Here is a 72089-nt window from a genome sequence, read left to right on the forward strand (position 1 = left end):
AAGGGCACTCTATATGAACTAAGGCATCACATAATCAGACAATTCTATCATGCAATTCCTGAAGATCCCTTACCTATCACTAGCATTTTGTTCTAACATATCACAATATCAAATAATAATATGGTATTTTGGGGTCTACTTACTGGCCCCGGCTGATTGTACACATCGCATCCTCCTTAAGTATTTTGAAAACCATTTAAAAATCATTTTGAAAATCTTTTTCCTTAGTTTGATATTGGATTCACACAAGTGCTCCTCCAATTCACTCAAACCAATGCTTTGATACCAACTTGTAACATCCATAAAAATTCATCAAAAATTAAACTTTTCAAAAAAACCCTTTTTCTAAAGAAGTGTTTAAAAAAACCATTATTCCTAAAACATTATTTAAAAATCAGAATCACTTTTAACTTAGTTTTCAAAATATTCACATTATCAGAGTTTCCTAGAAATCATAAGTGCAAAATGCGAGGATATGTACGGTCACGCCTTCATCTTGACACGATCCACTGAAGTACCTGAAACCATAAATCAAACTATAAGAACGAAGCTTAGTGAGTTCCCCCAAACTACCAACACCCAAACATATAACATATACAAATAAGAGCATGCATATAGAGCCTTCAGCATGTCTGGACCACCTCACCCTTCAGCCTGTCTGGACTGCTCACAGAACTTTTAGCATGTCTGGACCGCTTCACCGGGCCTTCAGCCTATCTGGACCGTTCTTCGGGCCTTCGGCCTAACTGATCCACCTTACAGGTCTACAGTCTATCCATGCCGCCCTGGGTTTATTGGCCTTTAACACGAAGCAGGTCTGCCTCAACCTAATCACTCACACAAACCATGTCGACATATACATAACAGATAGACATACATATAGTGTACTGATATAAACATTACTGGGTTTGTTGATTGGCAGCACAAAGCAATACCGTCTCAACCTAACCACACTACATCAACACATGCTACTGGAAAACATATAGCCATAACTGATAACAGACAGATCTAATAGATCACTAAGCATAACATCATCTTATTACCAGGATACATATCTAACAAATCACCGTAGTACTCAATCATATGATAGACCAGGATAACAAGCCAAAGGGCCGACATTGGTGCCTTCAACCCACAAGTACAGTGAGGAAAACTCACCTCAAATGAAGAAGCTCCCCGAAAGAAATCCCTAGTTGCTGCCCTGCCGGCTTCACGAGCTATCAATACCAACAACACACCCAATTAGCAATTGGGTTCCATGCTATAATCCATAATCCTTACTTGGGGGTAAAATGACCATTTTACCCCTGGCCCAACATGAACCAAAACTGAGGTCCAAAACCAAAAGATCCACAAAGGCCCACTAATGGACCAATTTTCCAAATTAGGCCTAACCCTATATGAGCCTTATCCTAAGCCTATAATTTTCCTTATTACAATTCAGATTACTTCAAGCACCCCTTGGGACAAACTTGGTCAAAGACATAAATCGAAAGTCAAAGTCAACGGTCCAAGTTGACCCAACTCGCCGAGTTGTCCTTCAACTCGTCGAGTGTCTCCATCAATCTAAATAGATCAGGAAAACCATGTCAACTCACCGAGTTCTTCTATCAATCTGAAAATGTCATGGAAAACCGAGCCAACTCGCCGATTTTATCCATAAACTAATCGAGTTCGTTAGAACCTCACATCTTAATACATTAAGAACTTAATCTATATGGACATGACTCCAAAACATAGATTTGAATTCCTTAAGCTGGAAAACCACGTAAAGTTGCGAACTTTACGTCCATGCATGTCTAAATGAAGCTCTTAAGCTCATAATGGACTTAATAATTGACTTAATGCATGCATGAAATGTAAATCCTCATAAAGTTTGCACCTTTAAGCTCAAGGGTACCAAAACCAACACAGATTTGAAAGAACAACCCATTAAATGACTTCACTCCATCATCATCCCCAAAAAGAGGCCAAAACACAACAAAACCCAAAAGAAGGAGTTCTAATCATCTACAAATCAAAGGTATGAACTTGTTACCTTAAGATGACTGCAAGAAATGGAGTGATTATGGATCCAAGACTTCCTTCTCCAAGCTAGAAACTTCAAGATCTTCTAATTCCTTCACAATGAACAAAATGAACGCCAAACTTCCTTCCGAGGCTCAAAAACTTGATAATGGAGGCTACAACTCGTTTTAGGGTTTTGATAACAATGGAGGTTGATGAGGAGGCCAGAAAAAGAACTTAAGGCCTTTAAATAGGGTGGAAGACCCTAAAAATTAAGGTTTCCTTCCCAGCTGCCAAGTCGTCGAGTTGAGGCTCCTCAACTCGTCGAGTTGGTTCATTTAACTCCCGCGATTCTTCTATCTTCAACACGTCGATTTGGTCCCTCCAACTCGCCAAGTTGACCTAGAAATAGGGTATTCTCAAAAATTTCTCTTCAAGATTTCGGATGTTACAAATTACTTGGCGCGTCAGTGTTCGTCAACACATTGGCGTTTCAACTTTACTCATTAGCACATCCGTCTAAGGTGTGGATTTTTTTGGCACTGCTCATTGAAGATTAACCCTGGCTTATCCACCATATGTCATCGATCAAAAATCATGTCACACAAACCCTAGCAATCATGTTATTGTAGCAAAGTTGATTGAAAAAATGGTGAATAATTAAGTAAGTTCAGTGAAGGTTTCGAGAAAGCCAAACTTTCCCTCGATGTCAGCAGAGATGCCGATAACAAGAACAAAAGTGGCAGCACCGTCCGTAATACTGCCACTGTTCGTAGTCTTAAGATATACAAGACAAGGCCGAAGCATGACAACAAAGGAATAATTCTCAGATTCGAATTATAATTAAGGGAGTTTCCATCTACTCGCATACAACCTAATTGCCGCTGGTTTGGTAACACTAGAGTCGTAAATAAGAAAGAACTTGAATACTTCCGCGAAGAAAATTATCATGAAGGAGAGAAAGTTGCCAATGTTGCTATTGAATGATTATCAGAAGCAGGTAAACACACATCGCGATCAGTGTTGTAAGAGAGCTTATCAATAACTTGATTTCCATTGAACCTGGTGTATATCGAAAGAGCATGATATTATATTTTTTTTGTGTGTATCTGATACACCATCTCTCCACATTCAATCGAATTATCAGAAGCAGGTGAAACATGCTGTGCGTATGATCAGATCTGTTAAAACCACCGAATGAAACATGTTGTGCGTATGATCAGATCTGGTGTATATCGAAAGAGCATGATATTCTATCTTCTCAAAAACTGATACATTCAATCGATCTTTTCAACATTTCATTCTCTGATTTTGATTTCTAAATACTGAGTTCGAAGACCAAGATCGATTTCCTTTTCAATGACGACAAACGAAGGGACCCAAGAAATCAAACACAACCCGGAGACTGGAGACACAACCTGATTGTTGATTGCCAATTTCTATTCTTCATTCTCATCCACTCAATTTTGGGTGAGTTTTCTTCAATTGATTGTGATTTTGCTAAGCTAGTAAACTTGTTGCCATCAATCATCTTTTCTTTGTTCTTAATATGATTAACTGATTATTGTGATTTGTTTTAGGAGTTGCAGAGTTGGATTTTTTATTGTTTTCAAATAGACAACGAAGTGAACGAACGAAAGACGTGTGGTTTCTCAGTTTCTGAATTCTCTTATGCTCTTCAACTGATTAGGGTAAGTTCTCTCCTTATCTTCAAATGATTTTTTTTTAATTTCTGTTTGAACACCATACCTGTTGCATCAATCTATCACCTCTTAATATGGTTTTACGGTTTGTTTTAGGATTCAGGAATTTTTATTCTTGCATGTTGGATTTCATCAGTTTGATTACAATAAACAAATAATCTTTTGTTTCAGATACAAATCCGAGCATCATATTCTGTTGTTTGGTATATGAGATTTATGGTTTACTTCAGGTATAGTTTCTGATTACTATGGTTTGTTTGTGATACAAATTTCTAAAGTCATTTTCTAAAGTTTTGTTCTTGTTTCTGTGATGTGAATCAGGACTTAGGAGGTTGATTTTTGTTTATTTTGAAATCTTGAAATCTACTGCTTTGTATTTTAGTCTCTTGAAAGGTATATATTTATTTCATTGTAGTGTTATTAGTCAGTAGTTGTTGAAAATGGATTTGTATTTCTGATTTTATGTTTTATTTTTCAGATTATCGACATCTTCAAAATGGGAAATAAAAATGAAAACTTTGGTCAGGTTGTATCTTTCTTTGCTTAGCTTTTATAACTAGATTTATTGATTTTTCTTTGCTTGACTTTTATAACTAGATTTGCTGATTTTTAAATATGTTTCCCCGGTAACAACCATCGGGTGCTCAAAATAGAAAACGAAAAAGAAAAGAAAAAGAAGAGGCTAATCAATTAAGAGGGTCTTTGAATAAATATTTTGTTAGAAATCAAAATTCTAATGATCCGGTTAATAATTTTAATGTTCCACCTAGTACTTCCAATGATTCGGTTGATATTTCCAGTGATTATGAAAAAAAATGATTTTTTTTGATAAAGATAAACCAAGTGATTTTAATATTTTTGATCATAGAGTATGTGATGATTTAGATTCTAAAATGAAAGATTTACTAATAGAAAAAGGGCCAAATAGAGAAGTTGATACCGACACAATTTTTTCAAAAGATTCACTTGCTAGACATTTTTCATTTGATTTTATTATTCGAAAATTAAGAAATGGTGATTCTTTTGATAGAAAATGGTTAGTGTATTCAAAAGAACTTGATAAAGTATTTCGTTTTTGTTGTAAGTTATTTAAAACCGTTCGAACTAAAAGTTGTTTGGCAACCGAAGGAATTTAAGATTGGAAGCATCTTAGTGAAACATTAAAACAACATGAAAATAGTTCCGATCATATGGATAATTTAAGGACTTGGAATGAAACGTGAATTAGGTTAAATAAAAATGAAACAATTGACAAAGAAATTCAAGAAATGATAAAAAAAAAAAAAGATACCGAACATTGGAAAGAAGTTATGGTTAGAATTATTTCTGTTGTAAAATGTTTAACAAAAACTAACTTGACTTTTCGTGGTACAAATGAAAAAATTTATGAAAACTCAAATGACAATTTTTTAAGTGTAATTGAATCGATTGCGGAGTGAGATCTGATAATGAAAGAACATTTTCGAATGATAAAGACAAAGAAACGCAAATCATTATCTTAGTCATAAAATTCAAAATGAATTAATTGAAATGTTAGCATCCGAGGTAAAATGTGCAATTATTAAAAAAAATCAAAAAGACAAAATATTTTTCTGTAATTCTTGATTGCACTCCGGATGCAAGTCACCAAGAACAAGTGACTTTTATTATAAGATGTGTAGATTTGGAAAATGTTCCATTAAAAGTTAGAAAAGTTTTTTTTAGAGTTTTTAATTGTAGAAGATACATCTGGTCTAGGTCTTTTTAATGTTTTACAAGATGCCCTAAAATCTCTTGATTTGGATATTAATTATGCTCGTGGTCAAGGGTATGATAACGAAGCAAATATGAAAGGTAAAACCAATGTGTTCTGAAACGATTGTTTGATATAAATAATAGAGCTTTTTATATGCCTTGTAGATATCATAGTTTAAATTTGGTTTTGTGTGATATGACAAATTCTTGCCAAAAGGCAAAAACTTTTTTTGGTAAATGTCAAACGATTTATAATGTTTTTTTAATTCAACAAAAAGATGGAGTGTTTTACTTGAGTTTATTGATGATCTAACACTTAAATCATTATCAACTAGTCGTTGAGAAAGTCATATTGAATGTGTTAAAGCAATAAAAACACAATTTTCTTAAATAAGAAAAGCTTTAAAAAAAATTTATCCAAAATAAATGATAATGGACAAGTGTGTAGAGATGCTGATGCACTAGTAAATGAGGAATTTTCTAGTTTTGAATTTATATTAAGTTTAGTTATATGGTATGAAATCTTGTACAAAATTAATTTGGTAAGCAAAAAGTTACAATCCAAAGAAATGCTTCTTGATGTTTCTCTAAAAAATTTAGAGGGGTTAATTAATTATTTTGAAGGATATAGGGAAAGTGGGTTTGACTTTGCTATTAGTGAAGCAAAAGAAATAACAAATAGTGTTAAAGTTAAACCCGAATTCCCTTAAAAACGCAATTACAAAAGAAAAAAAATAATTTGATGAAATTCCAAATACCGAAAGAGAACATCAATTTTCTCAAGAAGCATTTAAAAGAGATTATTTTATTATTCTTGTTGATATGGCTCTTTTTCAATTTAAAAGTCGCTTTGAACAAATGCAATATTTTGAATCGATATTTGGTTTTTTGTTTGATGGTTTCAAATTGTTTCTTTAGTTGATGATGAATTAAAGAAATGTTGTTTAAATTTTGAGTCCAATTTGAAAAATGGTGAAGATTATGATATTGATGGAAATGGTTTATTCATTGAGTTACACATTTTGCAGAAAATGTTGTCGGATGAAGTATACAAAAGTGGAAGTTCTTGGACATCTATTCAAATAATGGATTATGCAAGAAGAATGAATATGTTCCCAGATGTGTTGGTTGCATATAGGATATTGTTGACGGTGCTGGTACGGTTGTTTCCGTGGAAAGAAGTTTTTCAAAATTGAAGCTTTTGAAATCGTATTTCCGAAGTACCATCACTCAAGAAAGATTGAATGGATTAACAATTTTAAGTTTGAAAGTGATTTTTTTAAAAATATTGATTATTGTAAAATAAGAGATGTTTTTGCTTCAAAAATGCACGAAGATATCGTTTTAGGTGATTTTTTGTATTATTTGTTTGATTATAAAAATTACTGTAATATATATATATATATATATATATATATATATATATATATATATATTTGTTATTGTACGGTACACATATAAAGACATAATTTTTTTTATCTCACCCCTGGTAGTAAAAAACAATAAGCCGACCCTACCATTGAGTCTGTTTCTCTTCTTGACATCTTCCTCTTACTTGACATCTTGTTTCCCACATCCTTCATCGTAAGTACAATCCACAACCAGTTTGTTGTGAACAAACAAGGCTTCAAAAACATTGAGTGACATTTGTGTATTTAATAATCCTCAATAAAGCGTTCTTGATCAAGACCTACTTTCGAGATCATTCGTGAGAGCTTTTTAAACCCACGTTACTTTCTCTCTTGATCTTTCTTAGTCATACATACACCCAACAAAGTGCTGTGAAAGAATGTAGAATTCACATTTTTTTGTGACAATTTTTTTTGGTGACCCTTGCGTGAAGCTTTTTGTGACAGTTTTGGTGTCACAAAAGATACACCCAAGTGGTGGTGTGATAAGATCTCATACAATTTTTTTTTCACACATTCTCATATACATGCACAATTTTTTTATTCTTATACTTTCAATTTTTTATGTTTTTTTTCTTTTATTTCAATTTTGTTTATTACTATTTTTATCGTTTTTTTTTGCTCTCTATTGGATAAGTCATCAACAAACACTATCCTTATTTAAATTTCACATAACTATCAGGTTTTTAGTGTTTATATGATATTCAAGAGATATATCTATAGTTTTTTTTATCCAAAACTATTTTCAAAATATAATTTATGATATTTTTTTTGATATGGTACAGTCTTTTAAGGCCAACACTTAGCACCTTTGTTTTATCATAACACCCGTTGATATGATTTAGCAAAATATCAAAGTTTATTTATTTTTCCGTTTGTAGAAAAAGATCAAGTTTTTCACTCTTATTTAACACTTGGTTTTTTTCTTTAAACTTCTGGCCTAAATAAAACACAATACGAGTTTGCAAATTATTCCTATCTATCAATTCATTCTCCTATCTTTACGAAACAAAATTAATTTTTGTCTAGAGTATGCATATTCGGACATTTTTTTTTTAAATCGGAATTTGATTAGAAGTTAAAGTTGAACCTTTTCAACAATTCTTTTTTTCACATAATCAATTCCAAATCCTTTTTTTAACAATTTTTTTACAATTTTCATATTGACAGTTACATTTTCTTTAACAAAATCATTCAAGTTCGAGGAACATATTCTCTCAAATTATTTTCAAAGTTTTTTTTTTGTTTATGTGTGTCTCCTTCAACAGAAAATTCCATTGAAGCAGAGGGGGAAAATGTTAAATCAATTTTTTTTTCTTTATACACACCTTATACAACTACTTATTTCAATAACCATTACATACGGGAAATTACTGGAAATATTTTTATGTGATTTTCACTTGAAATAAGTAGAGTATTGGTTTACATTTTCTAACAGACATTATCAGAATGTTTCTGGTTGGAAATATCCTAAAGATTCAACAAGTGTTTGAAGAATCAAATGTTGGAGCACTTGCTGTACACATGGAGTACTTGTTGTTGACATGGAGCAATTGCTGTTGACATGGAACACTTGTAGTTTACTTGGAGCACTTGTAGTTTACTTGGAGCACTTGTTGAATATGGAGCACTTGCAGCTTATATGAAGCACTTGAAGAAAGCAATTTGGACCATCATGATCTTAGATGACACATCTAGATCATATGTGGAGCATCAAGATATTGATGGATATCTAGAATATTGATGGCTGATCAGAAATAATGTTGGCTCATCCATAACTCTATGGCTCAACAAGAGGTTGATGGAACAACATGAATACTTGGTGGCTCAACTCAAGTCAATGGATCATCATGATCACATTGACAACTCAACAAGGTTGCACATGGCACGTCATGTACAATGATGGCATGTCCAAATACTCAATGACACATGTAGTTCGTTCATGGTCCATCATGAACACGTAGTTGTGCATCTTCAAGTTCAAGACACATTCCAACATTCAAGAAACAACTCAACTTGATCAATGACACTTCTTGTGACATCCCCAAAATCTCGGCCAGAAAAGACCGGTTTCATTTATGCTTTTTAAACATTTTCAGAGTAAATCCTTTTGATTTTAAAAGAGATGATGAATTTGTTCCCAAAAACAAAACATGATAAAATAGATATTTATCAAAACATTTCATAAAGAAATATGATTTCATTTCATAATCAAAAGTCGGGATGTCATGTTCAGATACAAATCATAAAGCATAAACGATAGCATTACAAGTCATTCAACAAATATATACATATACAGACTTGTAAACAAAAACATCTTGATGATTCATCCATCTTAAGCTCTTGCGCCACTTCCTGTAATACAAATAAACTGAGTGGGTCAGGCTTAGGAGCCTGGTGAGCATATAGGGTATTCAACCCAAAATAATTATATTTAATTTCAATAATCAACAACAAACCCGATTACCCATTCCCGTTATCCTCACTTTACGTTCCTAAAATAACATCTATTATAAGGAACTTAATTCAGGATTTTCATCGGGACGGACATTACTGCAGAGGGGCTTCCTCAACAATAAGTGTCCTAAAGGCAACCATGTGGGGGATAGAGTACACCGGTGAACACGTCGTTCACAACACCTACTAGGTAATGAGCCTGCTAGTGTTCCACAGCACAGTCTAGAATAGTCCGTGGTCGTCATCCATACTCTGCTGAATGACTAGAATAACACCAATAACACCGATGCCTCTCATCTGTTTATTACACACCACTTATCTACCCATGTTCTATCCAACATATTAGTAGATAAAAATATACATTTTTATACATAGTCTAAAAACCTATATAGCATGCTTTAATCAATACATATTCCACACAACAGATGAGGCACACACATAACACGTATTTCATAGAGAATAAATCAGATCTATGAGATAGAAGAGAGTGAATATACACTCACACGTATAACAACAAAATATATACACATAGCACGTATTTTATATAAAATACTTCATAATATTGCGTTGGAAGAAAACGACTACACACTCACTTGATCAGAAGATGATCGGGCAGCACTACGGCTTGCATAAGTAGTGTTTCCCCGTAGATCTGGAAAATCTTCACAAAAACCGGCTCCTTGCGAGCAGGGCTTCGGCTCGGGAATAACGCTCTTCGGGATCCTCGGGACTTCGGATCTTGCTCCGGGGATCGGGAATATTACCGGGGCTTCGGGGTATAAACGGCATGCAAAACGAGGCAAAAGATTAGAGAGAAAGGAAGAAATTGTAAAAGAACTAAGGCTGCCTTCGCATCCCCTTTTATAGGGCTGATCCTCGGGGTTACGCTGGGCGTAACTTCGGGGTACGCTGGGCATAATGCCTCAGTTGCCGTCATCCCTTGCGTCATCGGTCCTCTACGTCATCGCATACGAACTCAGAACACTCGAGTGGTACGCTGGGCATACACCAGTACGCTGGGCGTACTTCGGATGAGTCCGCTGACTCCTCTTTGGATAATACCAAGATTTAGAATTAAATTTAATTATTAAATATTAAATAAACTTCAAAAATTCGTATCTCCCTCATACGAACTCCATTTTCGATGTTCTTTATATCCACGCGTAGGTGAGACTACGCTCTACAACTTTCGTTTAGACTCCGTCGGCTAATTTATTTTTACTAATTATTTTTAGGAGGCTGGGACAGAAAACTTCGTTATAAATTCATAACTTCTTCGTTTGACGTCCGTTCTCACCTAACTTTTCATCGTTTCGCTACTAACAACGAGATCTTCGATTCTCATTTAGATTGTTTCGGCTAAAAACCGCTCGATCTCAAATCGAGTATTCGGGCTGCATACTGCCAAGTCGAAACTTCAGAAAATCATAACTTCCTCATACGAAGTCAGATTTGGGCGTTCTAGATATATATTCGGAAACCTCGTTTCAACTACTACAACATTATCTAAAGATATTAAGTTTATTTTACACTTAAATTTTGACGCTCATTTTATTCTTAATTAATTACATCACATAATTAAGCAATTAAGCACAAAACACATAATACTCAAATAATACGTTTTTATTATTTCAAATTGGGGTTTTAAAGGTTAACCTAGACTATTATATTGCTAAAAAATGGCAAGCCCAGAAACACGGGCGTTACAATTCTCCCCACCTTAGGATGATTCCGTCCCCGGAATCACACATCAACAAACAAATGCGGATAGCGACTCATCATGTCACTCTCCGTCTCTTAGGTGAGATTCGGCCCATTCGTGTGTTTCCATCGGACAAGCACTAACTCAACCATCTTACGTCACAACTTCATAGTCTTTCGGTCAACGATTGCCTCCGGTTCCTCAATCAACCTTTTGTTCTCATCGATTCGCAACTCCGAAAGTGGAATTATGTCGGGAACTTCTCCCGTAAACTTCCTCAAATAACACACATGAAAAGTGTTATGAATTCCATTTAGTTCTTCTGGTAGTTCGAGCTTGTAAGCTTGGTTCCCAATTCTCTGAAGAACTTTAAACGGTCCAATAAACCTTGGACTTAATTTTCCCCTTTTACCAAATCTTATAAGTCCCTTCCACGGCGAGACTTTAAGCAAAACCAAATCTCCAACTTCAAAAGTCATCGGTCTTCGCTTTTTGTCAGCATAGCTTTTTTGACGATCCTGAGCTGCTAACATTCTCTCCCTAATTATTTTCAATTTCTCAGCAGTTTGATGGACTATCTCTGGTCCCATAAACTGCTTTTCCTCAGCCTCAAGCCAACAAGACGGCGTACGACACTTCTGTCCGTATAAAGCTTGATAAGGTGCCATCTTTATGCTTGAGTGAAAACTATTATTGTAGGAAAATTCTACCAATGGTAAGTATTCATCCCAATTACCTAGGAATTCCAAGGTAGACGCTCTCAGCATATCTTCAAGTGTTTGTATCATTCGTTCGCTCTGACCATCAGTCTGCGGATGGTAAGTTGTACTTAAACACAACTTGGTACCCAGTTCCTCTTGTAGGCTTTTCCAAAATCGTGAGATGAAACGACTATCACGATCTGACACAATCGTTAGCAGAACACCGTGAAGCCTCACAATTTCCTTCACGTAAAAATTCGCAAGCTTTTCCATAGACCATTTCTCATTGGCTGCTATGAAATGCGCACTCTTAGTGAATTGATCTACGACCATCCAAATCATGTCGTGACCACTTTTTGTTCTGGGAAGTTTAGTGACAAAATCCATAGCAATGTCTTCCCACTTATCCTTAGGCACAGGTAAAGGTTCTAAACTCCCGTATGGTTTCTGATGTTGTGCCTTGACTCTTGCACAGGTCACACACTCCGCCACATACTTCGCAATGTCGAGCTTCATCGTCGGCCACCAGTAATAGGGTTTCAGGTCCCTATACATTTTAGTGCTACCGGGATGAATCGAGTACATGGTTTTGTGAGCTTCTTCCATCAGAAGATCTCTGACTCCTCCTTTCTTATGTATCCAAATCCGATCTTGGAACACCTTCAGTCCATGACTGTTTACACCGAACACCAACGTTTTGCCCAAACGTTCCTCCTTTCGGTCATTCTTCTCAGAAGCTTCCTCTTGAGCTTTCTTTATACTTTCCACTATGTTCGAGACAACTTCAATTCTCAACGCTCTTGGCCTTCTCTTTTCAAGATTGACTTTCCGACTAAGAGCATCGGCAACAACATTAGCCTTACCGGGGTGGTAAAGTATCTCACAGTCGTAGTCTTTAAGTAATTCTAGCCAGCGTCATTGCCTCATATTCAATTCCTTCTGACCAAAGAGATATTGGAGACTCTTATGATCAGTGAAAAGTTTGCACTTCGTGCCATAGAGGTAATGCCTCCATATTTTCAGAGCGAAAACTACCGCTGCCAACTCCAAATCATGAGTCGGGTAGTTCTTTCCATGCCCTTTCAGCTGTTGAGACGCATACACGATCACCTTATCTCTTTGGGTCAAAACACAACCCAATCCAACACCAGAAGCATCGCTATAAACAGCGAAGTCTTCAACTCTATCGGGTAGAGAAAGTATCGGTGCCTCGCATAGTTTATTCTTTAGCTTCTCGAATTCTTCTTTATGCTTATCACTCCAAGCATAAGTAGCTCCTTTGTGGGTCAAAGCTGTTAATGGACTAGCGATCGAAGAAAAGCCTTGGATAAACCTTCGGTAATATCCGGCTAATCCTATAAAGCCTCGAATCTCCGTGGGACTTTTCAGTTGTTCCCACTTCATCACAACTTCGATCTTCGCTGGATCAACCATTATCCTTTCTTGGTTGACCACGTGACCCAATAATTGGACTTCACGAATCCAAAAATCGCATTTGGAGAATTTCGCATACAGCTTCTCCTTCTTCAAGACTTCCAACACTTCTCGCAAGTGTCTGCCATGCTCTTCTTGGCTTTTTGAATAAATCAGAATGTCATCTATGAACACTATCACAGATTTATCTAGGAACGGATTACAAACCATGTTCATTAAATCCATGAATGTTGCTAGAGCATTGGTTAGTCCAAACAACATAACCAAGAACTCATAGTGTCCATATCGCGTTCTGAATGCAGTCTTCTCTATATCCTGCTCCCTTACTTTCAGCTGATGATATCCTGACCTTAGGTCGATCTTTGAAAAATAACTTGAACCTTGTAGTTGATCGAATAGGTCATCAATCCTCGGCAACGGATATCTATTCTTTATTGTTGCCTTATTCAGCTCTCGGTAATCAATGCACATCCTCATGCTTCCATCTTTCTTCTTTACGAATAACACCGGAGCTCCCCAGGGTGATGAACTAGGTCTAATGAAACCCTTGTCCAATAACTCCTGAAGTTGCATCATCATCTCCTTCATCTCTGTCGGTGCTAATCGGTAAGGTGCTTTTGCAATCGGCGTTGTTCCGGGTAACAAGTCGATACGGAATTCTACTTGTCGATCAGGCGGTAATCCATGAAGATCTTCGGGAAATACTTCCGGATAATCACACACAACGGGAATATTCTGCATCACCTTCTTTTCCTTCTTAGCATCGATCACGAATGCTAAGTATGATGTATACCCCTTGGTCAAACATTTTCTGGCTTTCATTAGAGAAATGATTCCATAATTTACTCTGCGTTTATCTCCATACACCATAAACGATTCCTTCCCAGGCGGATTCACTTTCACTATTTTCTTCTTGCATAAAATTTCGGCATCATTGGCGCTAAGCCAATCCATTCCCAAAACGATGTCGAAACCGTTAAGTTCAATAGGCAATAATTCCTCGTGGAACTTATTCCCATTCAAGCCAATTAAGATGTTTTTCATACGATGGCTAACAGGTACAAACTTGCCACTTGCAACTTCGACTAATAAAGCATTATCTAGTCTAACAATAGGCAAAGCTAGATTTCTACCAAATTCATGCGATATAAAGGAGTAGTTGGCTCCAGAATCAAATAAAATTTGGGCAGGCAATTTGTTAACGAGAAAGGTATCTGAAGCGACATCAACTTCATCTTTAGCAGTTTCCAGTGTCATCTGGAATGCTCTCGCCTTTGGCTTTGGTGGAATGTTGGGTCTTGCTGCTTCCTTATTTTTCGGACAATCCCTTGAGATGTGCCCCTCCTCACCACTACCATAACAAACATTCTTGGTGAAGGTGCAGTCATTGGCATAATGCCTGGCTTTCCACATTTGAAGCATGTGGTTTCCCCGCCACACTTCCCATGATGCTTCTTCTTTCACTTGTCGCACCATTTCGCCTCTACCTTTCCTCCACTTCCTCTCGAACTAGACGTCGAGAATTTACTTTTCTTGCTGGACCCTGAAAATCCATCGATTTTCCTTTTCTCACCAACCTCTAACCTTTCCAGACCTTTTTCCCTGATCTGGGTCTCAACATTTCTAGCAACCCAGATGGCGGCTTTCAATGTGGTTGCTTGCTTAACCATTGGACCATAGTCCGCTGGTAGTCCAAGGGAAAACTTGTTGACCTTAGAGAGTTCTGTAGGCACCAAATATGGGATAAACTTCATCTTTTCTGTGAAACTTGCAGCGTATTTAGTAACGCTCAATTTCCCTTTCTTCAAATTCTGAAACTCATTACTGATTTCCAGAAGGTCCTGCTCGGAGCAGTATTGCAATTTTAGTTGTTCCATAAAGTCTTCCCAAGACATTTTGCTTGCTTCTCCCTTGGGCATAGAGTCAGCTAACATCTTCCACCAACTCAACACCCCAGATTTTAGCAGAGGGATCGCAAGAGCGGTCTTCTGCCTGTTGCTGCATTCGCAACTTTCAAACATAGTCTCCATTTTGGAGATCCAGTCCATAACTTGCACCGGCGTCGGGCTTCCGGATAGACATGGTGGATTGGACGCCATGAAATCCTTATACTTGCACCCACGACAATCATTTTCTCCATACTGGTTATTGTGTCTAACCACTGGTGGGTTGTCTTGACCAATGATCCCACTAAAGTTTCCTCCTTCAGACTGCCCTCCATTCTCCTCGGGCTCTTCCGCTTGAATTGACGGTTCTTCACGATTCTACCTAAGCAGACGTCTTGTTTCTTCCATCTGACGATCCAACATCATTTGAATCATCATTTGTACACCAGCCATTGTTATCGGCTCAGGTGCAACAGCTACAACAGGTACTTGTTCGATTACAGGCGGTTGATTCCTGTTTTCATCAGCATTTCCAACTCCACTTCTTGTTCTCACCATTTTTGATCTATACACCGAATAAGGTGAAATTTAGATCTTCATTCACGATAGATATTCAAATCATCCTTATTACTCGAAACGATTACATGCTAGTTCTAATAACGTAGACATACGCTTAGAATCCTACACACATAAACCTTCAGATCCGGTTGGCAACAAACCGTAGATCCGAACAATTAATATCATATATGGCAACATATAACATTTAGCACATAAAAGCATTTTAGGCAACTTTCCTAAAATAAACTAGTGCTCGTGTCTAAAATTTATCAGACACACATCTCACAATCTCCACTTAGCATCTTAAGTTTAAGTCTAGAAATCCTATAAATTCCTAGTTCACTTAAACTAATGCTCTGATACCAACTGTGACATCCCCAAAATCACGGCCAGAAAAGACCGGTTTCGTTTATGCTTTTTAAACATTTTCAGAGTAAATCCTTTTGATTTTAAAAGAGATGCGAAATTTGTTCCCAAAAACAAAACATAATAAAATAGATATTTATCAAAACATTTCATAAAGAAATATGATTTCATTTCATAATCAAAAGTCGGGATGTCATGTTCCGATACAGATCATAAAGCATAAATGATAGCATTACAAGTCATTCAACAAATATATACATATACAGACTTGTAAAAAAAACATCTTGATGATTCATCCATCTTAAGCTCTTGCGCCACTTCCTGTAATACAAATAAACTGAGTGGGTCAGGCTTGGGAGCCTGGTGAGCATATAGGGTATTCAACCCAAAATAATTATATTTAATTTCAATAATCAACAATAAACCCGATTACCCATTCCCGTTATCCTCACTTTACGTTCCTGAAATAACATCTATTATAAGGAACCTAATTCAGGATTTTCATCGGGACGGACATTACTGCAGAGGGGCTTCCTCAACAATAAATGTCCTAAAGGCAACCATGTGGGGGATAGAGTACACCGGTGAACACGTCGTTCACAACACCTACAGGTAATGAGTCTGCTAGTGTTCCATAGGACAGTCTAGAATAGTCTATGGTCGTCATCCATACTCTGCTGAATGACTAGAATAACACCAATAACACCGATGCCTCTCATCTGTTTATTACACACCAATTATCTACCCATGTTCTACCCAATATATTAGTAGATAAAAATATACATTTTTATACATAGTTTAAAAACCTGTATAGCATGCTTTAATCAATTCATATTCCACATAACAGATGAGGCACACACATAACACGTATTTCATAGAGAATAAATCAGATCTATGAGATAGAAGAGAGTGAATATACACTCACACGTATAACAACAAAATATATACACATAGCACATATTTTATATAAAATACTTCATAATATTGTGTTGGAAGAAAACGACTACACACTCACTTGATCAGAAGATGACCGGGCACCACTACGGCTTGCAGAAGTAGTGTTTCTCCGTAGATCTGGAAAATCTTCACAAAAACTGGCTCCTCGCGGGCAGGGCTTCAGCTCGGGAATAACGCTCTTCGGGATCCTCGGGACTTCGGATCTTGCTTCGGGGCTCGAGAATATTACCGGGGGCTTCGGGGTATAAACGACACGCAAAACGATGCAAAAGATTAGAGAGAAAGGAAGAAATTGTAAAAGAACTAAGGCTGCCTTCGCATCCCCTTTTATAGGGCTGATCCTCAGGGTTACGATGGGCGTAACTTCGGGGTACGCTGGGCGTAATGCCTCGGTTGCTGTCATCCCTTGCGTCATCGGTCCTTTATGTCATCGCATACGAACTCAGAACACTCGAGTGTTATGCTGGGCGTACTTTGGATGAGTCCGCTGACTCCTCTTCGGATAATACCAAGATTTAGAATTAAATTTAATTATTAAATATTTAATAAACTTCAAAAATTCGTATCTCCCTCATACGAACTCCGTTTTCGAAGTTCGTTATATCCACGCGTAGGTGAGACTACGCTCTACAACTTTCGTTTAGACTCCGTCGGCTAATTTTGACTTTATTTTTATTAATTATTTTTAGGAGGCCGAGACAAAAAAACTTTGGTATAAATTCATAACTTCTTTGTCTGACGTCCGTTCTCGCCTAACTTTTCATTGTTTCGCTACTAACAACGAGATCTTCGATTCTCGTTTAGATTGTTTCGGCTAAAAACCGCTCGATCTCAAATCGAGTATTCGGGCTGCATACTGTCAAGTCGAAACTTCAGAAAATCATAACTTCCTCATACGAAGTCAGATTTGGGCGTTCTATATATATTCGGAAACCTTGTTTCAACTACTACAACATTATCCAAAGACATCAAGTTTATTTTACACTTAAATTTTGACGCTCATTTTATTCTTAATTAATCACATCATATAATTAAGCAATTAAGCACAAAACACATAATACTCAAATAATACGTTTTTATTATTTCAAATTGGGGTTACAAAGGTTAACCTAGACTATTATATTGCTAAAAAAATGGCAAGCCCAGAAACACGGGCGTTACACTTCTGGAGGTTGATGACATCTAAGAAGACCATGGAGCAACTCTGTTGAAGTATTTTCAACACTTGGACTCTTTTAGTCTAGGTTTACTGAATTTTTCACTTTTTCTTCACACGACATGAGCAATGGGAGCTCATGACGTGAGATACCTTGCAACCCAAGCCTATGATCTTTTAGGGTTTCCTTCATATTTAAAACCCATAAACTTCATTTTAGTATTCCAAAATAGTCTCCTTCATCCTTAAGCTTAGTAAAAACCTAAACCTAGCCTCTCCTTATGATTCTTGATCTTTTGATGGAGTTTTGGTGGTTTGAAGAAGAAGAGATCGCCATTGAAGCTTAAATTCAACTTGGAAGTTCCATTTGCAACCGCTAGCAACACCTCTGGACCATTATAACCAAGATCCAAACTTTTTGTTTCCTTGTTTCTAGATCTAAGGTTTTATGCATGTTTATCCATGATTTTAAGAGTTAGAGTGGTAGGACTCCATAAAGTTAGTAACTTTATGGGTCCTTAGGGTCCCTTGGTGATTATATGTTATGGATCTGAAGTTTAGATGATGTTTGAGTTCATGCTTGAGATTTGATCTCCTTTTTCTTCATGAATGCCCTAGTATGAGATCAACTCTTGTATTGGACATACAAGACCTTAAAGCATCGATTTTTTAGGATCCTTGGAGTGTTAGGAAGCCTCCTGGAAAAGATGGAGTAGTGGTTTAATGGATTAATAAGTTTTTGGATCATAATGGCATTCTGATTGATCTTACAATGTGAGGATATGCATGTCACGTCGTGAGGATTATGAGACCCAACTCTTTTTTTCCTATAGTGGCCCATGATGTGAGCTATAGATTGTCACTTTGTGAGGGGCTGTTGACTGTTGACTTTTGTTGACCAATTTGACTTTGGGTGAAACTTAAAGGATTTGGGTTGCTGATTAAGATTCTTCCATGTTTTGGTGTTAGAGGGCTCTCAGGAGAAAGCATTGCAAAAAGGAAGCACATTACAATGTTTCAACTTCTTCGATTAAGGTGAGTTTACCTGATTGTACCCGTAGATCGAAGACACCATCACCAACCCACTAGTTTTGGTTATCAATTATTAAAAGGATGACCTAGGGGTTGTATGCAGTCATGTAGGATAGACTGAGGACTCTTAATCTAGACTTTCTTTCATGTTTCTTGTTTGGTTGTGGCTCTAGAGTAGGATCATCTGTTCGGGTGCCTATCTCACCTCTAGATACATATGGTTACACGTTCTTTGCAAAGTTGGTTATGTATCCTTGTGTATAGGATGTTGCTATGTTGTAGTGATATGCTATATATATATATATATATATATATATATATATATATATATACCTTGGTGTGGTAGGATGCAACAGTAGTGGTATGCTGGTTAGAGTACCAGTATGTTGGTTATCGTCTAGCGGAGTGCCCTAGGGGCTATATATAGTCATATAGGATGACCTAAGAACTCTTGATCTGGGCTTTCTTGCTTGTTTCTTGTTTGATTGTAGCTCTAGAGTATGATCATTTGTTCGGGTGGCTATCTCACATATGGTTACTTATGGTTACATATTCCATGGAGGTTAGCTGGTAGCGGAGTAGTGTACTATGGGAGATCTAGTAGGCGGCGGTGAGATGTATTCTTGATAATTACATGTATTATGTGTCTACTTGATCGTTGATTGTTTATATGTTGACATATAGTAGTGGATGATGTTAATGTGGTCCTGCTGTGTGTTGTAGGCCAAGAGACCAGTTGCGAGCCGATTATAAGTCGTAGGCACGGAGGCTTGAGAAAAGCAGTGGGGTTGAGGCGGCAGGCCAACAAACCCAGGGTATTCCAGTCCGATGACTGATTGGACCCGTTTCATGTTACGATTACAGTCCAATAACTGACTGGGCCAGAGTAATCCAATCTGATAATTGTAGACCCGATATGCATGCTAGTATGTTTGTTGTATGGGGTATTTGGGGAAACTCACTAAGCTTTGTACTTACCCAGTAAAGGATTTCATTATTGAATGAATTGTCGAGCATGCCAAACAATCGGAACAAATAAATAATAATTCCTATCCTCTAAACAAGGAAAAGATAACAACCAAAAGGGAAAATAATATTTATCCTAAAATAGTTGGAGCATATCTTCTAATATTCCCCCTCAGTGCGAACGTTGCGAGGCGGACACGTTCACACTGGATCGAAATGAATCAAACAGGTATCGAGGTAGCCTTTTGGTAAAAATATCCGCATAGTGATAAGGAGAAGGGATGTGAAGAACCCGAATGTGACCAATTTGGACCTTTTCACGAAGAAAGTGAATGTCCATCTCCATGTGTTTAGTTCGTTGATGTTGAACCGGATTGTCAGAGAGGTAGAAGACAGAGACATTGTCACAGTAAACAATAGTGGCATGACGGACAGGAACTCGTAGTTCAAATAATAAGTTTCTCAGCCAGGTTGCTTCAGCCACGGCATTTACAATGCCCCTGTATTCAGCCTCTGCACTAGATCTAGAAATGGTTGGCTGTCGTTTAGAAGACCAGGAGATGAGGTTAGGACCAAGAAAAAGGCAATAGCTGGAGGTAGACCGTTTACTAGAAGATATGCTCCAGTGTCCATAAACCATTGTGCCTGATCATTGGAATTGAGGTTCAAAGTGGTCATAGCAGCTCCGATGTCATTAGGAGAGAGAGCATTGAAACCTGTTGGAGCTTGTGGGTTAAAACTGAAACCTGGTGGAGGCGTCTGCATGATGTGGGCCTACGACTGCGATGGTTGGAACTGGGCTGGCATAGAAGGGAAAGGAGTCGACGGTGGTGTCCAGGATGGATATTGAGCTTGGCCAAATCGAGATTCTCCTGGATGGCCTGCTGGACCGAGATTTCCCCCTGAATTGTATGGGGTGTTGTTCGACTGTGTCCCCCAGTGTGAGCCGTGGGAGTGTGATCGACCAGTTCCGCGGCCAGAGAACCGGCCACCTCGCCCCCTGCCACGAGCTGCCTTTGCTGGATCGTAATTGTTCCCCCGATATCCGTTTGGATAAGGGGAGCGCCCGGTGTTGGTGTGATCTGGGTGGTTGTTGCTTTTATTTTGCTGTTGACCAGCAGAAGAGGATGGGTGAACTAGCACGGTATCACGACTTGAGTTCGTTCGAGCAGCCTGTCGTTGTTGCTCCGCTTCTACCATACCATAGGCCTCATCCCAAGTGGGACACTACTAATTGATGATGGCCCTGATAGTATCATATTTAATAGGAAGACCACGAACCATCTGAATAACGAGGCGACTTTCGGACACAGGTTGATCGATATCACCGAGTTGGGTGGCGATGTCTTTCAACTTTTTACAATATTCATCAAATGAGGAGAATGCTGAGAGGGTTGAGTTGGTAAACTGTTGTTCTAAGGTTGCAGCTCTAGCATGTTTATTATTTATAAAAAAAAATTGAATCTGAAGCCACGCCTTTAAAGAGGTTGTATCATCATCGAGAATTCGGTTAAGGATCTCATCAGAAATAGTACTATAAATCCACTGAAGAATGAGGGCATCAAGCTCTGCCCATGCGTCATAGGTCGGATCTTCCTTGGATGGCGGCTTTGTGTCATCAATGTGGTGGAGGATCTTGTAGATTTTGAGATGATTTCTGAACAATTTCACCCAATTTGAGTAGGGTGTTTTCTTCCCGTCGAGCGTACGGATCTTTAGGTGCACATTTGTCACTGTGAATGCTGGATGAAGGGTTGATTTTTCAGTATTGGTGTTGGAAGAGGAAGATTTATCTGGTGTTTCCACCATAGTGCCGCCGTGAATCGGAGGAGATAGATTGTAGGGTTACAGAGGTGGTTAGAAAAAAACGGGATGTTCTTTGACTCTGATACCATAAAGGATTTCATTATTGAATGAATTGTCGAGCATGCCAAACAATCAGAACAAATAAATAATAATTCATATCCTCTAAACAAGGAAAAGATAACAGCCAAAAGGGAAAATAATATTTATCCTAAAATAGCTTAGCATATCTTCTAACACCCAGTTGTTTATGTTTTAGGTTTTATCGGTGATCATGGAAAAACAAAGACGGGACTGTACACATGAATCAACAACATTGAGGATTCCATGTTATTTATATTACTCTAATTTTCGATAAACATAATTCAAAATAAATGATTTTCTTAAAATGAATTTATAATCGGAAAATTTTACGTTAATAAAAATGTAATTTTTTTTGTCGTGAAATTGAGTTACATACATGTTCACAATAACAACCTCAAGGATTATAAATGCAACTTTTGGAAAGCTACCCACGAGCCATATCAACAAAAAATAAAGGGTAAATTACCGATGAGCCATATCAACAAAAAATAAAGGATAAATTACATAAATGATCCCTATGATTATATATTTTTTGAATTAAGTCATGACTTTTCATTTGTATCACTAGCAATCCTTATTGTTTAGTTTAGTTTTGGATTTAATCCCGTACATACATCAAATGACTAGTTTGCCCTCAACTATTTCTTTATTTTTTTTTTTTAATATTATTAATAATATTAAAAACTAAAATAACCCACTCACTAAAGAACCCCACGTTCCTCCATCTCTCTCTCTCTCTCAATACCATCGTCCTCACCTCATGTCTTATATTTCAACTTGAAATTTTGAATGATTCAAGCTTGGAAATGAGAAGTAGTTGTCAGATTCGTAAAATAAATCGATTAATAACCCACAATCATTAGTGATGCATGAGCAATCAGAAGGAGAAATAAACTCAAAATCCGAGTTTCTGAAGGTAGATCTGGACACCGTGAGAACTGAGAAGTAGAGGGAGAAAGAGATTTAATAATTGCAGCCAACCTGTAAATTGAAGGAGAAGAGGCGGAAGATAAAATTTGTTCCTTTTTCTTTTTTTCTAATGCAATTATTGATCAAATAGAGGTTTTCTCTTGATTTTTTATAGCTTGTAACCAAAGTCAAATTAGTAAAAACATAGCACGTAATCAGGGGAGTTCTTTGGTTCCCTTCTGGAGGAGAGAGTCACACGAAGAAGTAAAAAAGGGTGGGTCCTGGTTAGAGAAGAGAAAGAATGACAATATTGTCTTTTCTTTTTCTTTCTTGTTCTCGAAGTACTGGACAACAAAAGAAACAATGGGGAAAGAGAGAAAGAAAGATGAGACTGAAATTCTTATGACAATGGGGAAAGAGACTATTTTCTGAAGCTTTTGATAGATTGTCGGAGACTATAAGGGTTCGCCTGAAATTCTTACGACAATGGGGAAAGAGAGAAAGAAAGATGAGACTGAAAAGAAATTAGGGTTTGAGGCCATCTCAATTTTTAAAATAAAAATTATTAAAAAAATTAAAAATAAAATTGGTAAGGATAATATTGTCATTTTATCTCAAACATAGACGAAAACTTGACAAAATAATACCATAATACTTGTTTGTGTTCAAACTGAAAACTCATGACTTGATTAAAAAATTATACATAACCACAGGGACTATATACTATAATTTAGTCAACAAATGAAAGAATTGGACTAAAAATATAGATTGGTATTTAGTAAAAAATGAAAGAATTGGACTAAAAATATAGATTGGTATAAACCATATAGACTAAAACTGTATTTTTTTTTAAACAACAAATATACTAAATTAGTTATAAATTATTACATCTATGTCTATTATATAGACTAAAACTGTATTTTTTTTAAACCACCAATATACTAATCTATTTATAAATTATTACATCTATGTCTACGTCTACGGTAGAACTTAAACCACTTAAACCTTTGCTTTTAAGAAGGAAAGACAAGCTACTAAGTTAGAAATCCTTTGGTATTAATTTATATAATTGGAGATGACTGGAGTACTACCTCTTTATCTTTTACTGTAATCATATTGAGTTTTCATAATTTATAGTTTTATTTAACTTAAATGCATGTATCATTACAATCACTAAAAAGAAAATCTTTGAGGATATTTACCAGGGAGGCCAAGTGGTCCTTTGGTCAGACAACACACGTGACCTTAAGTACGGTGGGGAATTGATTTGATGGATTAAAATAAATTACTTAAATATTCAAAATTTTGAAATGGGGAATGAATTGTTTATATTATCGTTAGTTAATTAGCATTCAAATTAAAAACAGATGTACATCGAATGTATTTTAATTAAAATTTATTTAATGTTATAATTTAAAAATCATATTCGACGATACTGTACTCGTATTGATCCAAGAATAAAGGTAGCCACATTCTACATGCTACATTGCGTGCCTATGCTATCCCCAACTTGAGTGGAATAATTAGAAGGGATAATGATTTGAGAGGATAAAATATTTTTAACTTTGATCATATTTGATCACTGGACTTTATTTAGTGTTTTATTAATCCTTTAACTTATTGAATTGTACTAATGTTCCCCTTATGACCGGTTTTAGCCGGTTTTAAAGGATTTATCAATCCTAAGTGTACTTTCTATCTTACGCGGCGAAAGAGGTGGCATGTAGGCCCCGATTTGTCGTCTCCTTCTCGTTAAACTTTACCCCGAAGTCTCATTTGGTCCTTAAACTCGACTAGGGCACAAAATTCTCCATCAATCATTCGTTTCCTTCAATCGTTCTGTAGAATGGCATCATCTCCAAATCCCACTGATCAGAACTTCATTGTAGTGGATTTCCACTACAATGGTCAGTTTGCACCCAATCCCTTAGTTTACTTTGATCCCGAATGAGCATCAGTGCAAGATGTTGACTTCAGTGCGTTTGGGTATGAGCAATTCATGGAATTCCTTCATAAGCTCACCAAATCGAGAAGGAAAGACATCTATTTCTGCCTTCCACATGAGTCTTTAGGTCTGGGAATTCATACACTGGTGAACGAGGGTGATTACAAGGAATTTTTGGATTGGGTGTATGCTAATGACAAGAGAATGAATGTATATGTGGATCACCATAATGAACCTATCTTCGACTGGATTGAGGCTGAGGAAAGTGAAAGTGAAAATGAAGACCTAGATGAAGATGAGGATTCAGTTATTCAAGATTCATATTCTGTTGATCATGAAAAAGATGATGTTACCTATCCATTTCCAGCAAACAAAACTGCACATGATAGATTTTTAAACATCCTTTGTGAACCTACAGAGAGTGAAGATCAAGATGATGAATACGTGCCACCCCAGTACCCTGTGTATGATGAAAGACAACCATGAGATCAGATTAAACCAATGATAGGTATGCAATTTTCTAACCCTACTGTGCTTAAACATATGTTAAGCAATTATGCAGTTGCTAATGGGTATGATCTATGGTTTTAAAAAAAATGACTCTGATAGGTTGTTAGTGAAATGTTGCAAAAAGAATAAGTCACCATCTTGCCCATTCAGACTGTGGGCCTCCTGGATGAGTAAAGAAAAGACTTTTCAGATCAAATCTCTAGAGAGTGAACATAATTGTTGTAGGGTGTTTAAGTTTGGGTCAATAGTAACTTACAGATGGATAGGGAAACATTTTATGAGTCAAATTATAGAGATCCCAAAAATAAGTGCAAAGAAGATGAAAGCTAAAGTGTCAACGACATTCAACATAAATGTGAGTGTGGGGCAATGTATAAATGCAAAGAAATTTGCATTACAAGAGATTGAGGGAAGTCTAATTGAACATTATGGGAGATTGTGGTCATATGGTGAGGAAATTATCAGGTCAAATCTTGGGTCTACTATGAGGTTGGATGTAGACATCATGCCAGATTCCATAACTTTGTTTTCCAAGTTCTATGTGTGTTTCAAAGTTGTAAGGGATGGTTGGTTAGAAGGGTGCAGGCCTGTAATTAGGCTTGATGGTTGCTTTTTAAAGGGTATAGTTATAGGAGAAGTTCTTTCGGCTGGTGGGAGAGATGTAAACAACCACATCTACCCTATAACATGGGCTGTGGTATGTGTTGAGAATAAAGAAACATGGAAGTGGTTCATAGATTTGCGTATGGATGACATTAATGGTGGTCTTGGTGCAGACATTACCCTTCTTTCTGATGGACACAAGGTTAGTACTAGGTCCTTTTTATGCTTCATTTTTATGCTTTTTCACTCATAATGTTGTGATTTGTAAGGGTTATTACAAGTAGTTAAGGAAAGATGTCCAGAAGCTGAACAAAGAATGTGCGCCAGACACATTGTGGCCAATTTTAGTAAAAGGTTTACTGGTCAAGAATACATGAAGTTATTTTGGAGGGCTGTAAGGGCTAGTACTGTGGAGAAGTTCAGAGGTGTAATGGAGAAGATCAAATCTATTGATACTTATGCTTATGATTACCTTATAGACAGAGATCCTGCTACTTGGTCTAAGGCTTTCTTTCAAGAAGGAAGAGATTGTGATGCAGTGGAGAATGGGGTCAGTGAGAGTTTCAATTATGCTATTAGACATGCTAGAAGGATACCTATAATCACTATGCTGGAGGAGATTAGGTTATTTGTGATGGAAAGGATATACACTAAAAGAGTTGAAGGAATGGAATGGGATTTGGATATATGTCCAAAAATTAGGAAGCGTATAGAAGAGTTGAAGGTTAAACAGAGGTACGTTTTTTACTTTAATATGCTTATGTTAATTATGGGGATGTGTTATTGATTTATATTTTTGCTTTAAACAGATTGTGGGCAGTTACTCCTTGTGGTTATCAAAAGTATGAGGTTAGATTTAATGATGTTGCATATGGAGTGGATCTAATTGCAAAGAAGTGTTTATGTAGAATATGGCAAATTACGGGGATACCATGCTTACATGGAGTGGCAACAATCTCTTACCTAAATCATGATGTAGAGATATATGTGTCCCAATTATACACTAGTAAGGCTTACCTAAAATGCTACAAATATAGCATTAATCCTCTCAGTAGTAGTGATATGTGGCCAGATGTTCCATACCACAAGCCTTTGCCTCCCAAAAGAAGAAGATTACCTGGTAGGCCATCAATGAAAATGAAGAGGGATGCAATTGAAAGAGAGCTGAATGGAGCAAGTAGACAAACTGTCACAAGAAGGGGAAGCCTAATAAGGTGTGGTATTTGTAAGGAACCAGGTCACAACAAGAAAAAGTGTCCATCTAACCAACAAAGAAATACATCAGGTTAATATTTTTTAAAACATTACATCATTTGAACAAAGAATTGACATTTTAATTTTTGTTTGCAGTATCAAGTTCATCCAGGGGCAGTAGACCAGACCCATGTTTATCCAAGGGCAATGAAGGACAACCACCTGCAGCCCAACCACCTCCAACACCACCACCTGCAACCCAACAACCTCCTCCACCACCACCAGCACCTACAGCCCAACAACCTCCTCCACCACCACCTGCAGCCCAACCACCTCCACCACCACCACCTACAGCCCAATAACCTCCTCCACCACCACCTGCAGTCCAACCACCTCCACCACCGCCTGCAGTCCTCGTGCCAAGAAGAAGGGCCCCAGTTGGTAGAAGTGGAAGGAGGTAATATTCTGAACGGATCAACAAAAAAGCATTAAGGAGGCAAATACCTGGGGTTGGGAGCAATGCAGATAACCCTTCAATTATTGATTAATTTAGTGGGTCACATAGTAGGTGGATGGGAATATCTTTTGTGAGGCAGTTGTGATGTAAAGACAAAGTAGTAGTCTTTTTTATTATGCTTTTCTATGGTACTATCAAGTAGGTGTGTGGGCACATGGTGGCCCTTCTTTTGTCTATGCAAGAATCTTTTGTGTTACCTAGAAACTACTTTTGTGTATGCAAATAATAACTTATTTAATTTCGAATAGTAATAGAGTATTACAATGAATCCAACCACCACATTCACTTACTTCTTTGTTATATGTATTCATTGTTATATGTATGCTACTTTGTGATTTAATTCCAGTCAAAACTAATTATTTTTTATTCCATTCCAATCAAAATTATATGTATGCTACTTTGTGATTCCATTCCAGTCAAAATCATATATGTATTCATTGTTATATGTATGCTTCTTTATGATTCCATTCCAGTCAAAATTACTTCTTTGTGATTCCATTCCAGTCAAAGTTACTTCATTCCATTCCAACAAGAAGTTAAGATAATGGCTCCATTCCATTCAAACAACATCTTTCAATACATCATTTCACATCATTTCATCATATACACGATGATCAAAAAAAGAAATCCTATGGTAAACTTATATATTTTCTCCTTCATTTCAATGACATCAGAGTACTTTTCCTTCTTCAGTTGTTTCATGGCTTCCTTCACCTTCTCTAGTTCGGTCTTCAATGCTACTAATTCAGCTTTCATTCCCTCCACCACTTCCATTAGAGGCATTAGTACAGGTTCTATATCCAACCATTTCCAATATTTGCATTTACCCTTCAACACAAAAAATTCAAAAGGAGATTTCAAATCTAGAATAAATGAATAAAAAAAGAGGGAAAATTCAAGTGAAATTGCTTACCTCATTAACCACCATGAAATTCCTCCCTAGATTCTTTGGTGTTGTTGATGTTAGAATACGTGTAGGGAACCCATAATCACAAGTTTTGATCATTCATTATGGATTTCTTGCTTGATCGAATGAGGGAGGATGAGAAGCTGTAGGAGGAAGGCATCAAGTATTAGGGCATCAGGGTATTAGGGCACAATAAAGGAACATCATACGTCCCTATTTTAATAACAATAACCCTACATGCCACGTAGGATCAAACTGACACGTAGGATCAATAAATCCATTGAAACCGGAAAAAAACAGTCGGAAGGGGAACATTAGCACAATTCAACAAGTTAAAGGGTTAATAGAACTTTAGAAGGCTTGATTCTGAAGAGTACTATAGTGTATTAGTCATCCAATTCGTTTCTTGGGTATATGCATTTTAATTTTTAAGTTTATTTATATTTGGGTGTTTAATGTTTAATGTTTAATTTTTATATTTATATATTTATGTATGAATTTTTGGATGTTTAATGTTTAGTATTATATTGATTTTATAATTATATATGTATATAATTTATAGTTACCTATAATCAATCGTGAGTATTTTTTTATAAATGAATTGATATAGGTTAACATTTAATCGTGACATTATAACATGTTAAAAAGATAAAATAAAAATATTATTTTAAAACTTTTGAAACCCAACTATAGAAATAGTTTAATACATTCGAAAATATATTTTATTATATTTCTAATACCTTAAATAATTACAAAAACAACTCCTTAAGTTCAAAAACGTACCACAAATACGGTTTATTCGGTTTTATTCGTTTTTTTTTTGGTTCTATTCGGTGCTGAATTGTATTGTAAATATTTTTTGGATAATAACTGAACTGTACCGATTAATACCTAAATCGAACTAGACCAATATTTGTTTAATCGGTGCGATTTTCGATTTTTCCAATTAGTTTTATTTGATTTTTTGGTTTATTTGTTTTTGGTCTGCTTCCGGCCCGAATAACATCCCTAATAGGGTGTCAAATGGATGTGGGGAAAACACAAGACTTTAGAATTTAATAATCGAACTTAAAACATGACATACTTGGATGTAGCTGCATAGTATGTGAGTTTCGATGATTTGACTAGCAGTTGTGTTTCCTAAAAGGGAGGTGGTATGTCGAGGAATGCTCCACCTTTATAAATGGGGATCTTCAGTGGCAACATCAGAAAGGCTCCGAGTGGACCTAGGACTCGGAGACAGAGATGTCAGAGCATTACCTTGAGTTATTCGCGACAACTAACTTTGAGGACGAAGTCTAGTTCAAGTGGGGGAGAATTATAACATCCCGATGTTGAGGTATTTTCAATTGTAGCCCTATGTATGGATAAACATTACATTCTATTACTTGTGCATGAAAAAGGGTGAAAAATGGCCCGTAGTGGCATTTTGGTAATTTCTTGCCAGAACTTAGTATGTTGGGCGTACTCTTCGTACACATGGCATATATGTGAGGGACATAGTACGTTGGGCGTTCTCTTTATACGCTGGGCGTAGATGAGAGGGTTCTAAACCTTAAAATTTAGGGTTTACACCATATTTAAACAAATTTATGGCCCAAGACCTTCACCCTAATCAACTTCCAACTGAGAATTTGACCCTCTAGCAAACCCTATATGAGAAGAGTGCTTTAGAGCTCATTTGTATGCTTTGTTGGTGTTCTTAAAGAAGAAGAAGTTGGTGCAAGGACCTTGAAGCTTGGAAGCAACTTAGATCTGGGATTCCTCACCTTCTAGCAACCTCTAGGAGGTAAAAAGTTCATAACTTGATCACTCTATCTTGTAGATCTAGTCATTTCTTCGTTTAAGGCACATTTGGTCCCAAATATGGTGATTCTTGAGCATGGAACGTTCTTGACCAAATAAGTCATCCTTTCAGACCTTATGAGGGGCCTTGAATCATAAGAATGTGGTCTTGATGCTTAGTTTTACTTCATGCATGCTATAGAAGGTCTTAAGGCATTAAGATGTTGAGATTTTGTGTATTAAGCACGTAATGTACATGCAAAGTCATAAAGTTGGAAACTTTATAACTATTGATGGTATTTTAGACTTGGATCTGCAATTGGATGCGTTAAGTTGGAGAAATAAGGTCTTAATAGGTTAAGAAGTGATTGTTGCGTATGTTGGGCGTACCGAAGGGTACATTGCATGTACGCATATCTGGCCCCGATGACTCAGACAACTTGTATGCCCCGTGTACCTCCGATGTACGCCCCACGTATGAAGCCTGAGTTGACTTGGCTGTGTTAACTCAGATGATTTGTTGATTTTGACCAAGGGTATTTTGGGAAAAATGTTATTAATCTAGAATGGGTAATGTTTTGACATTTAAGATTTGGGTTGTACCGGTATTTGTGAGCAGAGTATTGATCAACTATTCGTCAGACTGTGAGGTGAGTTTTCCTCACTGTATTTACGGGTCGAAGGCACCACGGCTAGCCCATTGTATTGATATCCTGGTTTACCGTATGTTGCTATGCCATAGTGATCTATTAGATTTGTATATGCTAGCTATTGATTGTTATGGTATATGTTGATATGTGATTTTGTACCGGGTTGAGGCGGTCCTGCTTTGTGTTGAAGGCCAAGATACCCAAGGTGGTACGGATAGCTTGAAGGCCTATGAGGCGGACCAGTCAGGCCGAAGGCTCAGAGAGCGGTCCAGATAGGTGAAGGCTTAGTGAGGTGGTCGAGTCATGCTGAAGGCTCTATATACATGTTGTTGTTTGTTATTTTTATGTGGTGGTACTTTGGGGGAACTCACTAAGCTTTGGCTTACTATTTTAGTTTTGTTTTAGGTACTTCGGTGGATCGTGGCAAGTCGAAGGCGTGACCATACAATTCCTTGGTTTCATGTTGTTGATCTTGGGAGACTCTGATTTTAAACAATGTTTTAGAAACAATGGATTTGTAAACACTTCTTTTAGTAAATGGGTTGTTTTGAAAAGTTTAAATTTTTAATGAGTTTTGAGATGTTATATCCAAATCCACACTTGAAAACTAAACAAAATTGCCCCAACATCTGAACTTCCGAAAACCAAAGACGTCTGCCAAAATCGAGCCTGCTATGAACAATAATTTCACCACTAGAATTGTGGGTACCTATACATAGAAACTAAAATGTACAATGTAAATATTTTTATGATGCACTAAATGACCAACGATCGAGGATGCATTGACATCTAATCCAATGATCCAATACAGTACTAAACAAAACCCACGTGGAATTATACATACCAAATTTGGAAGCTGATTTACCGATCAATAACTGCCTAGTTTAGACTAGAGATAGAAATTTATACAACGAGCTGACAAATCCGTCAACAACCGGTACTCAACCTGAGTGGCCCAAAATGCCTTTTGATATATTCATAGACATTCCCTAAAGGAGCCACTGGCTACAACGATCTCCTTTGCAAAAAACTTCCTGCCTCAAAGTTAACTCATGCATTCGTGAGCACATACATTTGATGTCAACTAGATTTGCACCCCCGACTTAACCAAATTTTGAACCCAAGTCTCGCATACCCGAATCCTAAATCCCAATGACCCATTTTTCTAAAATCATAAACTCGAAGAGATCGATGTTCCTCCAAGAAAAATACTCAGTTCTCCCTCAATTAGTTTTCGAACTACCACCAACTAACATTGCAAACAAACCAAATCTCAAACTGACTCAACCACATACATAGCATCCCAGAACCTTGGAATGTATAACACAACGCAAGATGATCTTCCAGATTAATACCAAGCAGCCCAAATTTATTTCGAATCTCAGATGGATACCTCAAAAACCCCCAATCATAACCGCCTCTAACATCTAGAATCCCACATAAATGCTTGAAAAATAATTCTATGCATTCATAATATTGATTCTCTATCTAGAAACAGATGAACTACCACACACCTCGTCTGCAAATCGCTAATAATAAATTCATTGTGAGAATCATTCATAAATACAACAAACATCATTCTCATGTTTGGGATACATCAGAGACATCATAAGTTTTCGTACCTGGTTCACGTCCTTGATCACCTGAAACAATCAACTATATTAAAAGAAAGTAGACCCTTGATCTCATCTCAAGGAAACCATACCACAAGGATCCTCTTGTGCATTCCCACACTGGCATATTGCTATCAAAAACCGCAACTATCTAGCCCCATGTTGGGTCTACGTTACAACTCTGGAAATCACATGTATGCTCTCTCTTTCATCCGAACACGGAAAGATGGAAGAACATGACCCCCCATCATGGATAGTGACATTCTAATCCATCTGCCAATCACTCGGCCTCCAGCTGCAATCTTCAAGTCGATCATCATATACACTTTCCTCATGAGTCCCATGACTCGACTGGTACTACCTCGAACAAGGCCCTTAAGACCTCAAAACCAACTACCTCACCTAGGTCTACACCATTCAAACCCAAACGGACATAGCCACTAAGGCCCAAACAATCACTAGACCCATCCTCAACTTGAACAACCATATCCGATAAATTGAATAAGATAGAAACACACTGTAATGAATCATGGTGCCAAACCATACAATCTACCCTTAATCAACTCCTTATAATCCTAGAAGTTTTTCCTTGAATTGAGTACGAATTTTGTGCTTTCAGTAGTACGGGCCTAATACTACCTTCCACACATATCCTTACTTTCTTCAAGAATCATTTCAGATCCTCTATGTAACTAATCATGCTCCCTACTATTCGATCCAGCCATATATACCTTCTCTCAAACAAGCATACACTGTTAATCTTCCTAGATTCTCCTTCTAGGATCCCTCTTCCGAAAATGCTCACATAAGCACATTCTAACATTCTTCCTAGCATTTCCTAGGGTTCCCTACACATAAATCTCTGCCATCATATGCAAAGAGACTCCCTCTAATAAATCTAACTACCTCGCGAATACAATTACATGCCTCAAGCACTAGATAATTCTTTGACTGCAAGGTCTCACACTACAATGGTTGGACTCAAAGAAGAGGTTCACAATAGAGTTAAACCCAACCTTTTAAAATTATCTAATCCCTATAGCATGTAACATAACGTATTCACTTAATAGTCAAATGATATTATTGGAGGTCTCTAAAAGCACAAAACAAGCAATATTCGAGCATCGAGTACTCTAAACCAGTGCCTCACTTAATCAGGGCATGATCCTAAATAGATCCTTAACCCTAATTTAGCATGAAATCCTCATATACTCCTACCAAAATAATAAGCATAACACATGTATGGGTATTTTGGGAAATACTTACTTAAGATTGGTTGTTGCATGTGTCACACCCCTTTTTCATAAAAACATTTTGGAAAACTAATTTTATTTTTTATATTTTTTTAAAAGTATTTTATTAACTCCTCAGTTTGAGTTCAGACACACCCGAGAGTGTGCCAAAATCCCTCAAACCAAGGTTCTGATACCAACTTGTAACGTCAAAACCATTCATACATTATCCCAAAAGAAGGTTAGAGTAAAAGTATTCTCGAAACATCATAGTAAAATCACAAACAATCATTTGAGGATAAATCTTTAGGGGATATAGTGCGATTGAGTCGGAATCTTCTTTTTAAAACGGAGTACCTGAAAAATATTTAAAGATGAACTGTAAGCACAAATCTTAGTGTGTTTGTAATGCCTGGTTTCCGGTATGGATTTTAAAATCAAAATTTATTCATTTTTTTTGTATAGAAACTCGATGAATTAGAGGCCCCAAGCTCATTGAGTAGAGATGGATTGGGATGCAGGTTGAGAATTTTACTCGACGAGTTGAGAAGACTCAACTCGATGAGTAGGCTGGCAGAATGAAACCCTAATTTTCAGGGTTTTACACCCTATTTAAACACCTTAACCCCCATAAGTTGGCCTCATTTCCAGCCTCCATTGTCCCAAACCCTAGCCTCAAAAACCTAATTCACTTTTGAGAGTTTTGAGCCAACTTTTGTGCATTTTAGGTGATTTTAAAGAAGAAGGTACTTAAAGAAGGATCAAGGACGTGTAGGAGGAGATTAGATCTAGAAGTTGAGCTTCATTTCTCGTTCATCTGAGGTATAAAGCTCCTACCTTGTCTATAGCATGCTTAGATCTAGTTTTAGGATGCTTTCTTCTTGTTTTGGTCCAAGTACGTTGGTTTTTGGGATTTGGACGTCCTATGTGGGCAACCCTTCAGATCTTGGGTCTTGAGGAGACTTCATTACATAAAAGTGCCAACTCTATGGCCATGGAAGTCCATGCAAGTTTTAGACCATCTTTTTGGTCTTTTGAGCCAAGTCGTTCATGCATGCAAGTAAAGATAGAACTTTACGTGACCAAATCGTCGAAGAACTCGATGAGTTCATAAAGGAACTCGGTGAGTTGAGTCAAAGTGTCCCGATTCTGTTAAGAGGAAGAACTCGACGAGTTCAAGGACATACTCAACGAGTTGATTTGGAAAGCCCCGATTTTGTTTATAGGATGTCACACCCCCGAACCAGACGGCGGAAACGTCTGAGGGCTCGCGTGACTTAAATTGAATATCGTCACAATGAATATACATGAATCATAACATAAACGTCACCATGCATCAATATATTACAACTGAAATTGTTCACATCAAGTACATTGTTTTAACACTACACATTTATAACCTACATAGTTTGAGTACATTTAACAACATAACATCTAACATTACTTCTTATAACTCTTCCTCTTAACTGTTATCTGAGAATACAAGTTATTTTGGAAAAAACGTCAACATATGAAATGTTGGTGAGTTCATAAGCAATGTTGTGATAAAATGATTTGTTTATTTTGTAAAACCCATAAAATCCGATATTTTCTGAAAAGACTTTTGTTTATCAAAGTGTGAGATCCATAAGTTGATGCATGAATGATTTTAAAAACATATATATATATATATATATATATATATATATATATATATATATATATATAAAGGGTATTTTGTATTATAGTTATAATATTTCGAACGAGTAGTATTGAATTCCCCGGAAAAGCCCGATGTTTTCCCGATGCTGAAATGTATTCGTGATTACTGATTTTTGTATTATCTTAACGAATGAATATTGAATTAATCCATATTGTATATCGTCCTAATTTTGTCTACTTTGATTTCTCGTGAGCCTTAACAAATGAAGAGAAGGAGAGTATTATGTCCCACTACTATCGTAAGTTCCTTAGGCTATCGTGGATGTGAAAGACACGATGGTCCAAGTCGCATTTGATTACTGTGACCTTACTAGCTTTTCTAGCGGGACACTTTGGCCTACTAGCACACAAAGCTATTGAAAGTCCTTTTATAAAATATTGGGTCATTGAAGGCCCAATAACATATAAGCATTATCCCTTTGGGCCCAAAGATCATGTTGGTGGGCTTGTAAGGCCCAACAAGCATAATTTGAAACTCATAAGCCCAACGTTTGTAAATTTACTCATTGTAGTCATCATGTATCTATTGAAGTATTTTGATTTAACGTTTGTTGTTTTGTATTGATTCAAGACCGAATCAATTTGTTTATAACGATATTTGGTATTGAAGGTGTATTTGTTTTTCGTTTTGTCGCTATCCGGATATCTTGTATTTTATCTTAATGAATTAATTTGTTTAGAAGTATGACTTTGACCCTTTTCACTACCTTTCTTTTATAAAAACAACACTTTTAGTCCTTTGTGTACAAGAATTTCATTTTTAGTCCTTAAAAACATTTTCTTGACACTTTTGTATCATAAACTTATTGAAAAGACATTTTAAACCCAAATTATATTTAGTAAACAGTTTTAGCCCTTCCACAATGGTGTCTCTCAGTTAGAACCCCAAATTTCACAGTTTTTACAGTTTTGGCCCAAAATACAAAAAGTTTACATTTTTGATCCTTTTCGGAGTTTAAAAGCATCTTTGACCTTAGAAATAGTTTTATTTCACTTCATGTCCCCTGTTTTACAGAATATTACAATTTAGCCCCTTAAAAACTTCAATTTTCACAATTTTGGGCTTGTTGGGTCGAAAAGCCCATATTTAGTCCAATAACTCAAATTTTTGCATTTTAAGTCCTTTGAAAATTCTAATATTCAGAAAAATGATTATAAAAATTGTTTTGACTCTTTTGAACCTCAAGAAACCGTGACTTGGCAGTTTTTACCCCAAGTTTTGTATTTTTAACATTTTAAGTGCTAAAATGGGTTTTATGTTAAAGTATGTTCCTCATAACCTTATAAGTTATTTTTCTTAACTAGCTTAGTGTAAAAGAACTTGGTTTTTCTTTGATTCTTTTCTCATGTCATAGATCTAGTATTATCACCCCTTTTTGTTACATATTTTTCACAAAAACACATAACATCACACACATACATGCATAAAATCACACATAGCATACACATACACATAGATCTACACATTTTCTTGTATTCTTCCCCATAAAACATATGAAAACCGAAAATAGAGGGGTATGAAACTCACCTTGAGTTGTAGTTTCGGTTTTGAAGAAGACTAGAAGAAGAAATTTCAATCCTTGCAAGTCTTCTTGGTAAATCTCGAACTTAGATGCTTCTAAGGTGCAAGATCACAAGATTGAATGGATTTAGAAGAGAATTTTGGATGAAATGAAGTAGCTAAATCATGGATCCAAACATAAACTTACCTTGGATGATGATTTTTGTGGAAGAATCTCTTTGAAAGCCTCTTAGATCTCGAAAATTTGGAGAGGAGTGGAGAGAGTTTCCTTGAGAGAATTTTGAGTGAAGTGGGTGTGTGTGTGTGTTTGGGTTTGGCCGAGAGGAAGAAAGAGAGGAGAGAAGAGAGATGAGTGAAGGGATGGTTGCTTGGATACATGAGTTATTTGCATGGAGAACCAAGAAACAATGGTGAGGTGGCAAGCAAAAGTCAACTTCTCCTTCCTTGTGTAGTTGGGCCGAGAAGAGGAGAGGGAAGAAAAGAAAATTTGGGCCTTGAATGCTTAAGTCCATTTTATGGTTAAGTTAGGTGATTTTTGGCCCAATAAAAATCAAGGAGTGATTTTTATGATCTATTAGGGCTAATATGAATTTGTTTTGGTCCAATAAGGCCCATTAAAGTTAATCTAGTTTATTTTGGGTTCATAATGCCCAAAAATGTTAAGTTTCATGTATATGGGTCCAATTAGGGCCCATTTGAGAGTTTTAGGTTCAAGATAGTTAAATTGGAAGCTCATTGGTCCATTAGGTCCAATAAGGAAGTCCTACTTCAAAGTGAACTCAAATTGGAATTTCAAAGGTTTCCAATTCTTTGTTGACCATTTGTAGGCTAGAATGAAGTATTTGATGAAGTTTTGTTGTTATAAAATAAGCATCATTCATGCTTTCATGTTATTGATTCATAGTTGTTATAAGTGTTGTGATTACAAGGCACCAAGATTTCTAGTTGTGACATAGGAGGAACTCGACGAGTTTATGAAAGAACTCGACAATTCTAATCGAGATTTCTTGATTATGGAAACTCAACAAGTTGAAGAGCAACTTGGCGAGTTGGGTCAACTCGGAATGTTGACTTTGACTTTGACCGGTTTGTTGACTTTGACTTTAACTTTAACCAAAGTTGACCCTTAAGGGGTTATGAGTATGAAAGGGTAATTAAAGGAAATCTTTTATGTTTAGGAGTTTGAGTGGGGTTGATTTCAGAGTCGGGGACTGTTCAGCTACTTGCAACATTTGAGGTGAGTTAACTTCCTGGTATAAATGGGTCGAAGGCACCAATGGCGGCCCACTAGTAGTTGTTTACAGTAGAGATGATTGTCTTTGTAATATATGTCTAGTATGCCACTATCTGTTGATATCTATGTGCTCGTGTGATATACTATTACGTGGTAGTGGTAGGGGTGAAATAGTCCCCGTAGCTAGTTGAAAGGAACGACAGGGTAGGCCAGCACCCGGATATGCTTGACAGTATGTGACTTATGTGTTTATGTACTAGGATGATAGGTGGTAGTGATAGGGGTGAAATAGTCTCCATTACCGGTTGAAAGAGACCGAAGAGGTAGGCTAGCACCCAGATATGCTAGGCAGTTACCGGTTGAAAGAGACCGAAGGGGTATGCCAGCACCCTGATATGCTAGGCGGTTACCGGTTGAAGGAGATTGAAGGGGTAGGCCAGCACACGGATATGTTAGGCAGTATGTTATTGTATGGTATGTGGTATGATGGGGGAACTCATTAAACTTTGTGCTTACGGTTTTCAGTTTTGGTTTCAGGTACTTCTTCTTCGAAAGGAAATGAGCCGGCATGATTGCAGCACATCACACCATGATTTCCGCACATGAGATCTTTGGGAGTTATACTCTGATGTTGTTTTATCATGACATGTTTTGACTATTGATACATTGGTTTTGATATGAGTTGATACTATGGATGTTTTTAGACAATTGGTTTTATAATTATTAAATTAAAAATGAAATTTTGGGTCTTAAATTTTAGGATGTTACAAGTTGGTATCGAAGCCTTGGTTTGAGGGATTCAGGCACACTCTCGAGTGTGTCTGAACACAAATCGAGTGTTTGAAAGGTTTTCACAAGAAATTTTTTTTTTCTAAAAAATTTAAAATTAAAGGTTTTGAGAAAAAAAGGAGTGTGATGCGTGCAATCGGCCGAGCTCAAGTAAGTTTCCCCAAGATAACATACCTGTTTGCAATGATATTTGATATGATTATGAGAATTGCATGCTAGAATAGGGCTAAGGATCTAGGAAGGATGCCTTATATGCCTACTGTATGTGTATGAGAATTGCATGGTAGATTAAGGATAAGGATCTAGGAAGATGCCTTATATGCCTATTGTATGTGCTTATTGAACTGCATGCATGTAATGATTAGTCAGTAATATGATGGCTTGATTAGGATATGCTTGAGTTTGGTTACTCAATGCTCGAATGTTGCTTGTGTAACACCCCATATATTAAATAAATAAATATATAAATTAATGAATGATTAGTAGCCCTAAAATCAATAATAATAGAGCAAGGTGTGGGTCTCAAGGAGTTAATAGTCACAATTTTAGAAGTTGGGGGTTAAAAGTCTAAGTTCTGGATTGGTTTTGTAAATAATTATGACGGCAGAGACTACTTGGTAAATTATTGGGACTTAATTTGAAGAGATTTTGGAGGCTAAGGGGCTGAATGGTAACTGTTGGTCTACATACGAAAGGAATTATGGGAGCAGGGGTATGAAGAGTAAATTATGGACTTTGTTTGAAAAGAATCTTATAGGGAGGGACCATTTCTGTCATTATGGAATGAAGTTTAAAAGGATGCCGAGTATATAACTGTTCCATAACCCTAACCTTGGGAGCCTTTATTCATCCGCCACTCACCTTATATCCCCTCCATCCGGCCGCCGCTTCTAGCTTCCTCGTCGCCACCTTGCACCACCTAAGCCACCATCGCGAACCTGTGCTACCGTCGGGGTCTCGTCGTTTCCATCGCCACCATGTGGCTGTTTCACCATCAGCTGTTGTCGCCGTCGCACGTGACCCTCCAACCACCTCCTTATCTGCTAAATACAGAGCACCCGTTGCCGCCACTACTGTGGGAGGTGGAGAACCACCAATCAAAGGTCGTCATTACCATCAGAGAAGAAATGAGATGCAATCCTGACGAAGGGCAGTCGTGGTGATCGAGGCATCATGGTTTGCGAATACTGCTAGGTTCACTGTGGTTTCGTTTGTTTCCTTCCTAGTTTCTCCTATTGCTATGCAAGCCACCGTTAGCCGCCATTGATTTCCGCTGCTCCCCGCCATTTCATGCCATCATCGTCGCTGTATGCCACCAGGTGGGTGGGTGGACTCATTTACGAACTTTTCAACGTGTGTGGGTGTGGTTACTTGGCCGGAAATCGCAAGAGATCCACCACCACTACCGTGAGGTAGTGGCTAGCACCTCCGACCACCGCCTGCTGCCACAGGGCGGCTGCGTCTAATTTATTTTGAGTATTTATTTGGGATATTTGTTGTATGGATGTTGTATCATTGTATGGCCGAAATAATCAAGGAAAAACCCATAACCACCACCACGAGGTGGTGGCCGCCGCCGTGAGCCGTCGTTGACCGCTACTACCCGAGGTGGTAGTGGGTGGTGCCCGACTTATTGAGCCCTAATTGACTTAAAACTTAACCTCGACTAATTGAACTGCGATTGGGTTGGAAACCCTAATTAGGGTTTAGAAAAACCTAATTTTGGATTTGTTGGTTTGCGCTTATCGGGACCCACGTTTTGGGCCATTAGAATTGAATTATGAATTACACCCGATCACACCATATGATTTATCTAGTAGAGTGATGGACTTAATGGATTAAGTCCTTAATGGGTTAAGTAAGAAACACTTAACCCTAATCGTCATTTCATGTGAAAACCCTAATTTTGCTTGGGCCTTGAGTTGGGCCTTTCTATTGGGCTTTGGTGATTGCGCTATTGATGGGCTATCCAAGAACAAGTAAATGGACTAAAATATTTGGATGGGCTTTAGAGTAAGGTCCATGTGAAGGACTTGGGCCCAATTTGGAATATTGAGCCATAGATGGGTCATAATCGAGCCTTTATGATTATGAGACATTAGATCGTTGGAATGCCAAGTGTTTGGACCAGAATAGATGGTTGGGCCTTAAGGTAAGGCCTTTGTGAAGGGTTGGGCCCAATTTGGAAAATTAGGCCATATGTTGGGCTTTGGTCCATTGGTTGACTATTGGGCCTTTGGAGTGTGAGTTTGGGCATTGGGCTTGAATCAAGCTAGGTTGAGGGTAAAGTAGTCTTCTACCGAAGTGGTACTCAAGACAATGGAGAGGATCCAACAGGTCAGGAGTAGGGTTTAGACTTTAGACTGCTCAGAGTCGGCAGAAAAGTTATGCCGACAAGTGCTGTTCGGACCTGGAATTCCAGGTCGGGGATATGGTTCTCCTGAAGGTGTCACACTGGAAAGGTGTTATCCACTTCAGGAAGCAGGGCAAGTTGGGCCCCAGGTACATTGGTCCTTTCAAAGTTGCAGCCCGGGTGGGCAAGGTAGCGTATAGGCTGGATCTGCCAGTCGAGCTTAGCCAGATTCACAGTACTTTCCACGTCTCCCAGCTGCGGAAGTGCCTAGTAGACGACTTTGTGGTGGTGCCTCTCAAGGATATTCAGTTGGATGACATCCTAAACTACATCGAGTGACCGATAGCCATTCTAGATAGGAAGATGAAGGCACTGAGGAACAAGGAGGTAGAGCTGGTGAAGGTGTAGTGGCAACACCGTAAGGGTTGGGAATAGACGTGGGAGTCGGAGGATAAGATGAGGGAGCACAACCCTGAGCTATTTTCAGCAGCAGTAACGGAATTCGAGGACGAAGTCTAATTCAAGTGGGTGAGATTTGTAACATTCAAGATTTGCAGGTATTAATATTATTTATTTTATTGAATAATGGGCTGTTTTTGGTTTGGGCCAGGATAGTTGGGCTTTATGTTTTGGGCCGAGAAAGGCATTACATGATGCATACCATGCCAGGTACGTGCATCATACTCAAGAGGATAGGGTGGGGAGGCCATGCACATACGCCCAACGTACGCACGCAGAGTCTAAAACCCTAACTTTTAGGGTTTGATCCCTATATAAAGGACCTTATGCCTTTGGTCCATCCTCCCACTCACCTCTAGGCAGCCACCTTGAAAACCCTAACCTATATTTATGTGTCCTTGTGATTTGGAAGCCATTTGAGAGTATCTTGTTGTAGTTTTGGTGTTTTTGAAGAGAAAGGAGCTTGAAGATGAAGCTTGTAGATCTAGGAGATTGGCATCATTTTTGACTCTTTTGAGGTATCAAGTTCCAAACTTGATCATTGCATGCTTAGATTTGTTTATAGGAGTGTTTAAGGTCACTTTTGCACTCCATTGTTGAGGCTTCTTGCATCTTGATGATTTCAGACCATAAAAGCTATCCTTTTGGGCTCTTAGAGGCACTAAGAGTCATAAAAATTGGACCTTGATGGTTAAGTCGCAACCATACAAGTTTTTGAAGGTCATAAAGCTTGTTAAAAGACCAAAATCATGTTTTGACCCTAACCATGCATGTAAGCGCATAAAGTTTATGACTTTATGGATTAGGAGGTCTTAAAGGACCCGGATCTACATTTTGGACATAGAGACTTAATGGATTAAGTCACAAATGAAGTTCCAAGAAAGCTGGCCAGTACGCTAAGCGTACACCCTGGTACGCTGCGCGTACTGTGTCAAATCACCTTTTTGGTCATGGCCAGCGTACGCTAGGCCACCGTGCCAGGTATGCCATGCGTACACATACAAAGTGGCTATATTGGGCTTTTTGGGCCTTAGGGGACTTATCCTGGATTATTGGGCCACGTGGCCCACTGTGGAGTATAGTTTTGGGCCTGGGAATTTGTAATTAGAAGTATTGGGCCTTTTGGGCCATATTAGGCCACTCGAGATTATTTCATTTTGGGCTAAGGACTTATTAGAATTGTGAAAAGGCCCATTTGAAAGGTTGGGCCAAATTTAGAAAATTGGGCCATTAGTGGTCCATTAGGGAGCCTTTGATGGGCCATGGGTGCATTGGATTTAATAAGTTAGAATTGGGCCTTAGGAATGGTTTAAGTTATGCCAAGGGGGTAAAATGGTCATTTTACCCCAAGTAGTGTTATAGATTCTGATTGAGTGTTATTATGATTATGGTAGCTGGGAGTCATCAGAGCAGCTGTTAGAGATTACTTCCCATGAGATTCGACACTCAACTTTACGAGGTGAGTTACCTTTCAGTAGAAGTGGGTCTAAGGCACCAAGGCCGACCCACTAGTAAGATATTATAGTAAAGATAATTGTCTTTGAGATAATTATATGGTATGTTGTTATCTGTTATGATTATGTGCTAGGATGCAAAATGTGTTAGTAATAGTAGGGGCAGAACGACCCCTAGTTATCGATTGAAAGATACCAAAGGGGTAGACAGCACCCATGCATGCCTAGATATATGTTCATGATATATTATTATGTGGTAGTGGTGGGGGGTGAAATAGTCCCCAGTTACCGGTTGAAAGATACCGAAGGGGAGGTTAGCTCCCAACTACCGGTTGAAAGACACCGAAAGGGAGGTTAGCTCCTGGTTACCGGTTGTGAGATACCGCAGGGGAGGTTAGCTCCCGGCTACCGGTTGAAAGATACCGAAGGGGAGCCCAACTCCCAGTCGTTCCAATTAGATACCAGTTGAAAGATACCGAGGGACAAGCCTTATGTGGTATGTGGTATGATGGGGGAACTCACTAAGCTTTATGCTTATAGTTTTTAGTTTTGTTTCAGGTATATCAGCGAAGGGGAAGGAGTCGGCATGGTAGCAGCGCATCGCACACACATGATTTCCACACTATGATGTTCTTGGGATTGTACTCTGACACCATTATTATTCTACGACATCTTTTATGGCATTTGATTTATGGGATGTTATGATATCGATGATGTTTTTCAGTAAACAATTCTATAAGCTACTTAATTAAAAATGAAATTTTTGATCTTGAAAATTGGGATGTTACATATGGGTAGGTGTGGAAGGTAGTATGGGCCCGTACTACTGAAAGCACAGGACCCATACGCATAGCAAGGAATTCACATCCCCTGGGGTATCGTTGGAAAATTGGTTCCCTATTATTATATGGATTATCCGAGATCACTCTGGTGTATTAGCAGAATGGTGGTTACGAGACGTTTTAAGACTGGATCCAGATCAGGATTAGGAGCTGGCAGCCAGGGTGGGCCAGCAGAAGTGATAGGGACTAGTGGTCAGATGAGACTAGAGGATCTGGATGCTAGGATTTGGGAGATCCTGCACGATGAGGTTGTTGCTCTTTTTCGGGCACAGTTGCCGAAAATGTTTGGGTCTATCAAGACCGCCATGGTTGAGTATTTCGACGAGCGCTACGCAGCCCTTGCTGAGACGGCTGCCGCAACAACTACAACAACTGTAATGGCGGCAGGGGGAGGAGCTGGTCGAGCTTTCCAGTACCGAGACTTGTTATTGGGACATATTTTGATGAGCAGAGGGCTGTAGTTACTTGGGATCAAGGAGATGTTCCGTACTCTTTACATTCCGCAAATTGAGCGGGAGAGGCTGGCACAAGAGTTTATGGATTTGAGACTTCAGGGATATTACTTGAGGTCGGGGTGCGATTCACGGGGATCAGGAAGGGAGTGATGATTATGATCAGATCGAGTTTTGCAGCTAGAAGTAGAAGGGTTGATTGATGGATTGGAATGTTGTTTTCGAGGGCAAGGGTTGTGCCCTTTTAGTTTTACGAGTTCAAAGAAGTGAGCAGGCTTGTGACCCCTAGGTCAAGTTGTATTTCCAGCTCGGGGTCAGTTGGTCGCAGGGGTTGGCGACCATAATTTATGTGCCAGTGAGCATGGGTGGGTCGATGTGGCATGAGTTTTACTTGTGAGGCGTATGCGATTATCGTCCCTGCCCATAGGAGCTAAGATCCGATTCGCCTTAGATCTATTGTATCGGGCGGTAAGGATTGATTGTGCGATTTATTGTACTTTTGGGATTGGAGACTATGTCTTGGGAGTAGTTTGTAGCCTGGTTTTGGGCAGAGGTTGCTTCATCTACTGCAGTTCAGCTATGGACGACTGATTTGGTGTGTGAGTCAGGGTGCGAAACCCTGAATGATATGATTTCTAGAGCCCGAGAGCGGGAGATTTGTTTGGAGCACCGTGGGAAGAGGGGTATTACGTGGGAGGTTTGTAGACAGGATCGCACACGATGGTTATTCAGAATTGTCAGGATTTAGTGGTTTTAGTAACCGTTATTGATTGGCGGATGAAAGCGCTCCTTTCTAAAAGGCCTAGATGTATATAACGCTAAGTCTTAAACTAATTTCATACTTCATGGAACTATTATCATGCAGGTTTAGATTCTTCAATAATCCCAAAGTCTACTTCAAGATCTATCAAGTAAGGATCAACCAGATAGGACAGTCGGGAGGCAAGATCATTTCGATATATAGCCTTTCTGAAATCCAAAAACCAAGGCGACAAAAGCAATCTAGGCACCTCTCTTGTAAGTAGATCAATCAGTATAACAACTTGGTATTATTGATAAATCTTAATAATAAGTTCCTAGTAAGAACTTATTACTATAATCGTAAATTATATGGGAGCAGAGTATGTGTAGCTCACTAACAGAGTGCTCTAGATGAGAAACAGAAACTAAGCAGGAAAAATAATGACACGGGATCTCCTATCGAAGGCTACTACTCATATGAGTACTTAGGGGCATTGCAGGGCTTTGCCGCAGGATAGAAACGAAGGAAAAAGGGCTAAAATAGAAGTGTTATGGGGAGAGAAGGGTTGTAGGGGTGTGGGGATGAAATGTTATACGAAGTTGTCTATTTATAGACTAGAAAAGAAATGTGTGTCGTGTATGCCATAGGGTGCGCCATGCCTTGGGGTCTTGTTGGCTCAGTGGACTTCTGCTATGTGTCGCATCGTCATTTGCCGACCTCGTTTCCTTCTATAAGGTGACACGTGTCACACTCCTATGGAGCCACATGTCACATTTTCGTGGAGCCATGCCTACGTGTCTATGGGAAGAAGCAGCTCTCAACGATGACATGTGGCATCCTCTTGTGGAGCCACGTCATCAACGTGCGTCATGGACTTCGTGCTCGCATGATTTTTTAGATTTTCAAAAAGGCGTAACTTTTTTATATGAGATTTGTTGTCAACATTCCTTATAACCCCAAAACGTTCTCAACAAGATCTACAACTTTCCTGTAGATCCCGATAGCTAATTCTCACTCTATCAAAAGTTTATATTTTGATAGGATTAGACCGTTAGAACTCGTAAATCCTACATGCACCTAGTTCTTGATGAAATTTTTATCGTTGGACTCCTATTAACAAGATCTTCAATTCTCGTTTAGATTGTTTTGACTAAAATTGACCGATCTAAAATTTGATTTCTAAGCTGCATACTACTACATTGAATCTTATAAAAATCATAATGTCCTCTCACGAAGTCAGATTTAGACGTACTCTATATACACACTCTCGCTTTAACGAGTACTACGACTTTCGTTTAGATTACTTAAGCTAAAAATTAATATATCAAAAATTTACTTTTTACGATACGCTGAGTTGTGTCGAATTAATCGTGAAACTTCGAAGAACCATAACTTCTTCATACAAAGTTGGATCTGAAAGCTTCTTATATCTCCAGAATCCTTAAAATGTATATTACCACTAGGTTAAGATTATTTTTCCTAAATAATCTTTTATTTTAAATGTGTATTTTAATCCAAGTAGTTTATTGTTAAATACTTACGTAATATCATATAAAACACATAAGCATATAAATATATGAATAATCCATTCTTATTCACTCAAATAAAGATTATAATTGTTGAAAAAAGTGATGATAGACAATGAATAATCTAGTAGGAAACATGAGCGTTACATTCATGATATAAATGTCCTAATGAAAATGATGCCTTTGTGGATTGATTTGTTCTTTCCACCTTGGTATAGACTTGTGAATGGTTCCTTTAATGGATAATGACCCTAATTATAATAAATGGCAACGATTTAACACCATAATTATCCCTTAATGAAATAAGGAATGGAATTTAAAAAGAAATGTCTTTTGAATTATGTTATGACTAATGAAATATTTTGATATGGAACAAATTGTGGAAAACGTCTATTTGAAATATGTTTTGCAAAGGTGAAATGTTTTTAATGAAAATGATATTAATGTTTTGGTTCACAAACTCGTATAGCTTACAAGACATTTTTGTCTTACATATCTCTTTTTAATGCTATATATCCCAAGTTACAAATAAGGAGAAAGACGATAGATGGAAGATAAAAGTTAAGAGATAGAGAGCATAGTAGAACTTTTTAAGTTCCTTTTTAAAAGATATTGATGTAATTCTTATTTGCTTGCTATTATTTGTATGATTCTTAGTGGTAACACCCAATGTTTTAGTAATAAATGTTTTTATGGGACTAGTTTTTGTTAAATATCGGTTAATACCCGTAATGATTTTTTTAAATGATAACACTTTAAAGTTTGAGAATTTTGTGGTGTTACAGAGCTCTTCCAAGACACTCGACCCCCATTGATGTTAAAACATATCCTAATAGTGACTTACAGTCATCTTGATTTGTTGTGAAACAACAATCAATGCAACACCTTATGCCTAGATCTTTCTTAAACACCTCTATAGACAATAAAATTTTATTTAGTTCTTTGTAGGTATATAAGGATGTTCTTCACAACCATCCAATGATTTTCTCCTGAATTTTGTTGATACTTGCTATTCATGCTCATAACACTAGCAAGATCAAGTCGAGTATAATTCATAGCATACATGATGGATCCAATTACCAAAGCATATGAAACATCTTTCATCTTGTTTAGCTCAACCTTTGTGTCAGAAAATTGAGATGAACTTAGTATTTTTCCATACGCCACTAGGACATATCCTCTCTTAGATTTTTCCATTTGAATTGCTTCAAGACTTTGTCAATGTATGTACTTTGGCTTAAACCAAATAATTGTTTATATTTGTCTATGTACTTTTCTATACTAAGAGTGCATACAACCTCACCTAGATCCTTCATTGGAAAATCCTTTCCAAGCCAAGACTTTACACCTTATAAAGTTGAATGTGATTTCCGATGATAAGATAGGACTAGGAAGGTTACCGAGCCACCACTAGTTTTCATGTAAACACAAGATACATCTTTGTTATTGATAAAACTATACTTTTTGATTTCATCATCAAAATGATGATTCCAATTTCGAAATCTTTGTTTTAACCCATAAATGTATCTCCTGAGCTTACACACTTTATTAAGATTCTTTAGATCAACAAAACCTTCGCGATGAACCATATAGACATCTTCTTCCAATTGTCCATTTAGAACAGCGGTTTTCATATTCATTTTCCATATCTCATAGCCATAATATGCGACTATGGGCATTGGTATCCTAATAGATCAAATCATAACGACTGGTGAAAATGTTTCATCATAATCAACTCCTTAGGTTTGAATGAATCATTTTTTAACAAATATTGCTTTTAATATGTGTAAATTTCCATCCATGTCAATATTTTTCTTGAAGACCCACTTACTTCCAACAATCTTACAATTACAAGGAAGTTCTACCAAGTCCCGGACTTTCATATCAATAGATGATGGGCTCAGCAAAATTCATCATCATGAATCAATCATCAATGAGAAATCAATATCTCTCAAGTTCTTGCAAGTCCTACCATATCTATGAACGCCTTGTGTTTGGTAGGTTGAAGAACAACATTTTCTTCATCTTCAAAGACCTCTTGTTGAGAACTAGTGCCAACTTGAGTTGCATCGGGTTGTGGCTCTTAATCTTCTTCAATTTCAATGCACCTCTCACTTGCTTCATCCATTAGAAATTTGTTTTTCTAAGAATTCCGCTTTTCAAGATATAAATATCTTATTCTCACTAAGGGTGTACAAATAAAAACATAAGCAAACTTTAGGGTATCCTACACAGATGCATTTGGTTGATCTAGGTTCGTGTTTTCTTGATGTTTCCTGTCTAACATAAGCTTCAGAACCCCAAACCTTCAAGTAATACAAATATGGAGTTTTTCCATACCAAAACTCAAAAGGTATTTTGTCTACCTTTTTAGTTGGTGCCGTATTCAAGATAAAGGTTGTGGTAAGTAAGGTATAACTCAAAAATGATAAAGTAAGAGTACTTCTACTAATCATAGATAGAAGCTTATCAAGTAAGGTCCAATTTATCCTCTCAGATATACCATTAAGTTGTGGTGTTTTGGGTAAAGTAAGGTGAGAGATAATGCCACGACTTTTAAGATAATCTTAAAACTCTAGGCTCAAGTATTCACCACCTCTATCCAAACAAAGGAATTTGATTGTCTTGTTGAGTTGATTTTCAAATTCACTTTGAATTTTTCAAAAGCTTCATGTTTATGTTTCATCAAATATACATAACCAGAACGATTGAATTCGTCAGTGAAGGTGATGTAATATCTTTCACCATATCTAGACATTATTTTTGAAAGGACCACACACATCAGTATGCATGATGCCCAACAAAAACTTTCCCTTCCACTCGAACCAAAGAAAGGTAACTTTGTCATCTTACCACACAAATAATATTCACATATATCAAATGAATCAATGTCATTTGTCCCCAAATGTCCACTCTTTTGGAGTTGGGGTATGTACTTCTTGTTTATGTGACCAAGGCAACAATGCCATAGATATGTTTGGTTCAAATCTTGTTTAAGACTTTTCTTGTTAACATGATAAATGGATTTATTGTTTGAAGAGTCGTCAAGGTTTAATTCAAAAATTCCATTTATTTGTCTAGCCTTGAAATAGAGTACTCCATTTAATAAGGAATGAATATAGTCATTAACAAATTGATAATTAAAATCAAATTTTATTAAATGCAAAACTGAAATAATATTACTAGTTATAGTAGTTATCAAACAAACATTGTCTAACTTTAAATATAGGATAGATGGTAAACATAATTCAAAATTTCCTATCGCTTGGACTGCAACCCGTGCTCCATTGCCAACGTGTAATCTTGCCTTCTTTCAGCTGCTTACTCTTTCTGAACCCCTAAAATGAATTACATATGTGACTTCCACAACCAATATCAAATACCCAAGTGTTAGATGAAAAAGTAAATAATCCCATTTCAATTATGAAAATAGATTAGCTTAAGTGCCTTCCCTGACCACCTTTGCTTTCAACCCTGCAATATAGGTATGCCAAATCCTTTTCCAATGCACAACATATCCACACTCGAAGCATGTATCATCCTTGGATACCTTCTCCTACTTCTTTGGTGGTGTGGCTTAGGGAGCTTTATTCCCTTTACCTTCTCCATCTTGTGGCTTACCCTTGAAGTTCTTTTCGTGTTTCTTTTTCTTGATCTGCCCTTCACAAATCATGAGCACCTCTGGGGTTTTACTTTGGATGTTTTTCTCAACAACTTTCAGGAACAAGTGCAACTCTGAGATAGGCTTATCCCACCCATTCAAGTTATAGTTTATGATGAAAGTATCATAAGACTTTGGCAATGAGTTCAGAATCATATATGTGGCTAAGTATTGTAGATATGGAGAGCTCAATCTATCCAATTGATCCATTTTGTAGCCATATAGAGATCTGATATTTCCAAATATATCAGTTCTGTCTTTCTGACCAAACATATCCTTCATATGTTCAATCATTTCAAAAGCAATGTGAAGTTATAGATCCCGCTAAAGATATGGAATCATGATAGCAAGCATGAATCATGAAACATCAACAGAGTCATCTGATGGGTTTTGAGCATTCTCACACTCATATGGTGTACATGCAACCCTATAAACCTTGAATCTATGTTTTCTCTAATATACATGCAAATTTGATTTTTCAAGGTTTACTTCCTAACTAGCATGGCATGGGGAATATGTAATATATAAACTAGTAGAAGTACATACCTTTCTTGTTGCTTGGATTCCTTGAAGACTTTGTGAGCCTAGCACCCCAAATGTTGTGCCTCAGATGCTTCACACAACACTATAAGAGTTGGAATAACTTGAGAGATTACACTTGCACTCAAAATCGGTTATGCCCTCTTGGAACTCACTAGTAGTCCGATTTTGCTAGCTATAGGGCTCCTTTTAGAGTGTTGTCACAATTAGGGTTTTCACATGAATACCCTTAATTGTCATGACTCTTCATTTCTAATGATTCATGGGTTTGTAACTCCCATGAACTATCCATGGAGCTCCAAAAGGTTATAACCCAACTCCATAAACCATGGATCATAAATCCACCATAAAAGATTAGATGATTGTCATAATCAACCCAATATATTTAATTAGTCTCATTTTGATCACCAAATTAAATCTAAATTAATACTTGATCAACACTAATTAAATAATACTATTATTAATATATTAGAACTTATAATATATTAATAATCACAAGTGTCCTTTCTCTCATTTAGTCTATCCAAGTATTGCAATGACAAGCAACCCAAATGGACCATGTCGGGTCAGGTCAAGTACATACCAAATAAAGTTATGGACTTAGACACTATATCCAACATCATCCACATGCTTGATCCATGCATCATAAGCAACCTTTAGAGTAGGAGATGGTCATCAGGAACTCACTATTAGTCTGATTTTGCTAGCTATAGGGCTCCTTTTATAGTGTTGTCACACTTAGGGTTTTCACATACCCTTAATTGTCATGACTCTTCATTTCTAATGATCCATGGGTTTGTAAATCCCATGAACTATCCATGGAGCTCCAAATGGTTATAACCCAACTCCATAAACCATGGATCATAAATCCACCATAAAAGATTAGATGGTTGTCATAATCAACCCTATATATTTAATTAGTCTCATTTTGATCACCAAATTAATTCTAAATTAATACTTAATCAACACTAAATAAATAATACTATTATTAATATATTAGAACTTATAATATATTAATAATCACAAGTGTCCTTTCTCTCATTTAGTCTATCCAAGTATTGGAATGCCATGCAACCTAAATGGACCATGCCGGGTCGGGTCAAGTACATACCAAATAAAGTTATGGACTTAGACATGATATCCAACAGTCTCCCACTTGGATAAGTCTAATAACTATATTTGAAGATATGACTTCAGGATTCGACTACCAATCGTAGATCTTTCAAAGTCTCTCGGAACTGAGATGATAATGATACGCCATTTAAGATAAGTGATCATGTAATCCTCTACTCTCAAGATATCAGCCGGACAAACACATGGAACATGGTCTTACTTATTGTCCAGCATTTGTTTCTCGATCTCTGATTTGTCTTGACATAGAACTAAATTGAACACATCAATTAGGTTCTGACTGGGCCCAGTACATAAGTCAAAACCAAATCATCGAGGGGCCCAGATATCACTTCTATTTCTAGAAGGAACAGATAAACCTCGACTCATATGCTTGTACTGACTACTTGTTGAATTATGCACAAAAGCATGTTTTATAACCTCGAGTTACCAATGCGTTTTCATATAATCAATGGATAACCAACTCATATATCTCTAGGTTTAAAGACTTATATGATATTACCGTCTCACGATCACTCGAGATAAATTGCATGAAGTGATGCAAGTGAGCGTGGGTTGAATCCAATACTCAGGACTTATGAGCATTCATGAATGTTGCAGCAACTATTGCTATGTCTAATACCCTTTAGACATATCATACAAACCAAATTCATGACAGTCTTGATTCATATCTACTTCCGACATCTGACCGAATGTGGAGAGTTCAAATAAAATAATTATTCTGGAAGTCAAAACATGCAAAATTGAAACCATAGTAAACGATTAACATAAGATTGTAACACTTTACTCATAAATAAATAACAACTTTTATTTAATCATCAAAATGTCAATTGTATTTTACAAGTTTCAGAAATCTAATTGTTGAAACTAATATCATCCTTCAGCCCGATGCGCCTCGCATGCTGTAAATGCTTAACCCTACTCAGTCCCTTCGTGAGGGGATCTGTTGGGTTCTCATCTGATGATACCCTGTTTGCCACGAGAAGTCCTTCTTTTATTTGATGTCTGATGAAATGGTATTTTCTGTCAATGTGCCTAGATCTCCCGTGATGTCTTAGTTCTTTAGCCAAAGCAACCGCACTTTTGCTGTCACAGAAAATTTCCATTGGCTCCTTTATATTTGGTACAACTGCAAGGTCTCTGATGAAGTTCTTTAGCCATATTGCCTCCTTTGCCGCTTCACTCGCTGCTATGTACTCTAATTCACAAGTAGAATCAGCTACTGTCTCCTGCTTCGAACTTTTCCAAGTAATTGCCCCTCCATTTAGGATAAAGACCCAGCCTGACTGAGAGCGGAAATTATCCCTATCAGTCTGAAAGCTAGCAACGCTATATCCTTCCACTCTCAAGTCATCACTACCACCAAGGGTAAGGACCCAGTCCTTAGTCCTTTGCAGATACTTGAGAATGTTCTTTACCGCAGTCCAGTGAGCCTTTCCAGGGTTCCCTTGATATCTACTGACCATGCTCAAGGCAAAGGCCACATCAGGGCGAGTACAAGTCATAGAATACTTGATAGAGCCCACATCGGAAGCATATGGTATATGACTCATCTCAGCTACCTCAGCCTCTGTACTCGGACTCTGAGTCTTACTTAGCTTGGCATTACTCTGGATATGTAATTCCCCTTTCTTGGATTCTTGCATGCTGAACCTCTTCGGCACCTTATCCAAGTAGGTACTTTGACTAAGTCCAATTAGTCTCGTACTCCTGTCTCTCATTATCCTTATCCCTAGGATATAGGAAACTTCTCCAAGATCCTTCATAGCGAAACACTTCCCAAGCCAGGACTTAACCTCCTAAAAAGTAGGGATATCATTTCCAATGAGTAGTATGTCATCAACATACAACACCAGAAAGCTGACTATACTCCCACTAGCCCTAACATACACACATGACTCATCTTTGCTCCTCGAAAAACCAAACTCTTTGACCTTCTCATCGAAGCAAAGATTCCATCTACGAGATGCTTGTTTCAATCCATAAATGGATTTCTCAAGCTTACACACCCTATTAGGGTACTTTGCATCGACAAAGCCCTCTAGCTGAGCCATGTAAACATCCTCAGCCAACTTTCCATTAAGGAAAGCGGTTTTGACATCCATTTTCCATATTTCATAATCATGAAATGCAGCTATGGCCAGCAAAACTCTAATAGACTTAATCTTTGCTATTGGTGAAATGGTCTCATCATAGTCAACTCCCGGAGTTTGAGTAAAGCCTTTTGCCACTAGTCTTGCTTTATAGGTGTGTGCCTTCCCATCCATGTCGGTCTTCTTTTTGAAGATCTATTTACACCCAACTGTCTTACGACCTGGTATAATGTCAACCAAGTCCCACACTTGATTGTCATACATGGACTGAATCTCGCTGTCCATAACCTCCTTCCATTTAGCAGACTCAGGGCCTGCCATGGCTTCCCTGTAATTATTAGGTTCATCCAAATATATTAGTGTACTATCACTAATAAATGTATCACCTTTAGTGGTGATGTGATAACCATAATAAAATTTAGGTGTGTTCCTAACTCTAGTGGAACGCCACGGAGGTACGGACTCATCTATTGGCCCAACAGGAGTTTCCTCCTCAAGTTGGTCGGTAGTATTTGAGGTTCCTTCACCACTTGACTCTTGAAGCTCTTCAAGGTCACTTTGCCTCCCATTGTTCCTTTGGCTTATAAATTCTCTCTCACGAAAGACTCATCTTCTTTCTACAAAGACCACATTATCATTGGGTCTGTAGAAGAGGTAACCAAAGGATCTTTGTGGATAGCCGATGAAAATACACCTCTCACTTCGAGGTTCAAGCTTTTCATGAAACTCACACCTCACAAAAGCTTCACAACCTCAAATCTTGATATGGTCTAGATTGTGAACTTTCCCAGTCCACATCTCGTGAGGTGTTTTGGCAACCTTTTTAGTAGGGACTAGATTGAGGATATAGGCAGCAGTCTCTAAGGCATACCTCCAGAATAAGATTGGTAATGAAGCTCGACTCATCATGGAACGAACCATATCCAACAAGGTTCGATTACGCCTCTCAGCAACACCATTCAACTGTGGTGTCCTGGGAGGTGTCAATTGTGAGATGATCTCACATTCCTTGATATAGTCGAGGAACTCTGTACTAAGATACTCACCACCATGATCGAATCAAAGCATCTTAATGTTCCTGCCCAATTGATTGTTGTAACATCCGGAATTTCAGGTATTATATTTATTCTTTTTATTTCATGTTTTGTGGAAGAACTCAGCGAGTTGGTGCGTAGACTCGCCGAGTAGAGACACGATTTCTCACCCGGATTAATGACCGGACTCGACGAGTCGCATTGGTTGGCTCGGCGAGTCCGTGCTGTTTAAAGAAACCCTAATTTCTCGGGTTTGGGGCCTATTTAAAGTGCCTTATGGCCGTCATTTGTGGTCACCAGCCCCCAGAGCGAAACCCTAGTGAGCTTGAGTGTTTGGAGTGAGAGAAGGAGCCATTGTCGACCTTGGAGGTGTTGTCTAGCAAGGGAAAGGAAGCTATAGCCAATAGGAAGCAAGAGGGTTAACTTCCTGAAGATCTGATGTCCAGAACATCACATTTGAGGTACTATTTTCGAACCATTTTTCTGTTGTGGTGATGTTCATGTTGATTTAGGGCTTATTGAGCCCTTTTGTGACTAGATCTAGTGCTCCCATGGTCCCTTAGCGAGTTAGGTTCTGGATCTGGACCCATGGAGGTCCAGAGTGCCTCTTTGTCCAAGCTTTATATGAGTCTATGGAGGTTTTGGTTTGGGATCATTGTATTTGAGGATAAAACACCATTTATGAGTCAATAGGTGTGATATGAGCGCCAAGACATAAACTTTACGTGATAAATAAGCTTGGAAAGACTGGATCTATGAGTTAGTGGAACATATCTGACCTCAGAAGGTCGTTTGGGGTTGTGCATGGAATGCACTCGTCGAGTTCATAGGCAGACTCGACGAGTTGGAGCGAGTTGTTCCGTGTTTTCGAACCAGGGGTTGAGTAACCGAGTTGGGTGAGTGACTCGGTGAGTCGGAAGGGATTCAGAGGAATTGGGTCCCCGTAGGGACTTGGCGAGTTGGGTTGACCGTTGACCATTGACTAGAGTTGACCGGTGTTGACTTGGAAGAATTAGTCAACCATCGTTGAGATAGTGTTAATTAGAGATATACTTGTGTTATAGGAGGACTATAGCTCGGGAGATCGAGCACTAGTGATTTCCGGGATTTACGAGTTACCGAGAAACGTGAGGTGAGTGTTCTCACTATACTTTACCTTGAGTAGGTAATTAGAGTTATGTGATACAGTGTTGTATGCTATATATGTGTTATGTGTTGCATTGCGTTATTCTATGTGATTTATGCTGTGCATGCTACAAAGTTAGAACCGGAAGGTTCACAGAGATAGAACCTGAGGGTTCATAGAGTTTGGGTGCATGGACCCACAGAGTTATTGCCTCGAGTGGCTAATATGTGTTATATATGGTATTTTGGGGAAACTCACTAAGCTTTGTGCTTATAGTGTTTGTTGTTATTTGTTTCAGGTACTAGTGAGGATCGCGGGAAGGCGCCGGCCTGATCAGTACACACACGGGATTTTTATGTTATGAGATCTTGGGATTGTTATATGCTATGAATTTGAGTTTCAAACAATGATGTTTTTATGAATAATAAATGAATTATGTATTTATAAAATGCGAAAAATTGTTTTGAAATTTACGGTGTTACAATTCTCGACTTCCTGTTTAAACTCTTTAAACCTCTCGAAAGTCTCTGACTTATGCTTAATTAAATAGACATATCCATATCTACTATAATCATCAGCAAAAGTCAAATAATAACGATTAGCAACCCCTGTGGCTGATTTGAAGGGTCCAAAAACATCTGTGTATGAGGTCCAACAAACCCTCACCCCTCTCACAAGTACCATGGAAGGGTGACTTTGTCATTTTTCCAAATAAACAAGACTCGCAACTATCATCCGACTTTAGGTCAAATGTTTCCAAAACTCCATCCTTTTGGAGTTGGCCTATGCGTTTCTTGTTGACATGTCCAAGATGACAATGCCACAAGGATTCTTTATCCAAGCTATTTGAAGAATCAATATAAAACACATTATTTCCTAGATTGTCTACAACATTCACAGCTTCATATACACCATCACAAGGTAATGCTTTAAAGTAAAATACATCATTGTAATAAACATTAATAGCACCATTATTATTATAAAATGAAAATGTAAACCCTTGTGTGTACAAGCCATGAAAGGAAATAATATTTCTCTCTATTTCAGGCGAGTAACAACATTTATTCAAATCTGACATTAACCCATTGATAAGAAATAAAGAATAAACTCCTATCTTGGTGACAAGTGATGCTTTCCTGTTGCCCATGACTAAGTTTATCTTCCCGTGCTCCACTTGCTGACTTCTTCTTAGGCCCTGCAAATCAGTACAAATGTGAATACCACAACCTGTGTCAAGCACCGAAGAATTAGCATTAGATGAGTTATTATATAATAATGTATAAATACCTGCATGGGTGGGTTTAACTTTCCCATCCTTTACATCTTGCAAGTATTTGGGGCAGCTTCGCTTCCAGTGCCCCTTTTTCTGGCAATAGAAGCATTGTGATTCCTTTGGGTTTGAGGAAGGAGTAGTGGGACCTTTCTTTGTCCCACTTGAAGAGGAACCATCAAGGGGCTTACCCTTGGTACCCTTCGAAGGGTTTTTCCTCTACTTACCCTTTCCCTGCCCAATTGCAAGAACAGCGGCTGTTGTAGGAGTAGGAGTAGAAGTAACAACCAACTTACCTTTAAGGACACTTTCAGCGGTCCTTAAAAGTCCTTGAAGTTTGCTAAGTGTAACTTCCTCCTTGTTCATATGATAAGTCATATGAAACTGATCATAACTAGGAGGTAAGGAATGGAGAATGATATCAATTGCCAAATCCTCAGGGAAGTCTAGATTCAGCTTCATTACCCGATCCACGAACCTTTGCATTTCCTGCAAGTGACCGGTGATGGGTTCACCATCCTTCATCCTGGTCGTTATCAAGGAGGAGATGATTTCATACCTCTCATGATGCGTGCTCTGATGGTGGCTATCCATCAGATCCAAGTGCATCTCATAGGGGTAGAAATCTTCATAGGATTTATGGAGTTTGGGAGTCATGGTAGCCAACATGATGCAGGACACTTTGGTAGCATCCCTCTCATGTGCAGTGTACTCCGCAAACTTCTCAGGAGTAGCAGTGGACTCATTGATAACCATAAGCTCCTTATCAAGGACATATTCCTTGTTCTCATAGCGGGTAATCATCCTGATGTTTCTAATCCATTCATTGAATTTAGACCCATCAAAAGTGACTTTCCCACACAAGTTCATGAGGGAAAAGGAGCCTGTAGGGTTTGAGCCAATAGTAGTGTTGGAAGACATCTGAAATGAAGAAGGACAAGTTTAATTAGATGAAGAATCCTTAATAATTCACCCAAATGAAATATTAAGGCTAGGATCTAACAAACTATTTATAGTTGGAAGAGGGATGCCGTAATCCGCACTATAAAATATTTGAAGGTAGGTAATGACGATTTACCAATTTCCACCATAAGAACGAAATATTTTATTATTAGGTTTTATTGGATTTGAAACTCCTAGATCTTTTGAGATACATTGAACTTTTCAATGGCATGTTTGAATCTCGATTGTGCCCTCTCAAGTTTGTGACTGGAATGTCGAGGATCACGAACAAGGTGTGAATAACCATACAAATTGACTTGGTACCCTCAACTATATTACCTAATCGATGTTCCGGTTAACCACACACGCTCCACCGATCTTTAATAAAGTCAAGTTACCCTTTGCCACACATACTAGTCCTTGTTAGTGTGCCAGTTAACCACACACGCTCCACTAACGACTTGGTAAGGTACAAAGTGTAATTTTATGGGCTAGCACCTATTTCACATTTTCCTAAAGTAACTAAGATTGGGAATTAATAATGTATAGTTACTTTATAATTCATTATACTTTTAATGAGAGTTAAAGCCTTATCCTACCCGTTCGGCTAACGACCCTCCACCGGTCAAAGAAGAGGTGGGTGAGAGTGGACACCCTTTAAGCTCCCATTTTATAGGCAACAACCTAATACCCCCCTTATAGACCGACTTCGTGAATGAGGCCTACTTGCGGTAAGATTGACTTATTCTTATACATATTTATATAAATAAGATTATAATAATAGTATAAGTGTTGTTTTTTAAACCTTTTAAAAAACTAAGGTTTAATTTGGAATTCAAGTATTAAAGTGTAAGACTTTACAAATTCCAAAACTTGAGGGCAAGTTTTGAAATTATTTCAAGACTCTTCAATTTGTAACTTATGAGTTTTAATGGTTCATAAAGTTGAAGACTCTTCATTTTATGAAACCTCCTATTCTTTAATGACAACTTTTAAAGAAATGACCTTTGGTTATCCATAAATTGAGAACAAGTTATGGACACCATCATTAGCATTAAGATCATGAATTAAACAAGCATGTAGGTTACACATAATTCCTATGATCTTCTAAAACTCATAAGAACAAATATTCATATCAAACAATTTCAAGAAATCATAATAACACATATAAAACTTGAAAATTGATAATAGTCATTTGAAATGGGTTAACATAATCATTACCACTAAAAAAACAGATGCTGAAAGTCCAAAACAGTTTGGGATAATGATTCTAGCCCATTAACTCAAAAAACTGCCCATCACTCACCTACTCGTCGAGTGCATGATCCTACTCGACGAGTAGGATGAATTTTGTCTTGGACTCATCGAGTTCTCCCCTTGCACTCGGCGAGTCCAGTCGAACAGTGAACAGTTTTTCGATTTTTCAAGCAGTTTGCATCAAATATACAAAAAACAATCCTAGCTCTGATACCACTGATGGGTTTTGAGCATTCTAACACTCCTATAGTGTACATGCAACCCTATAAATCTTGAATTTATGTTTTCTCTAATATACATGCAAATTTTATTTTTCAAGGTTTACTTCCTAACTAGCATGGCATTGGGAATATGTAATATAAAAACTAGTAGAAGTACATACCTTTCTTGTTGTTTGGATTCCTTGAAGACTTTGTGAGCCTAGCACCCCAAATGTTGTGCCTTAAATGCTTCACACAACACTACAAGACTTGGAATAACTTGAGAGATTACACTTGCACTCAAAATCGGTTATGCCCTCTTGGAACTCACTAGTAGTCCGATTTTGCTAGCTATAGGGCTCCTTTTAGAGTGTTGTCACAATTAGGGTTTTCACATGAATACCCTTAATTGTCATGACTCTTCATTTCTAATGATCCATGGGTTTGTAACCCCCATGAACTATCCATGGAGCTCCAAAAGGTTATAACCCAACTCCATAAACCATGGATCATAAATCCACCATAAAAGATTAGATGATTGTCATAATCAACCCAATATATTTAATTAGTCTTTTGATCACCAAATTAAATCTAAATTAATACTTGATCAGCACTAATTAAATAATACTATTATTAATATATTAGAACTTATAATATATTAATAATCACAAGTGTCCTTTCTCTCATTTAGTCTATCCAAGTATTGCAATGACATGCAACCCAAATGGACCATGTCAGGTCGGGTCAAGTACATACCAAATAAAGTTATGGACTTAGACACTATATCCAACATCATCCACATGCTTGATCCATGCATCATAAGCAACCTTATAGAGTAGGAGATGGTCATCAGGAATTTGATCGTCAAGAACATAGTTTTTATTTTCTTGTTTCAGTACAATTCTTAAGTTCCTGTGTCAATCCAAGAAGTTGGAATTGCCCAAATTTTCTTGGTCTAGCATAGATCGAATGTTAACTTGGTAATGGTGTGTTATAGTAGCAGGTGGGGCCATCTATAAAATTTTAACAAAGTTTTATTTAGTATTTAATTCTTTAAAATTAATACCCTTTTGTTACCAAAACCAATAATTATTCAAGTCAAGGATCCAAGTTGCAAATCAGAAAAATGATTAGGTGACATTTACCCTATCTACTTGATTTCAACAAGGTAAATAACATTTTACTAATTACACCAATTATAATTCCTAGATGTGTGGGATCCTTAACAATCTACTTTGTTAATGACATGTTTGATCCCATCTATGCATTAAAACTCTCTTTCTTATGTGACCTTTATCATTAGAGGCTTCTGATCAATTCATCCAATTAGAGAAACTTGTATAATCGGCCTATAACTATGTTATAGAAATCTTGAATACACTTTGACCACCAAAGATAATACAAATTGTTAGTTGACCTTTATACCACAAGTATTATTATGCAAATGGAGAGCAAATATTTCTATAGTTGATATCATATAATTTCCTTTTGAAAATGGATTTGTATGTATTATTATTCCATTTTAAAACATATGATATCATGGTAATTGTATGCATGTAATTAACTATGCTACCAATTTTCAAAAAGTCACTTTTAAAGGTTCCATATAAAATCTAGTTTTTATATAATTTGACATGGTTCATTTTTCAAGTTTATATGTAATATTAAGTTTGAGTTTGAGCATTATAAAAAACCTTTAAATCCTTTAATTAAGCTTCCTTTTATTATTTAGATATTGGAGTTCGCATAAGTTATAAAATTACCTTTTTTAGGCTTATAATTTAGTATTTCAAAATTTTTTGTTATTAACGTTTTTATAAAACCGGTTTTTAATTTTAAAACCGTAACTTGTTAAATCTTATGTTCACATTATAAATTTTAAAAATCAAACTCCATGTGATGTTTAATTTGTTCCAAAAAAATTAGTAAGCATGTGAAAACTAATTTACCAACCATACATAATGTAATGCCCACACTTTTCGTTAGACATTTCACAGATAGACCCTCATTTATGTTGATGTTTAAATGTAAATTGAATTGTAAATAAATAATAAATGAGAAGTTTAATTTATTATGTGTTTACAAACTGTTCTTTGTATATACTGTTGTATTTATGTTATATGAATAAATATTATAACAAAATAATATTTGTATAAAACAGTTAAAAACGAGATGAAAGGCTATAAACTATCAATTGATAATAAAAACAAAATTAGGATAAATGATCTAAGGAATGTCTTAGTACTCGTCAATAGCAAAGCCTAGATATAAAGAACGCTTAAATCTGACTATGTATGAGAAAGTTATGATTTTTCAAAGTTTCGAGTGCGATATAGTACAACAGTGTGCGATATAGAAATTGAAATGAAAATCAGTTGACTATTAGCCGAATCAATCAAAATGAAAATTTAAGTAATCTTCAATATGAAGTCAACGATATAAAAAACGTCAAAACTGAGTTCGTATGAAGATGTTATGAATTTTGCAGCGTTATTTAGAATCTAAGCCATATCGAACCGTAAAACGAGAAGTAAAAGGATAATTAACCAACAGATTCTAAATGAATGTTGTAGTACTCGCCGATAGATATGTGTGGATATAAATATTGTCGAAAATGGATACATTATGAAAAAATTATGAATTTTAGAAAATAATTAAATTTGGGTTATTCACCGGAGTGACACGTTGCACCACCAGGAGTGCGACATGTGTCGATATCCGATGAACCCCTTCTTCCCCAAGAAAAGGCACAAATGATTGAAATGTGGCATAGTTACGACGCGCCCAAGCGCAACACATCCTTCTATTTTGGCTATAAATATAGTTGATTTCTTGCATAATTCTTTGCCAATTAACTCACAAATACTTCCAACTTCTCCCAAATCCTTGAGGCTCAATTCTAGTACTTCTTAGGCATTAGTAGTGAAGCTTTGGAGCGCTAGGGAGCCAGGTGAAATAGACTTTTCGGTTTCAAAGCTCTACTCGCGGAGTGTCCGGTTTTCCACTAAACAACCTGTAAGTCGAGTTATGCTTACCGTGTGTTAAGTATAACTTATATTTTTTTTTTTTATAATCGTTATTATGAACTTAAAAATAAGATTTGTCAGTAATACCAGTTGTTATATTGATCGATCTACTTACAAAAATGATAACAATGTAAGATCAGTGAGGTGTTTAAAATGGATTTTCCAAACAATATATCTTTATATGTGAAACGGATCCTACCTCCAATACGATCTTACCTGGTTGTTTTTTATCAGTTATAAGATGGTATTTCATTTGGGATTATTGAAAAATCTAAGAAACAACAATTATAACCATGAATAATGTAAACAATGACTAAACGTAGTAACATTTTATCTAGGTTATTTTTACAAGAAAAACTTGAAGTGTATCTGGAGCGCATATTTAACTAGAAGTATTTCACCTTTAACCAGGTGAGCACGTATTTACTTTCAAGTGCATAATTATAATAAAAATTATTTATCGCAAGTATTTATCGTTTGAAGGATTATTTTTGTGTTAACTATTATATATATATATATATATATATATATATATATATATATATATATATATATATATATATATATATATATACTTTTGTGCTGATTTTGTTTACTAAAGTTATAATAGTAATGTAAAATCAGGAAACTATGTTTAAAAGTTGATTTTATTTTATTGTACTCTTGATAAATTTAAATTAAGTTTTATAAAAGATATTTAGATCGAACTAAGTTGAATAACGGAATAGTCTCATAGTTGGGTAATGTGTGAGATTTAAAGTAGGGCGTAGTAGTCATCCTCCTTTTGGATAATCAGTATAGGCATGTCCAGATCAGATAACTGGCAAGTATGTTTGGATCATCTTCCAGACTGAGATGGCAAAACTTGATTATTCTAGATGGTCTTGTGAATTGTGTTGCTAGTGTGGATTTATAACCAACATACATACATAAAATTGGATTCCATATTTATCAAATACTCCGAACCTTAGCTTGCCTTTAAAAGACTTACATTGGCCAAGGACTCCCCTTGTTTTGTAGCCAAATAGTTGCTCAAACGATTTATCAGGTTAGGTGATTCTTCCAGATAATCGTTGAACTAGGATTTGTGAGAATCCATTGGGATGGGTACATCCAGGTAGAATGTCTTATAGATATTTTTGTTGGATTCATGTATCTATATTGTTGAAATTGTTTATCTTTGCATGATTAATAATATGATTTAATATCATTAAATTATTATGGGATTGAAAATCCAAAGTATCTCACCAACTTTCCCGAACCTGACCCACTCAATTTCTATGCATCACACATATTCGAACTGAGTCTATTGGAAATTAAGTAGGACGCAGAGTGAAATAAGAGACAAGCATGTAATAGTATTCAACACCTTATGTCTATATATTGTACCCTATGTTGGATATTTAATTATTGCATCCTTAATGTTTTTTAATTTAAACAATATTTTTAATCTCTGGATGTTTTATTTAATTGAGATTTTCCGCAACAAAGACAAATGATATTTTTAAAGCGTATAGAAAAAGTTTTAACTGGTTCTGAAAAATGGGAGATGGCACACATAATAATAAATCTTTTAAATAAACAAAAAAAAAGCATGCATTAAGACATAAAAACAAACCATGATCTAGTGATACTTTTGTGATCCAACATAAAAGTGTCAAGTCATTTCCTAAAGGGTCAAATCGACCAAATAATCTTCATGTTGACTTCATGCTCCCACTTTCGTTGAAATTCTACTTTGTTGCAATTTTGTAAGACTTTTATAAAAGTTATGAACTTGTACAAAACCTATAAAATTGTGGGTACCACCATGGATCTTCAAAATGGCCATCATCTTCATCTTGGTACATTTTATATAAAATAAATCTAGTCTAATACTAATCTATTACATAAAATAACAAATATGAAAACTAACTATTTATTGTTACATACCTTATAAATAAAAGAATATTAGAAACCATTTTAAAGGTCAACAGAAAATAACAATACAAGTGGTTCATGGATTTTATGTACTCTAAAATACATCTAGCATACAAAACAACATTCGTTTTTCTAAGACAACTTTAATGTGAAAATATGCGTGAAAACTTTTGTCACATAAAATTGTTGGGTTTTGAGCAATCTAACACTTCCTAAGTGTGCATGCAACCCTAATAAACCTTGGATCTATGTTTGTCTAAATACATGCAAAATAATAATTTTCCAAGGTTCATAACCTATCTAACATGGCATGGGGTACTTTTAAACATAAAAGAGTTAGAAGAGATTACATACCTTTTTGATGAGTTTGATTCTTGAGGAGTTTGAGGGCCAAGCACCAATAATGTGAATGCCTCAAATGGAATGACAAATCACCACAAACTCTTGGAAAACTTTGAGAGAGTATACACACTTGTATTTTCGGCCACACACAAGCACACACACACTAGTTCACTAGTTCCATTTCATGCAACATAAGCATGCTTATATAGTGTGCATGGTTAGGGTGAAACCCTAATAACCCATGACCTTTCCTTTTCCAAGGATCCATGGGTTAAAAGCTCCATGGATCATCCATGGACTTCCATACAAGCCTAGCCCATTAACAAATGAGTGTTAGCCCACACTATATAAAACCAATAGCCCACAATCTAATTAGTCTTCCTTTTAATCTCTAAATTAATTCATAATTAATTTAAGACTAAGACTAGTTAAATAACATGACTTCATATTAATATATTATAACTTATAATATATTAATAAACATATGTGTATAACTCTCATAAAATTATCCATAAATTGTTCGGGTGAAGTGCAACCCAAATGGACCATGCCGGGTCGGGTCAAGTATATACCAAATAAGTTATCGACTTAGACACCTTATCCAACAGACTCCCACTTGGATAAGTCTAATAACTGTATTTGCCTATATAGGTTCAGGAACCAACCAACAATCGTAGCTCTCGAAAACTCTGTTGAACTATGAAGCGCCATTTTAAGACAAGTGATCATACAATCCTCTGTTCTCATGATATCAGCCGGACAAACACATGGAACTATGTCTTGCTTATTGTCTGGCAGTTGTTTCTCAATTTCCGATTTGTTTGACAAAGAACTTTACTGAACACATCAGTTTAGTTCTGACCGGGCCCGGTACATGGGTCAACACAAAATCATCGAGGGGCCCAGATATCGCTTCTATTTCTAGAAGGAGCAGATAAACTTTGACTCATATGCTTGTTCTACTACTTGTTGAATTGTACACAAAGGCACGTTTTATGACATCAAGTTACTGATGCGTTTACGTGCAATCAATGCACAACCAACTCATAGGTAACAACTCATATCTCTAGGTTTTAAGATTTATATGATATTATCGTCTCACGATCACTCGGGATAAATTCCATGAAGTGATACAAGTGAGCGTGGGTTTATACCAATACTCATAACTTATGAGTACTCATGAACGTTGCAGCAACCATTTCCATGTCTAAACACCTTTAGCCATCTACAAACCCAATTCATGACAATCTTGATTCATACCTACTTCCGACGTATGACCGATTGTGGAGGTTTGAATAAATTAATTATGCTGGAAGTCAAAACATGCAAAACTGAAACAATAGTAAATAATTGACAATGACAGCAACACTTTACTCATAAATAAATCACAAATTTTATTCATCATCAAACGTCGATTACATTTTACAAGTTTTAGGAAAACTATCTACTCTGTAAAACTAATATCGTCCCTCAGCCCGATGCGCCTCGCATGCTGAAAATGCTTAACCCTCGTCAGTCCCTTCATAAGGGGATCTGCAGGATTCTCATCCGACGATATCCTCTTTGCCACGAGGAGTCCTTCTTCAATCTTGTGTCTTACGAAGTGATATTTTCTGTCAATGTGTTGGGATCTGCCATGATCTCTTGGTTCCTTGGCTAAGGCAACCACACTATTGTTGTCACAGAAAATCTCCATAGGTTCCTTAATAGCTGGTACAACTCCAAGGTCTCCGATGAAGTTCTTCAGCCATATCGCCTCCTTCGCTGCTTCATTCGCTGCTATATACTCTGATTCACAAGTCGAATCAGCCACCGTCTCCTGCTTGGAACTCTTCCAAGAAATTGCCCCTCCATTTAAGGTAAAGACCCAGCCCGACTGAGAGCGGAAGTTATCCCTATCAGTCTGAAAACTAGCATCACTATACCCTAATACTCTCAAGTCATCACTCCCACCAAGGATAAGGATCCAATCCTTAGTCCTCCGCAGGTACTTGAAAATGTTCTTTACCGCGGTCCAATGAGCCTTGCCAGGGTTCCCCTGATACCTGTTGACCATGCTCAAAGCAAAGGCCACATCAGGGCGGGTACAAGTCATAGCAAACATGATCGAGCCACCAGCGGAAGCATACGGTAGTTGGCTCATCTCAACTATCTCTGCCTCTGTACTCGGACTCTGAGTCTTACTCAGTTTGGCATTGCTTTGGATCGGTAAATCTCCTTTCTTGGAATTCTCCATGTTGAACCTTTTCAACACCTTATCCAAGTAGGTACTCTGACTAAGTCCAATTAGTCTTTTACTCCTTTCTCTTAATATCCTTATCCCTAGGATATAGGCAGCCTCCCCTAGGTCCTTCATAGCAAAGCACTTCCCAAGCCAGGACTTAACCTCCTGCAAGGTTGGGATGTCATTTCCTATAAGTAGTATGTCATCCACATACAGTACCAATAAGTTAACTATACTCCCACTAGCTCTGACATACACGCAAGACTCATCTTCACTTCTCGAGAAGCCAAACTCTTTTACCTTCTCATCGAAACAAAGATTCCAGCTACGAGATGCTTGTTTTAATCCATAAATGGATTTCTCAAGCTTGCATACTCTATTAGGGTACTCTGCACTGACAAAACCCTCTGGCTGATTCATGTACACATCCTCAGCCAACTTTCCATTAAGGAAAGCAGTTTTGACATCCATTTGCCATATTTCATAATCATGAAATGCAGCAATGGCCAGCATAACCCTAATAGACTTAATCTTTGCTACCGACGAGAAGGTTTCATCATAATCAATACCCTAAGTCTGAGTAAAACCCTTCACAACCAGTCGAGCCTTATAAGTATGCACTTTACCTTCCATGTCGGTCTTCTTCTTGAAGATCCATTTGCACCCGACTGTTTTACGGCCTGGTACATTGTCAACCAAGTTCCAAACTTGATTGTCATACATGGACTGTATCTCGCTGTCCATAGCCTCCTTCCATTTAGCAGACTCCGGGCCTGCCATGGCTTCCTGAACACTGCTAGGTTCATCCAAATTTACCAGTGTACTATCACTGATAAACGTATCACCTTCCGTAGTAATATGAAAGCCATAATAAAACGAAGGTGTGTTCCTAACCTGTGTGGAACGCCTCGGAGGTACAGACATGTCAGCTTGCTCAACAGGAGTTTCCTCCTCAGGTTGATTGCTAGTGTCTGAGGTTCCTTCATCAATTGCTTCTTGAATTTCTTCAAGATCAATTTGCCTCCCACTGTCTCCTTGGCTTATAAATTCTCTCTCACAAAAGACTCATCTTCTTGCTACAAAGACCACATTCTCACTGGATCTGTAGAAGAGATAACCAAAGGATTTCTGTGGGTAACCGATGAAAATACACCTTTCACTTCGGGGTTCGAGCTTATCATGAGTTTCATGCCTCACGAAAGCCTCGCAACCCCAAATCTTGATGTGGTCTAAATTGGGAACCTTCCCAGTCCACATCTCATGAGGTGTTTTGGTAACCTTCTTTGTAGGGACTAAATTAAGGATATGGGCGTTAGTATCTAAGACATACCCCCAAAAAGAGATTGGTAGCGAAACTCGACTCATCATAGAGCGAACCATGTCTAACAAGGTTCGATTACGCCTCTCAGCTACACCATTCAGCTGTGGTGTCCTGGGAGGAGTCAATTGTGAGACAATCCCACACTCCTTAAGATAGTCAAGGAACTCGGTACTAAGATACTCACCACCTCGATCGGATTGAAGCATCTTAATGTTCCTGCCCAATTGATTTTCTACTTCCTGTTTGAATTCCTTAAACCTTCAAAGGTTTCTGACTTATGTTTGATTAAGTAGACATACCCATATCTACTAAAATCATCAATAAAAGTCACATAATACCGATTAGCATCCCTTGTGGCGGTTTTGAATGGCCCACATACATCAGTATGTATTAGGTCCAACAAATCCTCACCCCTTTCACAAGTTCTAGTGAAGGGTGATTTTGTCATCTTTCCAAGTAGACTAGATTCACAACTATCATCCGATTTAAGGTCGAATGATTCCAAGACTCCACTCTTTTGGAGTTGGCCTATGCGTTTCTTGTTTACATGTCCAAGGCGACAATGCCACAATGATGCTTTATCTAGGCTAGTAGAAGAATCAATATACAACACATTATTTCCTAGGTTGTCTACAATCGACACAGTTTCATACACACCATCACAAGGTAATGCTTTAAAATAAAACACATTATTAAAGAAAGCACTAATACCACCACATTCATTATCAAACAAAAAGGTAAAACCTTGTTTGTACAAAGCATGAAAAGAAATAATATTCCTCGCCATTTAAGAAGGGTACACACATTTATTCAAATCTAATTTAAACCCATTATTAAGCAACAAAGTATAAACTCCAATCTTGGAAACAGGTGAAGCCTTCCTATTCCCCATGATCAAGTTTATCTTCCCGTGCTCCACATCCTCACTTCTTCTTAGGCCCTGCAAATAAGAACATATGTGAATACCACATCCTGTATCAAGCACCCAAGAGTTAGAATATGTTGAGTAATTAGACAATATAGTGTAAATACCTGCATGGGTGGGTTTCACTTTCCCATCCTTTAGATCCTGCAAGTACTTAGGGCAGTTTTGCTTCCAGTGTGCCTTTTCATGGCAATAAAAGCATTCAACATTCTTGGGAATGGCAGAAGGAGTGACAGAACCGCTCTTGGTCTTCGATGAGGAGCCTTCAAGAGACTTTCCGTTGGTACCCTTCGAAGGGTGCTTCCTCTTTTTCCCTTTGCCTTGCCCGATAGCCAAAACAGGGGTAGATGTTGGAGTAGGAGTAGTAGAGGTAACAACCGCCTTGCCCTTAAGACCGGTTTCAGCGGTCTTCAAGAGTCCTTGAAGCTTGCTGAGGGTAATTTCCTCCTTGTTCATATGATATGTCATACGAAAATGGTCATAACAAGAAGGTAAGGAGTGCAAAATGATGTCAATTGCCAACTCCTCAGGGATGTTCACATTCAGCTTCAACAAACGGTCCACATACCTTTGCATCTTTTTCATGTGAGCCGTGACGGAATCACCGTCCTTCATGCGGGTAGTTATTATGGAGGAGATTATTTCATACCGCTCCCGACGAGCAATCTAATGGTACCTTTCCATCAGGTCTTGGTGCATCTCAAAAGGGTAGAAATCTTCATATGACTTTTGGAGCTCAGCTGTCATCGTGGCCATCATGATACATGCCACCTTAGTAGCATCTCTCTCATGTGTCCTGAATTCAGCGATCTCCTCAGGAGTAGCAATACACTCATCAAGCTCTTTTAACTCCGTATCGAGGACATATTCCTTGTCCTCATAACGAGTAACCATCCTGATGTTCCTAATTCAATCCATGAAGTTGGAACCATCAAAGATGACTCTCCCACAAAGATTCATGAGAGAGAAAGAACCAGTTGGGTTAGAGCCCGAAGCATTAGTGCTGGAAGACATCTGAAAGAGGAAAGCAAGTTTAGATAGATATATAGAATCCTTAATAATACACCCAAATGTAATATTAAGGCTAGGACCCAATCATAATATATTATACTTAGAAAAGGGATGCCGTAATCTAAGTAATAATATATTTGAAAGGTAGGTGAATGACGATTCACCAATTTCCACCATGAAAAACAAAATGAATTATTAGGTTTTAATTGGATTTGAAATTCCTAGATTCTTTTGAGATTCATTCAACTTTTCAATGGCATGTTTCAATCTCGATTGTGCCCTTCAAGTTTTGTGACTGGGATGCCGACGATCACAAAACAAGGTGTGAATAACCATGCTAATTCACTTGGTACCCTTAATATTATCACCTAATCAATGTGACGGTTAATCACACACGCTCCATTGATCTATGACAAACATTAAGTCACCCTTCGTGATCCTTACTAGTCCAAGTTAGTGTGTCGGTTAACCACACACGCTCCACCAACGACTTGGTAAGGTACAAAGTGTGAATTCCATGGACTAGCACCATGTTCACATTTTTCCTAAAATAACTAAGATTGAGAATTAAAGAGTTTAGTTACTTTATAATAATCATTAAACTTTTAATGAGGATTTAAAGTCATTGTCCTACCCGTTCGGCTAACGACCCTCCACCAGTCAAGCAAGCGGTGGGTGAGAGTGGACACCCATTAAGTTGCCATTTTATAGGCAACAACCTTATACCCACCTTATAGACCGGCTTCGTGAATGAGGCCTACTAACGGTAGAACGACTTATTCATAAACATATATATAATAATTAACCATTAATGTTATAAATAGTATAAGGGTTGAATTTTAACTATTAAAACTCTAAGGGTTGGAATTAAAGTTTATTAAAGTGTGTGAAACTTTACAAATTCCAAAACTTGAGGGCAAGTTTTGTAACTATCCAAAACTTTTCATTTCATAACTTATGAATTAAAGAACCATAAAAATGAAGACTCTTCATTTTCATGGAACTTATGTGTTTAAATGTGTGTGTTAAAGAAAGTGTCCTTTGGATATCCATAACTTGAGGAAAAATTATGGACTCCATTAAAACACATAAATGATCAAGAATTAATTCTAAACAATTCAACAAATAATTCCTATCATCTTCTAAATTCATAAGAACATGAACATGATCAT

The 72089-nt window shown here is 37.3% G+C and overlaps 2 protein-coding genes across 2 annotated transcripts; one reads left to right on the forward strand and one right to left on the reverse strand.

Moving 5' to 3' along the window:
• The first annotated feature begins 25485 nt into the window (after positions 1-25485).
• Positions 25486-27212, forward strand: LOC111893692 (uncharacterized). Its single transcript, XM_023889756.1, has 3 exons — positions 25486-26128; positions 26192-26657; positions 26732-27212. Exons 1-3 carry the CDS (start codon positions 25486-25488, stop codon positions 27210-27212), a joined length of 1590 nt encoding a protein of 529 aa, XP_023745524.1.
• A 43-nt stretch (positions 27213-27255) lies between these two features.
• LOC128127850 (uncharacterized) lies at positions 27256-50837 on the reverse strand. The gene is made up of 6 exons (XM_052766561.1): positions 50495-50837; positions 39928-40139; positions 28313-28461; positions 28117-28181; positions 27480-27581; positions 27256-27434 (listed from the first exon to the last, which is right to left on the reverse strand). The coding sequence occupies exons 1-6, from the start codon at positions 50835-50837 to the stop codon at positions 27256-27258; spliced, it is 1050 nt and encodes a 349-aa protein (XP_052622521.1).
• Between the last annotated feature and the right edge of the window lie 21252 nt (positions 50838-72089).

Source organism: Lactuca sativa, chromosome 8 (assembly GCF_002870075.4).
Source record: "Lactuca sativa cultivar Salinas chromosome 8, Lsat_Salinas_v11, whole genome shotgun sequence".
NCBI lineage: Eukaryota > Viridiplantae > Streptophyta > Magnoliopsida > Asterales > Asteraceae > Lactuca > Lactuca sativa.

Excerpts from the sequence above, each read along its gene's own strand:
- LOC128127850 (XM_052766561.1), bottom strand. The coding sequence starts at position 50,837 with ATGAAGGATATGTTTGGTCAGAAAGACAGAACTGATATATTTGGAAAT. Across the intron at positions 28,462-39,927 it reads CCGGATGGAGGGGATATAAG|GGTAAATGCAAATATTGGAA; the intron begins GTGAGTGGCGGA and ends TTTGTGTTGAAG. Across the intron at positions 28,182-28,312 it reads AAACAACTGAAGAAGGAAAA|CCATTATCTTAACTTCTTGT; the intron begins GTACTCTGATGT and ends AATGGAATGGAG.
- LOC111893692 (XM_023889756.1), top strand. The coding sequence starts at position 25,486 with ATGAGTAAAGAAAAGACTTTTCAGATCAAATCTCTAGAGAGTGAACAT. Across the intron at positions 26,129-26,191 it reads TTCTGATGGACACAAGGTTA|GGTTATTACAAGTAGTTAAG; the intron begins GTACTAGGTCCT and ends GTGATTTGTAAG. Across the intron at positions 26,658-26,731 it reads GAGTTGAAGGTTAAACAGAG|ATTGTGGGCAGTTACTCCTT; the intron begins GTACGTTTTTTA and ends TGCTTTAAACAG.